The sequence below is a fragment of the Benincasa hispida genome, chromosome 1 (assembly GCF_027475165.1).
Source record: "Benincasa hispida cultivar pf3 chromosome 1, pf3_genome.v1.1, whole genome shotgun sequence".
In the NCBI taxonomy this organism is placed as follows: domain Eukaryota; kingdom Viridiplantae; phylum Streptophyta; class Magnoliopsida; order Cucurbitales; family Cucurbitaceae; genus Benincasa; species Benincasa hispida.
In genome coordinates, this window is record NC_143478.1 from 60119406 (window position 1) to 60191494 (window position 72089).

At 36.1% G+C, this 72089-nt stretch overlaps 2 protein-coding genes across 3 annotated transcripts; one reads left to right on the forward strand and one right to left on the reverse strand.

Moving 5' to 3' along the window:
• Window positions 1–4683: 4683 nt before the first annotated feature.
• LOC120070207 (Transducin/WD40 repeat-like superfamily protein) lies at window positions 4684–44142 on the forward strand. Of its 2 annotated transcripts, XM_039022075.2 has the most exons (10): window positions 4698–5086; window positions 5439–5523; window positions 5627–8105; window positions 8202–8305; window positions 8982–9051; window positions 19130–19930; window positions 20423–20625; window positions 33921–34044; window positions 42323–42529; window positions 43473–44142. In XM_039022075.2, exons 3-10 carry the CDS (start codon window positions 5685–5687, stop codon window positions 43614–43616), a joined length of 4074 nt encoding a protein of 1357 aa, XP_038878003.1. In that variant the 5' UTR covers window positions 4698–5086; window positions 5439–5523; window positions 5627–5684; the 3' UTR covers window positions 43617–44142. The 2 variants fall into 2 exon arrangements, with proteins under 2 accessions (XP_038878002.1, XP_038878003.1); XM_039022074.2 differs by having other exon boundaries at window positions 4684–5086; window positions 5439–8105.
• A 343-nt stretch (window positions 44143–44485) lies between these two features.
• WRKY56 (WRKY DNA-binding protein 56) lies at window positions 44486–46963 on the reverse strand. The gene is made up of 2 exons (XM_039032352.2): window positions 46448–46963; window positions 44486–44919 (listed from the first exon to the last, which is right to left on the reverse strand). The coding sequence occupies exons 1-2, from the start codon at window positions 46843–46845 to the stop codon at window positions 44742–44744; spliced, it is 576 nt and encodes a 191-aa protein (XP_038888280.1). The 5' UTR covers window positions 46846–46963; the 3' UTR covers window positions 44486–44741.
• Between the last annotated feature and the right edge of the window lie 25126 nt (window positions 46964–72089).

Sequence of the window (72089 nt, forward strand, 5' to 3'; positions counted from 1 at the left end):
GTATAGAACACCATCGCTCTCATATCTTCATATGAGTGATCAGGATCATATCATTTGTAACACTTTACAACAATTGTAACAACTAAAAAACGGGCCATATTCGTAGTGTCACAAGGATAAGGTACCTAGCCTTATCCACCTACTACAAACCGTTTAGGTTATTGTTTGAACATGATCCACATGTATGTCTCCACATACATGCTCAAGTTAAAGAAGACAACCTTGGATCTCAGTTTATTGATATTGTGGGTTAATGCTATTAGATGTCAAATAAAATACCTCATATTTTATTAAATAAATAAATAAATTATTTGTATAATACAATGACAAATTACAGGACCTACGAGTTTTAGGGCATCAACCCTAACAATAATAATTCACAATGAACAAATAGAAGTTCTGTCATTAGTTGCAGGGATCGAATCCTGCAACGGAAGCGAGTGATCCCTTTGCTTTCAATTTTTTTTTTGAAAGATTACAACACAAAAAAAAGAAAAATATACATACATTATGCATTCAATAAGTTAAACATGTAAAAATCAGGGGAGTAGAAACTTACCTATGAAGACCATCTTCAAGAATTCCAACACTTTTTTATTCCTCAACGAACCGATCTTCCACGAACAGTATTGTGACGTCACCATAGGGTTATCTCTACCATTCTCTTGACAAGGACCGATTTGTGGAAACCACCTTATGAAAGATATCAAATGAACTGGATTTTGGAGAGATCTTTTCATAGAGAACCAACTTCTCTATAAAATTACTAAAGAGAAGGGGAAGAAGGAGAGCATTAAAAAAAGAAAAAAAAAACTCCTTTTTCTTTAGGAACTAGCTTCCTCGCAGAGAAACACTCTCCTCCCCTCTTCCTTTTTCTCCATATGTAAAGTGGAGAGTTATTAAAACTGTAGGGATTAAAGACCCACGCAGCGGAAAAAATCAGATCTAACTCTAATTTAATATCAACAAAATAACATCGAAAAATAAACATAGGCTAAACATACATTTTCAACCAGATAAAGAAAGAGGAAGTCATACATTTGTTGAAAAAAAAAAACTCTGTTGGATATCAACGACACTCCCAAAAAAGTCTTCACCGGTATCCTCTATTATGTTTTCTGAGGCGAGATAGTGGGATCCCTTATTCTTCGTTTAGGAGAAAAAAAAACCAGTTTCAGAGAGAACTTTGTACTAATGAGAAGTTTTTTTTTCCTCTTTTTTTTTTTCCGTTAAAACCATACTTTTCGAGTGTGTAAAACCATACTTTTCGAGTGTGAGAGTTAGAGGGATAGGGAGAAAATCAGGGAGAAGACTCTCTCTCCCCATAAAAACCGTAACTCCCCAACGTGGGGAGTTACCTAATTTTTTTATTTAATTTAATTTATTATTAAAATTATTAATTAAAATAAATAAATCTAATTTTAATTAATTAAATAATAATAAATATATTTAATTTAACTAAATAAATTAAATCGAATTAAATTTATTAAAAATTTAAATTAAATAATTATTAATCAATCAAATTAATTAATAACAATTAAATATCTCCTATATTTAATTAAATGTGTATTAAAATAATACTCTAATACATTCCTTTCACATAACCTATAGTTTCAATTCAATTAATTTAATCAAATCATATTTAATTAAATATAATTAAATTAAAACAATTAATTCTCCAATTAATCGATCATTAAATTAAATATCACGTATTTAATTTGACCTTATAATTGAATCACATTCAATTATCTTTCTCTCATATAATATATAGTTTTAATGTGCATCTTATGCACATTATTTTTAACTTATGGTTTTAATATGAAATTAATTTATATTACATTTAATATTTGAAATCCTTCAAATATATAATTCTCCCATAAATTAATTTTTAAATCAAGTTAAAAAATAAATTTATATCATAAAGTTGAATTAAATTATAAACTTTATATTATAATGTATCAACATACATTATATTATTTTCTCTTGGTTAATTTGAACAATTCGAATTACTTTAATTTCCTCAATACCCTTTTTTGAGCTACCAGTTGGATCTAATGGACCTACAGATCAGAAGCTCCAATGATATGAGATTAATTGGCTAAACTCATTAACCGAGTTAATCAATATTCGTTAATTGTGGGTACACTCTACTATAGACTCACAGTTGCACTCTTCTCACTGTAGATAGATTACTGTGTCCATGGATATAGACCAATAACAACAAGTTAGTGTTGCACGAGTGTTCGTAACACCAGTTGGGTCAAATTATCGTTTTACCCCTAGGTTACTTCTACATCCTTAAGTACTAGTGCTCATCTAATAAACAATTGTGGTCCAACCAACAAACATACATCCCTCTCGAGCCATGAGAGGGCAAAGCCCTTTGTTCAAGACTTGGAAACACCACTTAAGGGAACACTCATCTACTTTCCTAAAGTAGGAAAGAAGTGAATTCCATCTTATGAAATTACGTTCCCAACTATTCACTCGGTTTTGTCCCCAAAATGGTAGGCCTGTTGAGTCGGCAAGCCAGCTACTCTCACCCATACTAATCAATGGACAATCCCTCGTGAACAGAAATTCATAATTCACTCAGGATTGAGACTAAGTTTCCTAAGTCATCCTAGTGAAATACAAACCTAACCAATCAACGGTGTTACAGCTAGGGGTTACTATTTCGCGGTCTGGTCTCATGCAAACTCATTGCATAGGATACCCCCACTCATATGTCTTCTACATGAACACGTTGAATCATTGTGTCTGTATCAAATATAAAGTAGGCCGTATCCATAGTGTTACAGGATAATGTACTCAACCTTATCCTTATACTATAGACCCTTTAGGTTGTATCTTGAACAGTGATCCCCGTATGTCTCCACATACAACTCAAGACTCATACAACAACCCAGTATGTTAATTTATTGGATTAGAGTTATTTAGGCATGATTAACATAATATAAACAATAACGCTTTATTGAAAAACATCAATAATAATTTATTAATGAATAGTCAAAAGTTATATTGATTATGTACGAGTTTTAGGGCATAAAACCTAATAAAAACAACCCACACCCTTAATTTAATTTAAATTAAATTAAACTAGTTTAAATAAAATAATAGTTAATTAATATAATTAATTAATTCACTGGTCTTTAATTAAACATCTCATATTTTTTTAATGTACATTTGAATCATATTCAAATACACATTACTCTCATAACCTATAGTTTTAATATGAATCTCATTCAAATTAAATTTTAATCCATAGTTTTAATATGCATTTGATTCATATTATTAATATGAATCCAATTCATATTATTAATATGAATCCAATTCATATTAATAATTAGTTGAATTTTATCCAATCACAATAAATCTCCTCGTATTATAAAGTTTAATTTTGAATCTCATTCAAAATTAACTTTATATTATAATATATCTATATACATTATATTAATTGCATCATATACAATTAATATATTCCCTCGTTTAATCTATTATAAGTTCAAATGATCTGAGATTAATTAATTAAACTTTATAATTAAACTAACAAATATTCATTAACTATGAATCACTTTATTAAAGATCCATAACTGCTATATTCGCATTGTAGAACATGTTGTGTCCATGGATTTAACCATTACAAGTACGTCCATCCTTCATGAGTTGTTTATAACTACACCTGAGTCGATTACCGTTTTACCTCTGTGATTACCTTTTACTCTAACAATCTATTTATGGTCCCAACATAAACCAAATCCCCCTAGGGCCAATGAAAGGGTGAGTACCTTTGTTCAAGACTCGGAATCAACACTTAATGGGAACTACTCATCTACTTACCTAAAGGTAGGAAGGAGTAATTTACATCGTATGTAGTTATGTTCCCAGCTCTCTACTTGGACAGGTTCCCAAAATGGTATGCTTATTAGTCAATGACTTGGGCCACTCTCTCACTCGTACAATTCAAAAGACAACCTTCACATATAGAAGTTCATAACTCACTCAGGATTGAGATCGAGTTACATATGTTTATCTTACGAAATATTAATATCTTCAGTCAACAATATTATAAAAAGTGATTAAAGGCTTGTTTGGTTCCCGATCCATATTATATTTTATATTTTTCGATTCATTGAATTCAATAAATATACGTTTGGCAGACAACCTGAATTTTGTTTCTAAAAACTGTTTTTGGATTCTGTAATCCAAACAGTGTAAATTTTGGAAACAACATTTTTATGTTTTATTTGTATCATTAATTTGAATTTTAAAATTTAAAATGCATAATTATATTAAATAAAGATAAAATCATTTTGAAATATAGTATGTCATGTTATAAACTCAATTAATTATTTTTTAGAAATTAAAATATGCATTAGGTATAAAAATAAAATTAGGTTAAATTCCAAATTTGTCCCTATGACTTGGATAAAGTAAGTCATTTTAAAATTTAGAATTTAGTTTTGATTGTTTAATATAACTTTATACATAGTCTCTATGATTTGTTAAATCCTCATAAATAGTCTATTATGAAACTTTTATCAAAACGTTGGGGGTAAATTCTAATTATAAATCAAAGTAAGCCTCTTATGTAAAAATCTATATTTGTAAATAATTTTGGCCCATTTTCAATATTTGATAATCCCTTTAAAAATATTAATTTTTAAATATACGAGAGTCTTTAGGTTATTGGGTTTGGGCCGGACTGGCCCCATGACGAGGGGGATTCAATTACGTCGCTCCATGTCATCAACTACTTCGGCGATAACGTATTTCCGATTCAGTCATCTTCAACCGGTCACGGCCACGGCCACGGCCACCTAGCTCTGCCACTGTGTCGTCCTACATGAAGAGCTCGTTCTGTGGCTCACTCGCTCTGTGTTTTCTTGCGAGTGCAACTACAGGGTGATTTTCTTCGACTCACTGAGTCATGAAGTGCCAGAGCGTAGCGTGCATATGGTCCGGCACGCCTCTGTCGCACAGAGTCACCGCCACAGCCGTGCTGAGCCGACCTCCGACTCTCTACACCGGCGGATCCGATGGCTCAATCATCTGGTGGAAATTATCAATCTCTGATTCCAGCACGGTAACTCGAGTAGCTATTAGCTATATTCAGCGTTCGATTATAATCTTTAGCTGATCATCTTTAGAAGGACGATTGACACTCATTAGGAAGTCTACATAGATCGCTCAACAGTTTTTTTGTTCTTAATATTTATTGCATTTAATTTTTTCTGGTTTGACATTATAATTCAGCTTATACTGGTCAGCTTGTGGTACTATCTTCTGTTTATGATAATTTATCTCGTTAATATGATCATGTAATTCGTCGCCGACTATTCTATGTCTGTTTTTCTAATCTGTTTCCAGAATGATATATTTGCTCCGTGGTTTGATTGTAAATCATGTAGCTCGATAATTACTTATCCTCTCGATAGGAAATTGAACCGGTTGCTGTATTGTGTGGCCATGCTGCGACCATAGCGGATATTGGCATTTGTTACCCTGTTATCTCGGGAACGGGTAAGACAGATATTTCAAGTAATGCCGAGGTGAACTCCACTTCAGAAAATTGTGGTGCACTAGTAAGTGCGTGTTCTGATGGTGTGCTGTGCATTTGGAGCAGGAGAAGTGGACATTGCAGGCGCAGAAGAAAACTACCTGCTTGGGTTGGGAGTCCATCTATGGTGCGTACGATTCCGTCAAAACCAAGATATGTATGCATTGGATGCCACTTTATTGATACTGCTCATTCGTCCGATAATCACTCAGTTGATTCTGCTGAAAGGATCGAGGTTTCAACTGACAGAGAATATCAACATAAAAAGCATTCCAAATGCTCTGTCGTTATTGTTGATACATATACTCTTACCATTGTTGAAACTGTTGTGCATGGAAATTTGTCTATTGGTTCCTTGAAGTATATGGCCATAGTCTCACCTTTAACGGGTGAGGGAAATTATTCAGCAGCTTTAGTTGATTCATTTGGTCGGCTGCAGATGATTTCATTATCTAAGGGATCTGACCAAGTGGATGAGGCGAGCTTTCACAATAATTCGCAAGTGGATATTCCTGTTTGGACTGAGGTTTTAAATGAGAGAGGCCAGGTTGTGTCAGTTGTGACTCAACACAATATCATTGCCTTTTTGTTGCCTGATCGTTGTGTGTTTAAGCTTTTACTCAGTGGTCTCGTGGTTGGAGAGGTTTCTTTTACGGATAGTATTTTTGGCATTAATCAAGCTCATGTTTCTGGAGCAATGTTTCTTGATGGTAGAGATGAATTGAATATCATGAATAACCAGGAATGCCATGAAACATTTGTCGAGAAATTTGCTGTGTGGAATTCTGTAGGTCATGCAGTTGTCTACATGATATCAATTACAAATAAGATATTTGAATACAAACCTCTTTATGAAATTCCTGCATCTTGTAATTCCTCAAAGGTGGGATTGTCAATATCTTTCAATCAACTAAATCAGCATTTCATCCGCATTGAATCACTTAGCTCTCAGATTGAAGAGCCTTTTCATTGGACTTCTAATATTGCAATCTGGTCACTACAAGAGAAACATCTTATACATGGAAAATTGTTGAAATGCAGAATGGTTGGTGAATCTAGTTCATTGACAGAATGGATTCCAGACGCTATTTGCCACAGTGAATTTGTAGGGAAATATGGTGTTGGATCTGGGTTGAAATCTGATTCTAGTTCTGAAAGTGTAAATGATTTATATTTTGGTGACTGTAACAATTTTGTACAGAAGGAACAAATAATATCTTCTTCTATGGTTATTTCTGATAGTTTATCTACTCCTTATGCAGTTGTTTATGGTTACTCTAGTGGTGATGTACAAATTTTAAAACTCGATTTGTTTCAAGGGTTGCCTTCTCATAAAGGAAGTCCACACTATGAAGTGAATCATCGTGTACCACAACTATATCTTTCAGGTCACACGGGACCTGTAATATGTTTGGCGGTTCATCGGTTGGTGAGCGAAAGTAACGGACAATTTCTATTATCTGGAAGCATGGATTGCACCATTCGAATCTGGGATCTTGAATCTGGGAATCTTGTCATGGTAATGCACCACCATGTGGCTCCTGTGAGGCAGATAATTCTTCCGCCTGCTCATACCGACCATCCTTGGAGTGATTGTTTTCTTTCAGTTGGTGAGGATTCTTGTGTTGCTCTTGCTTCCTTAAAGACTTTAAAGGTGGAGAGAATGTTTCCTGGACATCGCAACTATCCTGAAAAAGTTGTGTGGGATAGTCTAAGGGGTTATATTGCATGCATGTGCAGTAACCATTCCAGTACTTCTGATACTGTTGATATATTGTATATTTGGGATATTAAGACGGGTGCTCGCGAGCGGATTATTCCTGGGACAGCATCTCAGTCAATATTCGAGAATTTTTGTAAAGGAATTGGCAAGAGATTTTCTGGCTCTATTCTGAATGGAAATACCTCTGCTTCATCTCTACTCTATACAACAGTTGAAGATGGGAATCTTTCTGATTCTCTTTCAAGCTATGGTAAGTCCACTGATACATTGAAGGCAATGGCAGATTTGAGTAATAAGGTAGAATCACATACATCCAATGGACATGCTAGAAGACGGAAGTCTGCTAACTCATTTCTAAACTCTCTCTATAATTTTGAGAGTGGAAAGCATCCTATCAAGTGCTCTTGTCCATTCCCTGGGATTGTTACAATGAGCTTTGATCTTACAGCATTAATGTCTTTCAATCAGAAGTCTAGGCCATTAGCAAATAAAAGTAATCTTCAAGACACTGCAATTCCAAGGGATCAGCAAGCTAGGATGTCAAGTCCTAGTGCCAGGGATAAGAAAATGGACGATTCTTTGGTCCATGAAATTTCAACTGATTATAGTGAAGAGCTTAACTGGATTAGTTTGTATGAAGAATGTTTAATTCGGTTTAGCTTGTCCTTTTTGCACATATGGGGTGTAGACAGTGATCTCGACAATTTGCTAGTAACTGACATGAAATTGCAAAAACCAGAGGGCTTTATTGTGGCTTCTGGTTTGCAGGGGGATAAAGGTTCACTAACAGTGTCATTTCCTGGAATGAAAGCTGTTCTTGAGGTAGTCTGGATGATCTGTGTTGAATAATGGGACATTTTCACATTTTTTCCCTGCTATATATCTTCTGACCGACTGACCCTCAAAATTCAATTTCAGCTTTGGAAGTCATCCGCAGAATTTTGTGCTATGAGGTCACTCATGATTCTGTCTCTTGCTCAACACATGATTAGCTTGTTTCACTCAGGTTCATCTGCCAGCAGGTTAATGAAATTACAGCATAAGCAGTCTAGTAATTTAATATCTTATGAGCAAAAAAGTGTGCCCCAAATTTAAAATAGTAATTGCAACCCTGAATTCGGAAGTTATTTACCTGTCTATCGTTGTTCCTTTGGTTTAGTTACTACTTTACCTAATATATATATAGTACTACGAACGTGCCTGCAATCTTTAATATCTTGATAAGAAGCATTAGTAAGAACAAGACTCAAAGTACCATGAAATGGAGCTCTCTGAGAGGCCAACTCTCTGTTCCTTGAGCTTACTGTAGGAATAGAATACTCTGACGCTAAGTATTCCCTTCCTCAATGCTAGCGTATTAATACAGTAATTAAAACATGGACCCACTAATTAGCAGAAAGCACTTCCCTACTTAGTAGGCTTGCCCACTTCTCTCTTTGTGCATGTGAAATGGATCAGTGAGTTAAATGATTGCAAATATTGAGAAAAGTTAAAAGCCAGAAGCATCCATTTTGCAACTCCATATATAACTTTTCTAGGCTGTACAAGTTGTTTCCTCCTGTCATTTAAGTCAGATTGAGTTTATGAAAATGTTGCACTTAAAGCGAATATTCCATGCAAGTCTCTCCGCAGGTTTTATTAACTTACGTGGACCATCAAGATTTGTTCATATTTCACTCTGTTTCTCTTTCTTTGCAGTGCCCTGGCAGCTTTCTATATGAGGAATTTTGTGGACAAAGTTCCAGATATAAAGCCGCCTTTACTTCAGGTACATCTTTGCTTATTTTTCTCAATTTGTATGTTGACCTGAGGCACTTCATGACCTAATCCAGTCTTATAATTAGAAAAAGGTATTTAATTACTTTTGCGTGAAATTGCTGGAAGATCTGGAGACACATGTAGTTGAATTGGTGTACTTGTTGCTATGGTTAATTATTTACTTCTTCTCCAAGTTAATATATTTGGAGACCGATATTATATAAATAGAATATTTAGCAACTGAAAATTATATTATTGGGGTGACTGATGCATTTCTTTTTCCCGAAACAGCACTTTCATTCAAGTAGTAATTTATTTACCGATTTCCTGCCCACTACATAAAATGGTCCCAGTACATGTTAATTACAAAACAATTATCTAGGCTAGACCAAGGACACCCAATAGCTTAATTTAGAGAGGCAACAACTAAAGGCCTGTAATGGAAATTTTTACCCCTGTTATTCAAAGAACGACAAGAATCCACTTGGATTAACAAAAGAACTTTCCTTCCTCAAACAGAAGAAAAGGGTGTCACCGAAAACATGAAGGTATGTCAAGTGAATGGACTCCTTCCCCACGTTAAAACCCTCCACCACACCACCTCTCAACCAACAAAAACAAGTCTACTTGAACGTCCATCACAAAATGGTCGTCTTTTTAGGGATTTTTGATCCTTTTTTGGAATGGATTTGGTACTATCTACAGTTTGTATGGTATAAAGTATTTAACTCTGTTAGCCTTATCTTTCTTAGGAATAGGCACGTGTAGGTCTCACTCATCATAAGGTCAATGATGCCTCTCTTACAAAACTTAGTGAAGAATTTCCAAAGCTTGTCTTTAGTGTACTCCCAATTAAATTAAAAAAGGCGATAGTAAATCCATCAAGTCTAGGGGGACTTGTTCCTATCAAAGCCAAAAACCTCTTTACGAATTTCTGTTTGGGTAAAAGGGGCCTCCAAGCCTTTCCCCTCTCTTTCCTAAATGGGACTCAATTCTAAACCATTATTGATCTAGAGGTCAAAGGAGGGGTATAAAGGTTGGATAAATAAACCAACATAGTTAGATTTTGATCCTTAAGGGAGGTAACGTTTTCAACCTAATCGATCGCCCCTTTCTTTATTCATTGCCTCCTTTTCCATCTTCATTTGCCACGAGATCTGTCTTCTTATAGTGAAGGTTGTGGTTGTTTGGTTTTATAAATTATGGAATGTATTATCATCTCTCTCAGTCTTTCAGCTATAACATTAGCTAACATTTTATAGACTGTGGTTATTAAACTGATCGACCTAAAATCTTTCATCTGAATTGCTTTTTTCCTTTTTCTGAGACCAAATCATCGTTGAGATGCTAATCCATAAGTAAATCTTGCAGCATTTTTATTGTGTCATTGATGATGTTCCAACCTTTTTTTAAAGGACCAAGAAGAAATGGTCTTCTTTTCGTTTTGTATTCATTTTGTAGAAAAGTCTCTCTATTTAATTATTATTACCTTATCTTTTCTTTTTAAAAAGATACCAAAAATTTCAAAATTTTTAATTTAGCAAATAAAAAGAGACTAATGCTCCAAAATACAAAGAAACAAACCAAAGAAACCGCTTCAAATAGAGTCACAAAAACTATAAAAGAAAATATTAGGGTAACAAGAAACGTAACTAGAAAAGAACAATAAAGCTCATCCAATTCCTATTTATGTTGTCATGGATGGAAAAACCCTTGAAACTTTCTAAAAGAGAGCACCAGGTCATTGAATGAGTTGAATCATAACACTATGTGAATGAGAAGGACCTGAAATATAGCTGATTTCGTTCCATCTATAACTCAGATGGGAGGCCTTTGATTGCATTAGGATGTAGTCCACGATAAATATGTAGTTGCTATTTAAACTCAATAAAGGACCGTACAGAGCTACAATATGCTGTCTCTAAGGTGATCTGTAAAGACCCAAGTGAAGCCAAACATATGAAATAAATTAAATCAGCATCGCCAAGAGTAAGAGCACATGAAGAAAATATGGTATAGACATTGGCCATCATCCCAACATAAAGAACAAATCCATTTTTTTTGAATAAACGACTTTCATTGAGAAAAAATGAAAAAGTACAAAGGCATGCAAAAAACCAAACCTGCATAAATCCCTATAGAAAGGGTTTACAACTAAGTAAGATATTACCTAGGGAATAATTACAAAAAGTTCGAAACCGAAGTTTAAAGAGAGATGTGGAACCTCACCAAGGACTAAATCTTCCAAGGATCCCTTTCCGCACTTCTAAACACTATGTTGTTCCTCTCCCCACCAAAGGTTCCACAATAGGGCACACCCCCCTACAAATCACAAAAAACGCCCTTTCTCTCTGAAAAGCGGATGGAGGAGGAGCTCCTCAATCATTGAACAAACATCTCTCTGGTGAGCTAGCACGACATCAAACTCCTGAAGAAGCCATTCCACATAGACCTTGCAAACTGACACCCCAGGGAAGGTGATCCAGGTTTTTTCCCATCTTCCGAAAAATGATACAACAAAAAGAGCCCAACAAAGGCATCTTTCTCACAAGCCTATCCAACGTACACTTGCCAAGAAAAGAACTTAACTTTATTTGGAATCTTAATCTTCCATAAAACATTAAAGACCAACTCAGAAGGAGGAGAGGGGTCCAATAAAATCAGACTAAGAGAATCTCTCTAAAGGATTAGGCCTCCAAACACCAATATCCGTCTCCATCTCGAAAAGTTGAAACCCTCGATAGAGTAAGAAGAGAGGGTCAGCTTCGTCGTTTCCTTATTGAACAAGACAGAGTTCCCCTACCAAACTAGAAAATCAGACCCATGAAGGTTTTTAAAGGAGGACAGGTGATAGAATCGAGGAAATGTAGAGGGGAGGGGTTTATCTCTCACCCAATGATCTTCCTAGAAATACTTCTCCTTCCTTTCCCCCATAACACAAAAAATAAGATGGGAGCTTAAAAGAACTATCTTTCTCAGATTTCGATGCATGTCTTTATTTAACCCCTTTCGCCACCGATGGATAATGATATCTCTAATAACTCCAATTCCTCAATCAACTGATTAAGAATACGCATTCCTTTGGTCTGGTTCCTTCTTGGTTGTCGTCTATCAAGTAATATTGAAGTCTCCTCCAATGTACTAAGGGTCTTTAACATATAAAAATAATGAGCTTAGTTCTTCGCATAAAAAATTCCTTTCCTGATAGTCACTTGGACTACAGACATTGGTAATTTAACATTGCTATGCTTGCTTTGTTAAAATGAGTTATTTATTTATTTATTATTATTATTATTATTATTTTTTGCAAAGGATAAAGAAAAGAAAGAATAGCCACCCTTAATAAGTTCCTGAACTTGAATCTAGTTTTCATCCCACCAGATCTTCCCCATGCTTCCACATTAACCCAATTAATGGCATTAGAACTCCAAATGGACTTAATGAATCGAAGATCAAAATCAGGCCACTTTGTCTCCTGTAATAGTGCCAAATCTGGACAATGTGTCAAAAAAACATTTTCCGTGCTACCTTTTTTGAAATGTCCCCAAGGCCACGAAGTTCTAAGAAATGATCTTCATGAGTAAATTGGAGCTTTGAAACAAAAATTCCTTTATGTCCGAGGAAACTATTTTCAATTTTTTTTTCCTTTTTGGGTAAAAGAAACATTTAATTGATAAATGAAATTAGGGGAAATCCCAAACACCTAAAGGAGATTACAAAAGAGATTGACAATTATTGACTAAGAAAAATAAGGTATAATGAGTGAAAGGATGCTTAGTTATGCACCAAGAAAAAGCAGTAGACAAAACCAACTCCATAAAAAAAACAATTGAAAGTAGTTTCAAATCAAGAGTTTCAGAACCAATACTTTCTAAACCCTTAAAATAGGCACCAATTGCTTCAAATGTAATTCAACGCCAATAAATCTAAGGGAAGATTCTTAACTGGAATACAGCCCCCAGATACTTGTGTAAGGTGAGGATGACTGTCAATTTTCCTATTCCACTTTTCAAAGAAAAGATGAAAATCATCAAAGGCCATCCATTTATAAGGAGAAGCTTTAAACTGTTCTAATTTGCAATTAGCAATTTTGATCAGTGCTTTATCAGCAAAAATGGATTAATAACAACCTTGGTCTTGAACCAAGATTCCTAGAATTAGCAATCTTCTTCCGATCATTTTACACAAATAATCTTGATAACACCCATAATTCCTTAAAATCCAATAAGAACCTCGGAATGTTGTAACTGGTTGATTGACAACTGCTATAACTGTGAGAAAATGGCTTGTGATTGATGTAAATAATAAGCAAAAGATGATGTGTGAGCACAAGTTTGATCACCTATTGCATCAACCCAAGTGTAGATTGGCGCAATAGCAAGTAGTACTCAGGATATTCTGAGCTCAAATCCTCAGGGACACTGTGCTTATAAACGATGCTCTTTCTAAAATCACCAATTGACCCAAAAACATAACCTGGTCATGATAGAACAAACTTTAAGATGAGAGAATAATATAAGAAGAATTAGAGGAATCTAAAGCTGCAGGAATTTCTTTGTGATGCTGCAACTTCTGATCTTCAGGAGGAATTTCTTCTTCCTGAGGAGTCTCCATTTTTCAATGAGGGAATTTTCTCTCTTTTAGATAGTCCTTTTGTTTGCCAACCCCTTCCTTAGTAATGGCTCCTCTCCTTTTATAGGCCAGCGAAAATATCTTATTTGGGGCCACTCACTCGCTTGGGGACAAGCTATCAAAAACTTGTGCCAAACAATTAGATCACGTCGCAATTGTTTGTGGTGTTATTGTGCTCAAATGATCTCGGAAAAATTCACAAGTTTTCTTCTAAAAAGTTCAAGTATAAACTTATTAGAAGGTAGTCTCGGCGAGGATCGAGGTCGAACACGGGGATTATTTAAGAGAAATTCCACTAATTACGCAATGATTCTATATTCAGATTAACAAAAGGTTTTGTCATTAATTGGAAAGGTGTATGTGTTATCATGCATCAAACTTAAAAGAAACTAATAGAATAATAACCTTTCTGAGATGCGATGGAATGAGTATGTGCATTGTGAGCTATGGTTTGAATCGTGAATAAAAAGAAATGTGGAGAAAAGAAGGGGGTTGAAGATGAGTATCATCAATTTGTCGAACCTAATAGCAAGTTTCCGTTCATGTTCATAACCTCAAATGGACTCTACCTCTCGGTGACTTAGCCACATATGTCATGTCTTCATGATGCATGCCGTAGGTTATTTGAACGTAAGGTTGTATTTATCTCTAGATACACTACTTACTCGGCTTAGTGAGATCCACAGTTACTTGCTCTCTCGAGTAGTTAATTTTACCACTTGGTTCGATTAGCTAGATGGAATCCAGAGTTGGAGTTAAACTTGCACTAAGCAAATGAACATTCATTTACCGTTAAACTTGCCAGAATGATGCTAGACTCACCCCAACCCTCTAAAGATTTAGCTACTCATGGTGTGGGAAAAAGTAAAAATGAAGGAGATGAAGATGGAAGTCATGATGTATATTACATGTAAAGATGAGTTTGTTACAATATAAGAAAAATACAGATATAAAAACTGAATAAAAAGAGGAAGAAGATGGATGGAGTGAGGTTCAGTCGCCGACAACAATCTCTTGCTTCCCATTGAGCTGTATTGATAATGTTGTTGCACAATGAGGCGGATGCGGTGAACGAGCGAAGATAAGGGCTCTCTCGAGCTCTTCTCTCCGGCGACAATGGCGAGAATGGTGGTTCTCGAGGAAGATCTCCTCAAGAATGGGATGAATGTTCTTCATCGAATTAGGGTCTTGGAAATTTCTCAACGTGTGTCCAAATGTTTTTCTCTCTTTCAGGGCCACCATATATAGAAGGATGTGGGACCATTCTGCCACTTAGGGTTGTAGTAGGCGTGCTAGATAGCTTTTTTGCATTGATGCTGAAATTGTCGGCGGTCCCCTCTTATGCGTTTGATGTTCCTTTGCCGCAAGTGTTTGTTATATTGCATGATGATTCCCACACATGGCTTTCTCGTTTGATTTCATCTGTATTCCTGCATAATTAGTTGATTAGTGGTGTAATTTTCATGAACTCTATATTTTAACTCAATGATGAATTTTTACAACCCAATAATTTTCATAAACTCTATATTTTCAAGAATGAATTTTTACAACCCAAGAACGTTTAAGGCTCGAAATTACTCTTTTAGTTTTGAAACACGACCAAAAAGGTTGATTCCTATTCAAGAAAATCAAAGAAACAGTCCTATACTTATCATGAGATGGAAATATACAAGAACCTAATAGATTGACTACTTTGATCCTATAGCATTGGAGAATATAAAAAAAATAGCAAAAAAACTCCAATATTAATTGGGAAAAATATCTAAGTGTAGATCATTTTTTTGGGGAAAGGAAACAAGTCTCTTTAATCATTTAGATAATGAAATGAGACAAATGCTCAATGTACAAGAGATATGATAAAGGAAGGACTTAGGATCAGAAGGTGCACTCGGGCATCTCAACTAGGTCGACACCCTCTTAGCACCACTATCATCTCCAAGAAGAATGATAAAAATTGTGGACTTAATCAATACAATACAGTCCAGACATATAAGATCATAAAGCAAGAAACTTAAGACTTGAGATAACTTTAATTCAAATGAAAAGGGTATTTCAAAATAAAATGCTAAAAGAAGAAGCTACTGCCATCTGAGAAAATTGCAACCAGCCCTGATTCCTAGAGACAGCCATATGAGGCAGCAACATTAGTGCTCCGGGGAGAGGAAAGCGCGCCAATTCAAGCTAATATCTTGGCTGGAGTAGTCCGCAAAAGCCTTGGAGAGTGAGCTCCACATGGATGCATGCAAACGAGCTGTCTCAAATCTGGAAAACCAAGGAGTTTCCTTGTCATGGAAAACTTTTTGGTTTCTTCCAAACCATAAATCTTCCAGCATTGCCTTTACTGCATTATTCCACAGGATTTTCTGGTTTTTCTTGAGTTTTGGTCCCACCAAAATCTGCAAAATGTTGTCTCTGAATATTCTTCCAAAAGCCCACCTGATATTGAACAATTTGAATAGCGAATGCCAACAATTTTGAGCATAGCAGTAGTAAAAAAGAAGGTGCTGAAGGTCTTCCCAATCTCCTTTACACAGTGCACATATATTTGGAGATAAATAATGGAGGGCGGCTTCTTTTGCAAGACATTGGAGTAGTTGAGAGTTCCAAATAACATTATCCATATGACAATATTGATTTGCTGGTGGGGCTTTTGGACTTCCATAACACACCTTCCTTAAAGGTTTATCAATTGGTGAAGCCGTGGAAAGATGGGTGACTAGTGATTTGACCGTGAAGGTGCCGTTTGCTTCTAGGGACCATGAACGCTTATCATTACAATTATTAATTCATTCGCAAGATTTCTTGATTCCATATACCGAAGAAAAATCAAAGGAATCACAGTTGGAAACTTTTCAAATAGAAAATCTCGAAGATAAAATTGGAAAAAAATCTTGTTGAGACCCGTGTAGCCAACAGAGGTGATTGGGCAAAAAATCATGCGAACAAAGTAGAAGAAAAAGAAGAATTTGAAGATGTTGATTTGAAAGTAGTCTTGAGTGAAGAAGAGAAATCTAACGAAGAAGATGGAAAAGAGGTATTGAACATCGAAACTCTAAACGTTGAGGTGGAAATAAAAAATCGAGCAAGAACGACACACTGATTGTGTTGGAAATCGATTACCACAACGTTAAAGTACTTGAAGCAAATGATTAAGAAGATATGATTCTTGAAGGGGTTTTATTTATTTATTTATTACTATTATTATTATTTTTCTAGAAGTCAATTCTTTTGTGATTGATCCTATGATTACAGTTTTGAATGAGCTTGATAGAAACACCTTTTTTGGGTTTATGGCTGATGGAAAAGTTCATCTTTTTGTGGCAATATTGGATTTTCTATCTCAGATTTACTTCCTTAATCGGAATAATTTTGTTCAAAACTTAGAAGGTTGGTTTGGCCATATGGCATGAACAAGTTTATTTTATTCCTTGATTGTTTTATTTTTTCTGTTTAAAACTCGAGGATGAGTTTTCTTTTTGGAGGGGTAGAATGATGTAAAAGAAGAATAGGGTTACTTGGGTTTATTAGGTAATATTCTAGGTCAATTTCGTTTCTATCTCCACCAGTAATAAAACTCTATAAATGTAAGTTTTTCCCTCTCGTTTGAAACAATTATTATCACTTTAATAAAATATTCACAAGCTTAATTTTTGGAAGATTATTTCTTGAGGTTACTTAGGCCACATAAAAAATAGAGGACTGAAAACCGTTTTTGTCTTTCACAATGTCTGCATAGCTCTTAACATTCCCTTTTTGCTTTGAAAAGGCCGGTAAAAATGAATGTTGAAGCGTAGCCTTCTATTTTTGGAACGAAAATATCGACGAAGAGTCTTGTTGTTTCAAAGATTTTTCAGACACCATTTTCTTTGAAAAACAACTTATCATTTTCTTCGGAAGATTTCTCATTGTCTCATGTGTTTTGCTCGTCTGAAGTTGACTAGTCTCAAAGCCTCATCTTGTTGCACTCTTTTCCATCAATTTGTTGGGTCCTTTATTCACATTTTATGTATTAGTTAGGATGCTTATTTTTTTTCTCTATCGATATTCTCTTGGTTTGCTTTCTCTTATCTTCCTCTGGGAATGATGTACGTTGAGTATTAGTCTCTTTCATTTCATCAATGCACAATCTTGTTTCCTTCTTTAAAGAAAAAACTATTGATCATTCCCAAAAAAGAATACCATCCCTTCTCAAATCCCCCAATGGTACATGAATAAACTTTCTTCACCCCCCCGAAGAAGGCCAAATGACCCGATGCATTATCCAACCAGAGATAGAACGAAATTTTGGTAAGGGGTGTTGCTCCAGAATCATCACACCATTCTTTAGAAAAAAAAATGGTTACTAGGAGCTTAAGTTCAAAAATAGATTACTCAAACCACTGCAAGTGAGATATAGAAAGGGGTAGAACATAAAGTGGCAACATTTTCCATGGAAGAAGTCCCAGCTTCGAATGAGCAGTGAACTTTACAGCTTTCGAACTCCATTTCAACAAAACACAACAAACGGAAAGGACAAGGAACTTTAAGCTAGAAAAAAGATAGTAGGAGAAAAAGAAGAATCTCTGAAGAAAACTTGCTGACCGGAGAAAACTGAAAAACTGAAGGGGGAGCTATGACGGCAAAGGATGTCGATGAAGAGAGATGAGAGAGGAGAGAGCATACTTACCTTCTCTCTCTCTCTCTCTGTCAGACAATAAAAGCATCAATCTCATTGACTGTGATGGTTGAACGGTAACCAAAGGAAAGCTGTTCTTATGTAAAACCAATAATTACCTTATCTTCTGACTAGAAACTATTGTGGCTGCGGCAATGTTTAGTTTATATATTCATTGGTAAGAATTTCAAGTGCTAATAAGTGATGCACTGATGCAGTATCATACTCAACTTTCTAAAGAAATTTTAGCTTGGAAGAGGACATAGATAAATACGTTCTGGTTTAAGGTGCTAAATCAAAACATATTTTATTGCATTAGATGATGGTGAATAGGATATTGCATACACAATAAAATTAAAATTTCGTAATGTTACACTGGCATATTATCATGAAACTCTTTAATATATCATGCTTGCTGGCTTGACAATAATAAACCATGGAGACATGCGTCTTGGGTTAAATGTTCTTAATGTAACATCTGTTGTTGTTGGCCTGTTCATAAGACATGGTGGAGACAATAAAATTGGAACTTTGATCTGGTTTTCTGACGTTACAATTTGTAGTGTCCTTGTTTTACTTAATTCTGATCTCTCTTTATAGCAAAAAATTGATCAACGAATGTAAGATGCAAATATCAAGTCTGAAGTCAACTGAATCTGAAATAATTAAAACTTTTTGAAATGTAAATTTGTTTTGATAATTTAAACATTCATCAACTGGAACAGAAATAATTAAATTATTTGAACTGTAAATTTGTTTTGATAATTTAAACATTCATCATGATTGCTTATATATTTTTCAGCTTTTAGTGAGCTTCTGGCAAGATGAAAGTGAACACGTACGTATGGCTGCTCGTTCTTTGTTCCATTGTGCAGCTTCACGTGCAATTCCACTATCACTAAGAGGTGGAAGATCAACCGAGCATGGAATTTCAAGTGAAATTGGAGATAGTGACACTGAACTTGATTGTTTGAGTGAGAATTCTGATTACATAATATCATCAGGCTGCATTCCAAGAAGTGAAGATGTTTCTCAGGTTGAGGAACTCAACATCCGCACCTGGTTGGAATCTTATGAAATGCACGATTGGATTTCTTGTGTAGGGGGAACGAGCCAAGATGCAATGACTTCTCATATTATAGTTGCAGCAGCACTAGCCATTTGGTATCGCAGTCTTGTGAAGAAAAGCCTTCCAATGCTGGTTGTCCATCCATTAGTGAAGTTGGTGAAGTCCATGAACGAGAAATACAGTTCCACTGCTGCAGAGCTCCTGGCAGAAGGTATGGAGAGCTCATGGAAGACTTGTCTGGGTAATGAAATTCCTCATCTCATTGAAGATGTATTGCTCCAGCTGGAATATGTGAGTGGTCCGTCTGCAAATCAGTTAGTTCAAAATTCATCCCTTTCAATGGGCATTCGGGAAACTTTGGTTGAAGTTCTTCTCCCAAATCTAGCAATGGCTGATATACCAGGATTCTTGACAGTAATAGAGAGCCAAATTTGGTCTACTGCATCTGATTCACCTGTTCATCTGGTGTCACTTAAGACACTGATCAGGGTTGTGCGTGGTTGTCCTAGAAACCTGGCGCCATATCTTGACAAGGTTGGTTCTAAGTTTATATTTTAATTGCATTGAGATTATTTTCTGTGCATTTTCTTGAAGGTTTGTACATACTGGTTTAGCATGATGGACACTTCAGCTCTAAGTTATTGTTTTGGTGTCTTAAGGTGACCTGAACGACTTTGGTCACTTCAAAGCATCACTCTCTATAGAAAAATAAAATCCATGTTTGCCAATAAGAAATAGATGATGCTTTCAGAGATGAGTGGTTGAAGAGAGGAAAAAAAAATAAAAAATCCTACTTTCAGAAGATAAATTTACTGAATGAGAGAATGTGCATTCTTTTTTGGAGGGGGACAGGGTGGCCTTCCAAATTTCAATGTTAAATTCAATAATCATCTGTCAGGAATGTAGGAATTTGTTTACCACGGATGGTAATTTAAAGACAATGTACTTTGTTTGACCTTGTTGTACCTAACTACTTTTGGTTCCACAATCCTTGCCATTGAGATCTCATCTCATTTAGTACTGCAGGCTGTTAACTTTATTTTGCAAATCATGGACCCCAGCAACTCGGTCATGCGCAAAACTTGTTATCAGAGCTCGATGGCTGCTCTAAAGGAAGTGGTGCATGTATTTCCAATGGTATCATTAAATGATTCATGGACCAGATTGGCAGTTGGTGATGTTATTGGAGAGATTAACAGTGCTAGCATTCGTGTATATGATCTACAAAGGTCAGAGCTAACATGTATATTCTTTTCTTGGGTCTAATTTTGCAGTTGATCCTGCACATTCATATAGGCCTATGACATAAATGCTATTTAGTATCAATCTGTTGATTTTATTATTATTCCTACCATTCTTTACAGGAATAAAAATTAAAAAAGAATATTTATTTAATAATAAAAACAAGGTGCCACATAACTTTCTATTAGTAATTAACGAAAAACTTCTTAGAACTCAAGGACACAGTTGTACAACCTATAGAACAGATCCAAATACGGGTGTTCATCGGTAGGCGGGTCGATTTTGGGTGAAACTCGACGCTAGCCACCAATATGTCGGTTTCAGTTGGTTGGTAGTAGATGGTTTCAGGATGATTCATCATTGATTGACCAAATACATGGTCGGTTGGTCAATCTTGTCGGTTTTGGTGGTTTAGGGATGCTAAAGAGGGAGATGAGGGAAAACACTGAGCATAAAGAAGAGATATAGAGAAGAAGGAGAGAAAGGGAGAAGGAAGAAGGGGAAACTTATTGCCAGCGAAGAAAGAGTGACCAAAGGAAGAGAGTGCCGCTAGCAAGCTGAGGAGGAGAAAGAGAGGAAAAGATATGTCGACGACTCTCGTTGAGGAGGAGAAAGAGGAAAAAAATGAGAAAAAAAAGTGTGAAAGGAGATGAAATTGATGTACAGAGAATTTTCCGTCGCTTGCAAACCTCAACTAATCAAATAATATTTATAATCTCACGAACTAACAATTTATACTACTGAGTAGCACAAGTCGCAAGTTCGGGTCGAACCACAGTGAAGTACAGAAGATTAGTCCTTCAAAGCCCATTTTCAGTTAAAGCAGTAATTGGGGGAAGGGTCGTATGGAGTGGATAATCGAAACTGCAAGAAAATAAAGGATAGAAATGCAATTAATCAAGACGTCTTAGTTCAGAGAAATAGAGTCACCCAATGCAATTTAAATCATTGAATTATCGATATATGCCTTAGCCTTCTTGCCTATGCCCAGTCCAATTGATTGGACATCCAACCAATGGTCCTAAATACCTAATTAGCTAAGCATGCTTAGATGAATCCATACTAAACATAATTAACTAACCGCATTATGCTCTAGGGACTATGCTGGGATGAACATTTAATTTTCATTGTCTAATTAAATATTCAATACGGTTTCCCCTAGGTCAATAGGACAATACTTTTTTTTTTTTGTTTTTTTTTTTGAAAGGGAAACGGCCTTTATTATTCATTAAAGTAGAGTACAGGAGATGTGTACTTGAAAATAAAGGCAAAAGACAACCAAAACCAAAACCAAAGGATCAGCAGGCGTCCCCGTGCATCTCAACTAGGTTGACACCCCCTTAGCGCCCTCATCATATCCAACATTACAGCGGGAACCTTATAAAGCTCTACCAATAAGGTTAAGAACTATGAAACGAGAACTTACAGAAGCTTATCAAACTGTAGCTACAAAACTCCGAGAACAAAACAAATACAACAAATACAACAAAAGTGAAAAATACTGAAAACTCGAACACAAGAATTTAAAGAGCCGTCCACTGACTTCTGAAACTAGTTTTCCAGTTGAATGAATGCCTTCCAGTTTAAACTTATATCTTGTAGGGAGTAAGCTTCAAAACATTTAGAAAGGGAGCACCAAAGAGAAGCATTAAGCTTTGCCGCCTCAAATCGAGCAAACCAAGGAGTTTCCTTATCATTGAACACTCTTTGGTTCCTTTCAAACCAAATATCAGCCAACAGTGTTTTTGTTCCATTAATCCATAGTAAATTTGAACTTTTCTTGAGGGATGGTCCAGAAAGTAGCTGCTGTACCTTGCTTTTGAAGGTGCTGTCGAAGACCCAAGAAGTGGTGAAGCATTTGAAAAGTGCTCTCCAGCAATTTGTGGCGAAAATACAATCAAAGAAAAGGTGTTGAAGGTCTTCCTCGGCTGATTTGCAGAGGACACACCAATTGAGGGAAATATAAAGGGAAGGCAGCTTCTATTGTAACACAGAGGAGCAATTAAGAGCTTCGAAAAGCATTATCCACACTGTTATATTAACTCGCCTAGGGCTGCTGGATTTCCATAGAGCTTTTTGAAGGCAAGGTAAGAGTGGTGAGGCCAAGGAGAGGTGGTTTACCAGTGATTTAACTGAGAAGGAGCCATTAACTTATAGGGACCAAGTGCGAGAATCTTGTCTAATATTAACTTCTTTCTTGACCACCAAGGTTAACAAATTTTGGAACTCTAAAATCTCTTCTTTCTTTAATAATCTTCTGAAGTTGATGGACCATGAAGAAGTATGAAAATCCCAATGGTTTGAGACTGAACTGTTTGGGTTGGTGGATAAACCAAACAAGGTAGGGAATCTGTCTTTAAGAGGAGTATACTCCAGCCAAGGATCTTGCCAAAACGAAATTCTGTTTCCATTTCCCAACTTAAAGGCTGCCAATACTTCCACTTTCATCCATGCTCTTGAGATGCTGATCCAAGGGCTGCGAAGGCTACAATGTACCTTACCGGAAGTGTGCCATCCAAAGAGGCTGCTGCCATGAATACTCGTGATAACTTGTCTCCACAAGGAGTTTTGTTCTTGCATAAACGGGCAGCCCCATTTGGCTAAAAGGGCAAGTTCCTAGCCTTCAGACCTCCCAGCCCAAGTCGATAAGTGGTTTATCTTACCACCTTCGTGACCTTCCCAGAAGAAATTTCTTATGATTCTTTCTAAGGCTGAAACCGCTTTTTCAGGCAATAGAAAGGAGGACATGTAATAAATTGGTAGATTAGAGAGGACTGATTTGCAAAGAGTAGCTCTTCCTCCCCTTGATAAATTATATCTTCTCCACTTATCAAGTTTCTTCTGCACCTTGTCAATAACCGGCTGCCAAAACTCCACTTTTTTTGGATGCCCACCTAAGGGGAGGCCCAAATATAAGAAAGGAAGGTGTGCTAGTTGACAATTCAGCCTTGATGCTACTGCCCTCAACTTGTTTTCTTCTATATTTTTCCCACATATGGCAGATTTTTTTCCAATTAACCTTCTGCCCGGAACACCACTCAAAAAGTGCAATGGATTTTCTAAGAATATCTAGCATGTCATCTTCATATTTGCAAAATAGCAAAGTATTATCAGTAAATTAAAGAATGGAGATCTGAACTTTGTCTTTTCCAACCACAAAGCCTTCATACAAGCCTCTTTCCCGGGTTCTATCAACCAACACACTTAGTAGATCATTAACCAAAAGGAAAAGAAAGGGAGAGAGGGGGTCCCCTTGTCTAATTCCCCTTGTGGCTTTAATTCTACCTCTTGGTCTTCCATTTATGAAGATGGAGAACATTGGATTAGAAATACAACCCATAATCCAAGAAATCCATTTGGGGTGGAAGTTTCTTCCATGAAGGATTTTTTCAAGAAACTCCCAATCTACTCTATCAAAGGCTTTTTCAAGATCGAGTTTTAGAATCCAACCTTTTCTCTTCTTGCTTCTATAGTCTTTTACTGCCTTGTTTGCTATTAGAATCGGGTCAAGGATTTTCCTACCTTCAATTAATGCACTTTGAGTTGGGCCTATTAAGCTAGGCATGATTTTTTTAAGTCTTTTCGCAAGAATTTTGGCTATAATCTTATAGACTATAGTTGATAAACTGATGGGTTTGAAGTCTTTCACTGAGACTGCCTCTGCCTTCTTTTAGATTAGGCAAATGAAGTTTTCTTTAACACATGAATTGAGCTTTCCATTGTGTTAAAACTCATAAAAAATGCCCTTAAGATTGTCTTTTAGTAAATTCCAGAATTTTAGTATAAATTCTATGGTAAAGCCATCCGGACCTGGTGCTTTGTTTCTTCCCAACGTCTTTATTGCTTCCTTAATTTCTGCTAGGTTAAATCTGGTTACCAGCTGACCATTTTGTTCGGTAGAGACCCTTGTCCATTCCAAATTCTGAGGGAATGATCGAGAACCCGGGCATTTTGAGTAAAGACTGGTATAGAACCCCAAGATTAAAGCTTCTACTTCTCTGAATGACTTTGTTGGAACTCCGTGATCATTAATCAACTCGGTAATTAAAATTTTTCTTTTTTTGGCTGCAAGGAATTGATGGAAAAAGGCTGTATTCTCATCCCCCAATTGTAGCCATTTCAGCTTACTTTTTTGTATAAGATCTCTTTCCTCTGAAGGACAATACTGTTTATTACAGACAACAAATAGGTAAGCCTATCTAACCTATTGCTTCTCAAGGATTAACCCACAATTATATGTCACATATTGCAAGTTAATTCAAAAGCATTCAAATCGCACAATAAAGCATTGGTTGTCAATCAATAACAAAATCATGGCATTCATAAACAATAAAATCATAATGAAACCCAGAAACAAGAAATATTCTGCATAATCTCAAAATCTCCCAAAGTTACAAGGGTTTCTCCAAATCCTCTAAACTAAGAAATAGCTGGAACTTACCTTTCCATGGAGATAGAGAAGACAAGTTCCGACTTCATCTCTACCAATTACATGAAGCGAAAAGAAGGAAAATACAAGTGGAAAAGAGAAAAGGGGAAGAAATTCGGCTGGAGGCCGAATGGGAGATGATAATTTGCCTTAAAATGAAGAAACAATATATATATAGTCGTGGTAGCATCGTAGTGCAGTCCCCTAGGTCTTCTTATCGAATGCTGTGCCTCGCGCGTGCGCATCTTGATGCTTTGGAGTGCTGCGGTGCCACAGGGCAACGCCGCGACACTGCACCAAAATGGTGCCTTCTGGAATTTGCGCTGTGCACGGCGTTGGTCTGCTTGAAGCATTTTCATAAATTTTCATCTGTTTGAAGTCTAGTTGCTCTTTTTAGTTCCTAATTGCCCAACGCTCCCGAATGCATGAATTGCTCGAGATCCTACAAATATAATCATATAAGCACATTAAACATTATAAACGAGCGAGATTAGAGGCACTAAGATAGCACATTTTGGGTGCTATCACTATGACTGCAAGGTGAGGAAAAGAAAGAGAGAAAATGAAAAGAGAAAAGAGAGAAGGAAAGGAAGTGAAAAAAAAAAAAAATATATATATATATATTTTAAAAATTCATCATGACAATTTATTTGAAATAGTTTGCATTGTGCAGTGTGCCACCTTGCCAGCTGCTGTTGCTTCAACAACATTTTGTTTTTCTTTTTCAAACCTTGATATATATAAGAAGGTTGGTTGGTCATAAGTCTAATTATTGGCTACCTCGACTAACCGACTAGACAGTTTTGCATTAAGCAATACAAGAAGGGCCTTCTAGTCGGTAATAATCATCAAAAAGCTATATTTACAAAAGAATTTCTTGCATAAAGATATCCACCAAGAAGCTGTATTTTGTATGCTTTCACAAAATTTTGAGGGGTATTTGGGGCAAGGACTATCCTAAGACTATACCACCTCTTACTATAGTAAATACTATTTTGTATTCTCCAATTAGCTGTCCTATTTGCTACAGTATTTACTAGTTGCTACAATGTTTACTATTTTACATTCATTATTTTTTATTCTTTGCTACTGTGTTAGTATTTCCTTCTCAAACTAAAATAGTTTGCACCTTAAACACATACTATTCTAACCTAAACTAAAATAATCTACACCTAAAACACAAACTATTATAACCTAATTATAATAACCTAGAACTATAATAACCAACTCATTGCCCCAAACGCCCCCTAAAAAGCTATAAGGCATAAAAGACTTACTTCAAAAGATCTCGAATTTCTTTCCTTCCACAGAAGCCTTAAAACCGCTCTAAAAGCGCAACTACCCTCCACTTTGGCCTTCTTCTTCGGATTCCAAGTAGCAATGCTTTTTTTCGTCCAATCATCCATGTTTTTAGGGAGACAGAACTTTAACCCCAACTTTTCAACAAGGTAACTCCAAACTTGATAAGCAAAATCACAGTGTAATAAAAGGTGATCAAGGTCTTCAAACTCTTTCGAACACATTCTGCAACCTGGATGAAAACCACCTACTAAACTTCCGTTGTAGCCTGTTATCAATATTCATACTTCTGTAGCCTAAAGACCAGAGGAAAAACTTAACTTTCTTAGGGCTGTTATGCTTCCATATAAGCCTAATCAAAGCTCAGTTTATGTTAATATACTTGTGAGCAAGGCTCATAAAGGCAGACTTACAAGAATAAGAACCAGGTTTTTTCAAGAGACCAAGTAATGCTATCTGGAGAGTCTTCCTTCTGTACTGAGCCCAACAAGTCAACCAGAGCCATCCGCAGTTTAATTCTCTATCAAAAAGGCCCTTTCTCAACCCCAAGTTCCACGTCTGATTTCCATCATCCCAGAAATCAGCAACAGAAGCTTCTTTTCTGCAAGACATAGGATCTATACTTGGGGACCAAGTTCTTTAAGGGGTTTTCATCCAGATATCATCTCGAAAGTGGATTGTTTGACAACAGCCAGCCTTCAAATGAGCAAAACGCTCAACACACTAAAATATTTTTTCTATGTCAATCCATGATCAACCTTTCTTCTTTTTGAAGTCAGTAGTTTTTTCTTTTGATAGGAAACAAACAAATATATTCCAACAAAAAAGAGAGCACAACCCAAGGGCAAGGTGTTGAGAGGACCCCTCCTTGGAAGACTAATACAAAAGGGTCTTCCAATTGTTAAAAATCATCAAAAGGCTGTAATTACAAAAGAATTTGGTGTAATTTGTGCACCACCAAGAGGCTGTATGTTAACAAAAGCCCAAAAAGAATCAAAAGAGAAAGACTTATCTTAAAAAATTCTACTATTTCTTTCTTTCCAAAGACACCAAAGAAGAGACCGAATGGCACATCTCCAAAGGATCTTTTCTTTACTGCTAAAAGCATAGTTGTCAAGCCACCTTTTTCGGGAGACAGCACTGCACCCCAAAAATGCTAAATATGTTTAACTACCCCTTGAAAACATAATCACAATGTAAGAAAAGATGGTGCAAAGACTCCTCGTCTTTCATACAAAGGCAACAAATAGAGGGGGAAAGAAAGCTATTTTTCAGCGGTAAGGATTCTTCCTCACGAAATGATATTCAAAAGGATAATAATTCCAGAACAACGAAGATAGGTTTTGATTACAAGAGAAAGATAACAAACACAACTACAACAACACTTGAACTACTGTTCATACACAAAACACAAGATAACTAACCCTAGGCCAAAATAACGTTTAAATACCAATACTCCCCTATTGGACGTACAAACTGGACCACCAAACGATCTTACTTGAACAGGATCTGTTCTATAGGCTATATATTTGTGTCCTTGATTCAAACTGGACTACCAAACACTACCCCACTGTCAAGAGTGCAGGTTCTTTTTTACCCCTTCTCTTGTAAACATGCTTAATAGGTGGCCTAGCATTACCCCCATGGAGAAAAGACACCTTATCCTCAAGATGGAAATCAAGGAATTCCGCGGTGAGAACAACATAATACTCCCAGGTGGCCTCGTGCTCCGACTGGTCTTTCCAAGTCACTAAACATTCCCAATCCCTCTTTGCTTCATTCCAGCGCATTAGGGTGACTTTGTTGGGTTCCACGATCCACTGCATCTGGTCATTCAACAGGATTAGGTTGCACCACGTGTTGACTTCCCACAGCTTTCTTCAATTGGGATACAAGAAACACCGGATGAATTTTGGCCGTAGAAGGTAAATCCAACAGATACATAACCTCCCCAATTCGGCCCCTAACCCAGAATGAACCCAAAAATCTCGGAGCCAGCTTTTCGCAACGTTTCTTGGCCAACGTCTTTTGCTTGTAGGGACATATTTTTAGATAAACCTAGTCTCCTTCCTCAAATACCACCTTCCTTCGATGAACATCAACAAATTTCTTCATTTGTTCTTGTGCATGTGCGAGGTGGTACTTTAGAGCCGCCAAGGTCTCATCTCTATCCTGTAATTGTTTTTACACCGAATCATTTGTTGTTGTATAAGATTGACCATAAGAGATAATCGGCGGTGGAGGTTGCCCATAAACAACTGCATATAGAGTGGTTTTGATGGAAGCGTGATACGTGGTGTTATACCATAGCTCTGCCCATGGCAGCCGATTGCTCCATGTTTTGAGCTTTTCACTACAAAAGCAACGTAAGTACAATTCCAAGCATTTGTTTACCACCTCCGTCTGTCCGTCGGTCTGCGGTACTTCTTTTTAACTGAGTTCCTTGTAGGCGGAATAATTCTTTCCAAAAATGGCTGAGAAAAATGCGGTCCCGATCAAACACAATTGAATCGGGATACCCATGGTGGCACACTGCTTCTTTACCAAACATAGCCATGACCGTTTTAGCCGAACAGGGATGGCTCAGAGCCATGAAGTGAGCATATTTGCTCAGTCAGTCCATCACCACAAAGAACGAGTCGATTCCTTTCGAGCGTGGCAAGCCTTCCACAAAGTCCATGGAGATGTCCTCCCATACTCGATTGGGGATCGACAATGGTTGTAACAGCCCGACGGGAGACAAGGCCTGGGTTTTCTGCTGACAGACATCACACATTTCCATGTACTTCTTAACATCGGTGTGCATTCCCTCCCAAAACAATTATGCTGTTATCCGTTTATAGGTCTGCAAGTACCCTGAGCGTCCACCGATCACCGTATCGTGAAAGGTACGTAGAATGGTCAAAAAGTAAACTTGAAGTACAGGAAAGAATCAATCTGCTATTATGAGACAACCTTCCTCGTCAAATTGTATAATGAGGCACACTTTCGGCTTCTTGCAAAGATGGTTTTTAATTTTGAATCCTCCTGTACCTCGTTGTCAACTACACTCAAATCAATTAGAGAGGGTCCCACAATTACATTCAATTGAGCATCACTTGGCATTCTTGACAGCGCATCGGCGGCCTTGTTCTTTGGTCTTGCTCTATAGTAGAGGATTTCAAAATCTTATCCCATCAATTTTGTCACCAATTTCTGAACCCTTGGTGGAATATCACGCTGTTCCAGGATATGCCTTAATGCTTTTTGATCCATGTAAACCGTGAACTGGTGGCCCAACAGATAGTGACTACCATTTTTCCACAGGTAACACAATGGCCATCAATTCCCTTTCGTATATTGACTTGTCTCTTGGCTGCTGACGATAGGACCTGACTGAAATAAGCTATTGGTCGCATGTTTTGGATTGACACTACTCCCAACTCTGTTCTAGATGCATTTGTCTCTATGTCAAATGGAAGACTGATGTTGGGAAGGTCTAGGACCGGTAACGTAACCATGGCTTTCTTCAACACCTCAAAAGCAGTCGTGGCTTCCTTCGACCAAACAAATCCATTCTTCTTAGACAACCGCTTCAACGGAGCTGCAATTGCTCCATAATTAGCCACAAATTGGGGGTAAATACCCCGTAAGGCCTAGAAATCCTCTCAAGTCTATCACATTCCTCGGAATGGGCCACTCCACCATAACACGAATCTTTTCCTCATTTGCCTCCACTCCTTTGGCGGATACCCAATGCCCTAGGTATTCAATTCTATCCTTCGTTAACTGACATTTCTTCTGATTGGCATATAAACTGTGCTCGCGGAGGAGCTGGAGAACCACGGTTAAATGTTCCTAATGGGAAGCCATGTCCCTACTGTAAACAAGTATATCATCGGAAAATACAAGTAAAATTTTTTAAAGATAAGGTTGATAAACCTGTTTCATTAACGCTTGCAATGTTGTTGGTGGGTTGGTCAACCCAAAGGGCATGACTAGGAACTCATAATGTCCCTCATGAGTCCGAAATGCGGTCTTTGGTATGTCCTCCTCTCGAACCCCTATCTGGTGGTAGCTGGACTTCAAATCAATTTTGGAGAATACGCAAGCAGCATTTAGCTCGTCTAACAACTCGTCAATCATCGGGATGGGAAATTTGTCCAGTATTGTAGCTCGATTTAATGCTCGATAATCAACATAAAACTGCCAATTGCCATCTTTCTTCTTAACTAAGATCAATGGGCTGGAAAAAGGGCTTATACTCGACCGAATGATTTCGGTTACCAACATCTCATTAACTAATTTTATAATCTCATTCTTTTGAGCATGCAGATAGCGGTAGGGCCTTACATTGATCTGTTCTGTTCCCGACTTTAGTTGGATCTGATGGTCAATTTGTCGTGCCGATGGTAGGCCTACAAACATATGGAAGACATCATCAAACTCTTGTTGGAGCTGTTCCAACTCAAGCCGTAGTTCCTCGATGGAATCGCCCATCACCAACTCTCCGTCTCCTCTAGATACACCCGTAGTGCGAAAATCAACTAAGAACCCTTGGTCCTTCGGCTGCCAAGTCTTTCCAACATCTTCAAAGAGACTTCCATTCTAGCCAGAGCTGGATCTCCTTTCAGCACCACATTCGACTCCTCTACTGAGAAGGTCATCATCAATTCGTTCCAATCGACCGTCATTGCTCCTTGCTTCTGAAGCCACTGCATGCCCAACACCATATCTAGGTTTCCAAGTTCTAACGGTAAGAAATCGTCCACAAAAGTCATCATCGGGAGTTCGACTATGACGCCCTTACACATGCCCTTTCCTTGGATGGCTTCCCCATAGCCCATGGTAGGTTAAGGGTCTCAACCAGCCGTTGCGCTATAAAATTGTGGGTAGCCTCACAGTCCACCATTACAATAAGAGGGCTGCTCTCTCCACACTTGAACTACTGTTCATACACAAAACAAGATAACTAACCCTAGCCCAAAATAACATTTAAATGCCAACATTCCCCTGCTGGACGTACAAACAGGACCACCAAACACTACCCCACTGTCAAGGGTGCAAGTTCCTTTTTACCCCTTCTCTTGTACACATGCTTAATTGGTGGCCTAGAATCAGCTTCTTTTGTATCAGCTTCCTTTGTAGCTTGTTGTGAATATTTAGACTTCTATATGTAAGAGACCAAAGGAAGAGCCTGACTTTTTTTGGGAATTTTCAGCTTCCAAACAAGGTTAACCAGAGGGATGGTAATATGTGGGGGCTGTTTCGTAATGTTTAAAAAAGTAGCCTTTGTGGTAAATTTCCCCGAAGCATCAATCTTCCACCTAAATCTGTCACAGTCCCCCTGCGGAGTCCAAGAGTGAAGGACCTGTAAAAGCACAACCACATCATCTATTTCTCTATAAAAAATATTCCTTTTGAGGCCCAAATCCCACAAGTGATTCGAGGCACACCAGCAATCTGCCACCTCAGCCTCCTTATAGGACGGAGTAAATATGAGGGAATTTGAGAGCAAGGGGTTGAGAGTTACACCATTTATCTTCCCAAAAGCGAATAGCTTTTTGAGGTCAGTAGTCATCCAACCATTAGGTGAAACACCATATATACTGGTGGTAACTTTCTTCCACGAAGAATCATCATCTTGAGTAAATCTCCAAAGCCATTTCATTAATAAAGATGTACTTCGATGCAAGAGAGATCCCACCCCCAAACCACCCAAGAAGTTGGTAAAGCCGTGCACTCCCATTTAACTAGGTTACAACCTGGCTTGTATACTCTACCATTCCACACAAAATTTCTAATGATCTTTTCCATGCTTTTAACAACATTCTTTGGGGCTTTTAGAAGAGGGAATTGATATATGGGAAGATTGTTAAGGACTGACTGAGCAAGGGCAACTCTTCCACCTTTTGACAACAAGAGGCATCTCCATTTATCCAACTTGGCTCTCAGCCTATCAATCAAGGGGTTCCAAGAGGACCTTTTGTGATGTTCCCCCCAAAGAGAATCCGAGATAGTCTATAGGAAGCCCATCTGAGGAGCAATGGAACACACTGGCCCAACTATGAACCTCCTCCTTGTTAATATTAGTACCAATCAGCGATCTGCACCCTCCAGAACGAGGTTCAAAATATCCCACCAGTTCTTAATCATCAACGGCTCATCAGGGCAAAAAATGATAGTATCATCTGCATATAATATCCAAGCAATCAGTTTTTATGGTCGTATCGGTTTTTCTTTTTGTCCTCTTGAACACTTATAATCCAAATGCAACCAACCCAAGCTTTAGGGACCAAAAGTGCAATATCTCCTTGTTTTATATAATTTTATCATTTACTTTTTATTATATTAACTTCAAAAGAATACTTTGTGAGAAAAGATGAAAACGCTCTAGTTTAAAGTTTTCTGCAGGATTATGAAACTGATGAAATCATCTAGAGAAGACAAGAAAAATAACAGGGTCAGGAAGAAAAGTAAATCTGTAACTTTGACGCAACATTTGTCCCTTCGGGGACATCCGATAACTTTGACACAACATTTAAATCATGGAAAATTAAGACGTTACTAAGCATTTTTTTTAGTAAAAATTTATTTATTTATTATTATTATTATTTCTTTTTTTTTTTTTCCTTAAAAACGTTACTAAGCATCTTGTCAGTCATTATAACTTTTTTCCAGCTTCTGGAGGATTTATAACTTTTTCTAAAAACCTTAAAGAACAAAATTGTTCAAAGGATGCTACACTAGGACATTTTGGATCCTTTTAAACCAACCAAATCTGGAAAGCCCAAAGGCCATCCGCCTGCCTCTAACTAGCCGGTTGATCTATCCTCACCTTTTCAATGTTGTGCAATGCTCATAAATGGAGGCTGGGTTTGATATTGGGGATACACCTAGTATTGGGCTCGTGGCCTAGTTTGGTTTTCTCAATTGTGGATACAAAACTACCTTCCTTTTCTCAAGCTCATTGGAAGGTTTCCCACATTTTCCGCCACCCATGGTAATCCATCACTTGCGCTCTGTGGATAATATCTAGTCATTCAAAGATTATGGATGACATTTGTTGGGAAGTTATAAATCTAATTTTTTTAAAAATAAAAAATTAAAATCCGTTGAAAATTAGAAGTTTTTAATGCTAAACATAAAATCAAATTTTATGTATAAACCAAATGTCTAAATTACAAAAATGTCGTGAGAACAGCCTGTGCAAAAAAAAGTCAAGATTAAAAGAAATGTTCTGGAAATAACCTTTTCATGGGCAACTTTGAAAATTGGATTTTTTAATAAAAAATTGGAAAGTACTTTGTTTATGTACTTTCCTCTAACCTAGAGAAAGTTAACGTGTCTGGGGATTCAAGCTCACATCTGACTGCTTTGTCTTATATTTTATTTCTGATTGCACCATTATGGCATAACTTGTTTCAGATAAATAATAATTGATAATATAATTCTGTTTCTTATCACATAAAGATAATATCAATTATTGCCTTTTGCATGATGCGATAACTGACAAAACCACATGAATGCATTAACTTTTTTTTTTTTTTTTTTTTTTTTTTTTTTTTTTTTTTTTGTTACAAAGATTAAGGTTCTGGATGCAACTGGACCTCCTGGACTTCCAAGTTTGCTTCCAGCAGGTTCAGAAATGGCATTAAGGATTTCAATATCAGCTTTGAGCTTTTCCCCTGATGGCGAGGTATTTGTTGTTCCATTGGAAAATTTATGATCCTCTAGAGATTTCATATAATTGTGGAAAATAAAATTTATTCCGATTACTGATAGACTATATTTTCCTTGAATTGATCCTTGTTATCATTTTGAACAAGAGAATTTTCTTTACTGATAGTTACCTACATGAAGTGTATAGAATTTGCTACCTGAATTATAATGTCTTTTAACTGGTTCCTTTTTGTTGAAGGGTCTAATAGCAGTTTGCTAGGCTAAAGTAAACCCTTCTCAATATAGAGACTACAACTAGCTTCTCTTCTATCTTTCCTTTGAAGACTTTTGGTGTTGAATGACCCCACAAATTCAAGTTCGATTGAAAGTCTTCAGTCTTGGTTTTTTATTTGGAATCATAGGTAATTCACGGTTAACGGATACATCCTAAAGATTTTGGATTACTTTCAACATCAGAAGTTCTCGGTCTAGTTTCATGTCACAAACATCATTTCTTAGGACATAGAAGCTTTGTTATGATAGAAACAAAAGCAACAAGCAAAGAATAAAAACAAGAGATGGACACATAGATTTACGTGGTTTACTAATGATGAAAAAGGAAGAAGAAAGCAACACACAGTTTTATTTGGAAAACCCTAGAATAGGGAGAAAAAACCACGATCGAAGACTGATATTTTATTATTTTTGATACACTAAATACAAAAAGACTGCTAAAATAAAGAGACACGTAGGAAACCCTAGGGGCATGGTACATTACAAAAACACCTCTAGGTCAAACCATTACTTTCGACACTCCCCCTCAAGTTGGGGCATAGATATCAATAAGATCCAACTTGCTGACACAATAATCAAAACTTTGTCTGAGCAACCCTTTTGTGAGGACATCCACGACTTGCTGATTTGAAGGGATATAGGGGATATATATGCTTCCATTGTCCAGTCTTTCCTTGATGAAATGTCTATCGTTCTCCACATGTTTCTTTCTATCATGCTGAACCGGATTATTCACAATACTTATTTCTGCTTTATTGTCACAAAACAGTTTCATTGGAAGTTCACCGTCTTGATGGAGATCTAGCTGACAACACTTTCTTCAACCAGATCTCTTCACATATCCCTAAGCTCATGGCCTTGTACTCAGCTTCAGTATTACTTCTGGCTACAACCCCTTGTTTTTTTCCTCTCCAAGTAACCAGATTTCTCTAGACAAAGGTGCAATACCCAGACGTTGACTTTCTATCAACAACAGAACCTGCCCAGTCAGAATCGGTGTAAGCTTCAATGCAGCGTTTATCGGATTTTCTGAACATTAAACCTTTACCGGGAGTTGCCTTTAAATATCTTAAAATGCGCTCAACGGCCATCATATGTTCCTCATAGGGGGCTTGCATGAACTGACTGACCACACTCACAGCATAGGAGATATCGAGTCTAGTGTGGGACAAGTAGATTAATTTCCCAACTAGTCGCTGATATCTTTCTTTGTTGACAGGAACTCTGCTATTTGTATTACAAAGCTTTGCATTATACTCCATTGCGGTGTCAATAGGTTTACACCCAGTCATACCTGTCTCTTTGAGCAAGTCAAGAGTGTACTTCCGTTGAGAAACTGAAATACTCTCTTTTGATCGAGCCACTTCCATCCCGAGGAAATATCTCAACTTTCCCAGATCTTTAATTTCGAACTCCTCGGCCATTTTCGTTTTAAGTCTCATAATCTCAATAGTATATTCACCAGATAAAACAATGTCATCGACATAAGCTATGGGGACTGCAATCTTTCCTGAAACTGACTTCTTTGTAAACAACGTGTGATCTGAGTGCCCTTGGTTATACCCTTAGGCCTTAACAAAGGTGGTGAATCTGTCAAACCATGCCCTTGGGAGATTGTTTCAACCCAGGTAGTGACTTCCTTAGTCTGCAAACCCGGTGCTTAAACTGACTCTCGAAACCAGGGGAGGACTCATGTAGACTTCCTCTTCTCTCCCCATTAAGAAACACATTTTTTACATCTAGTTGATGAAGAGGTCAATCTTTGTTCACTGCAACTAACAATAGCACCTGGACAATATTAAACTTGGCCACAGGAGAGAAGGTTTCAGAGTAGTCTATTCCAAAGGTCTGAGTAAAGCCTTTGGCAACCAGTCTAGCCTTGTATCTGTCAATCATTCCATCAGACTTGTATTTTATGGTGAAGACCCATTTGCATCCAACCGTCTTGTGTCCTTCGGGGAGAACCTGATCCCATGCCCCGTTTTTCTTAAGAGCTCTCATTTCCTCCAAAACTGCAGCCTTCCATTCAAGAGTCTCCATGCTACTTGGTATCATCACTGTAACTAGGCTGGTAGTTAGAGCCTTGAACTCGGGTGATAGCTTATTGTACGTCATGTAACTGTGCATAGGATACTTTATACAGGATCTAATGCCTTTCCTCAGGGCAATGGGAAGATCGAGAGAAATGTCGTGGCTCTCCATCTTGTCTAGTTTTTCACCATATTCGGTTTTCTGCTCTAGGGGTTCATCTTTTGAAGGACCTTTCACACATTCATCTTCACTAGTATCACTTCCATTCTCTGGAGTCATTTCCTTAGCATTATTATTTTCAGCTGTCTCTACACCTCCCATGGTGTCCTTGGCAGCATCGTCAACACCTTCCTCAACGTTATCCACTCTGCAAGTATCAATCTCATTACAAGTACCAATATCATTAGTGGCAGGATACAGATACCTGGAGCTGATGTTGGGTCAGACTCATGGACCGGAGCCGGAGAAACGACAGGTGGCACTGAGCTGTTTCCTTCTTAAGATTCTTCCTATAGTATGTTATCCACGGGACTTGATCGGTGGGAAGGATAGACCTGACAGGTTCAGGCTCGGGAGACAACTCTAAGTGTACTGAATAAGTAGACCAATTAGTCTCTTCACTAGAATTCTCCCTTTGAAGATGACTAATAGGGAAGAACGGTTGATCCTCGAGAAAGGTAACATCCATGGAAACGAAATATTTTCGAGAAAGTGGATGGTAACATTTGTATCCACGTTGGTGGAGCGGATACCCAACAAACACACATTTCTGAGCACGAGGGGCAAACTTCATGTGATTTGGACCGTGGGTATGAACAAAGACAACACAACCAAACACTCGAAGTGGCACATCAGGGATAAGGCGGGTGGTAGGATACGACTCTTTAAAACAATCAAGAGGATTTTGGAAGTTTAGAACACGAGAAGGCATGCGATTAATAAGGTGGGCGGTAGTAAGAATAACATCCTCCCATAAATAAGACGGAAGGGTGGTGGACAACATGAGAGAAGGAGATGGCCTTTTCCTGCAACAGGAGCAAATGACCCATCTGCGATTCTAATCCTTTCATTACCAGCACTCGGACAGTATGAAATAAAATGGTCAGATGAGCCAGTTAAATGATCTGTCGCTCCCGAGTCAATAATCCAGGGTTTTAGACCATTAACACTAAGGAAGCAAAAAGACTGAACCGTATCTGACTGTGCAATAGCATCGACTTCAACAATACTTGAATTACTTTGACCATTTGCTGGAGATTGAGTTTGAGAGTTTCCACTTGTCGAGTCACTCACAAGGGCACGTCTAGGGTTAGAAACAGGTTGAAACAGCGTCAACCCAAAAAGATTTTGGAACATGCATTTGAAACATTAAGGCTCTTGCTGTTTCGAGGAGATGAAGATTCTTACGTTTCGGAACCCCATTTTGAGATGGAGTTTCGACATAGGAGGATTGGTGAAGAATGCCATGCACATCTAAATGTGCACGAGAGAAATATTCTTTATCATTATCGCTTTGTAAGATTTAAGAGAATCGCCGAACTGAGTTCGAATTTCAACATGAAAGATAGAAAAATGAGAAAGTAAGTCAGAGCGATTCATCATTAAATATAACCAAGTAACACGAGAATAGTCATCGACAGAGGCAACAAAATACCGAAGCGATATTTTAGACTTAATAGGGTATGACCCCAAACATTAGAACGGACTAATTCAAATGGAATATTAGCTTGTTTATTGGCTCAAGGATACAAAACTTAAATGGCGAAATTTATCAAAACTTGATCTTTGGCTATCTCATATTTAGGTGCAAGACCAACTAAGAAACTCATGATAAATAAATTTTCACGTTGAGCCATTGAAACTTTCGGATAAGTGATGATTGGTATCAAGGCATTGAAGGTGTTTTTCACCTCCATAAAGTAACTTGTAAGGGATTTCTCTCCTTGATTTAAGTCTTACATATGTCAAACACTCTACTGATATTCTATTTTCCAAAATAGAGAAACTCCAAATATTCTAGAAGTATTTGGCAGATTTGCAGTGATTAACTAACCCAACAATTTCACGCTTAATAGAGTTCTTGATTTGTCTCACAACCAAATCTTTTTAGTAGCATCAGTTGGTGGCTCTTCAATTATATGATCGTCCATCTCAATGCTTCTAATAAAATGACGAACGTTTGATCTCCATAAATAATAATTAGATCCATAACTTATGTTCAGTAACTTTTGATACCATCAGAATCATCTCGACATGACTGCTGTTTTCTTTTCAATCATAATCTAGACAGAAATACAGATTGAAATCTAAAAGAAATCTATATTAAATCCTAATATTCCAAGGAGGCTTTGCTTTAACCAACCACAAATCAGAGAATATATAGCCAAGAAAATCAAACACAATGGATGGAGGATACAATTCCGTTCACACCCATGGAAGACAAATTGAAACCGACAACGCAAGCGCCCCCACAAACTAACGTGTGGTACGGGCTGTAGAAAGCAGCGGGCACGTGTGGGCTTTACGTGCTGATCTAATAGAGACCGGATCACCTGGATTCTGTAGATTGGCAATTAGGCTTCCATTGGGAACGAGCGGTGTCCAAAAAAAAAAAAAAAACAGTGACAAAAACTGACCTAACTTACAATGCCACAGCGGACCACGATGAACACACTGAGGATATCAGCGGCGGATAGAAGTGTAAACCCAAACACTTCAAACCCTAGATGAAACACAAACGAGTTTTAAACTCTCAAACCCTAAGGTTCACAACCCTAATTGTCTAGAGCTCTGATACCTCGTTAAACTCTTAGGTTCGAGAGAATTTGAATATTTTATTCCATTCACTACAGTTATATATATACAAGTGTACAAAAGTAACCTGAGTAGGAGAAAGTAAAATGACCACAGAAAACAATATAACAAAGTTATTTATAATAGTAAAATAACCCTAATATTAGCACTAGAGAACATTATACTAAAGTGACTAACTAACTTCACATATTAAGTGACATACCCATGGCCTCATCATTGGGCTTAATGGGGCATCGGTCATCTAAAGCAGAATTTTCACAAACTTTCTGGGAGCTGGATTTTGGTTCCTCACTCCATGTTTACAGGATTTTCATGGAGCTGGATTTTAGTTCCAATTTGGAATTGAAAATTTTTGCACCGAGATTTTTTGGTTGAAGTTTATCAATCACAGAGTTGATAGGAGGATGCTTTCATTTAATCATCTCAAACTTGAGGATGAGGTTTTTTTTCCCTATCTTTTTTTTCTTTTAAGACTGGGTGAATTGATGGAGGAGAATTGTTAGATCATTTGTATAATTTAGTTAATATTAGTTTAGCTGTTAGCTTTAGATTAATTAGTGTTCAATTAATATTTTATACTTAATTAGATAATTTTCTTATTTTTTTGAAGTCTATAAATAGCATTTTAGGGTTGTAACTGGAAGTTTTTTGATATTTTGAAATAAAACATTATTCTAGAGAATTCTCGCTCAACTTTAGGGATGAATTTTTCTCGTTTAGCCATGGACCTAGCTTAAAATCTCAAACTCGCTGCATCACAAACCACCGGCATATGTCTAAGGCTTATGTGTTTTTGACTGAGAGGTCAACTGAAGAGTAGCGAAGTGAGGGAGACCCAGTCTGCTGTGTGTGTATTATATATTTATTTATTTTGAGTAATATAAAGAAAAACAAGGAACTAAAGAAATTTCAAATCACTAGACTCAGCAGCATCAATCCATGGTGGTGATCTTCAAGCCAGACACCAAAGACGTTAGTTTGTCGTGCATTACACACCAGAGTGTGAGCAATGAAATAACAGATTCATGGACAAAAGGAGAAGCCTAAAACAATGCCTCATCGATGAGAAGCATGAATGTCATCAATAAAGGCTTGGACTTCGTTGTTGAAGCAGTCCTGACCTTCAGCCATAAATCCCTGCTTTCTTAGTTGTGATAGTTTTGCCCAGGAGAGCAGCAACCTCAGTGAACTCATTAGTACTAATGAACTTAAAGAGTTTTTTACATCAAAATCATAGGTTCACCACTAGAATTATGAATAATGGCTCCAAAACCTACCATTCCCATGGTGAAGGAAGTATCAAAGTTAGCTTATATGAGTTACCCTCTAGGAGCTTCCAACGGTTCATGCAAATGTCATCAATAATCAAACAAGAGGACATTTGAGGTTGTGACAAACTCGATCTTCTATGAATAGCATACATATCCATCTCCTCAACATACTCTCAAGCCTACTGGATAGGGTCAAATTGCATCTTCTTGGCCGTATCAAACACCATCGAGTTATACTGGTTTCAGATGACAGCAGCAAATGCGAAAATCCGCATTTCCATTGAACCTAGAGCACTTGAGACCCTATGGAATAGAGAAGTTAGCATATTTTGTGTTTATGTACATAGCATAGGGAACCAACATGAAGCTCTGTTTCAAGAGCATTTTTTTGCAGAAAGGGTAATAACCTAAATCACAATTTTTCTTGTGATAAAGATTTGCCCTTGTGGGAAGGGGTCCAATACAAGCACGCCACAAAAAGATTTTTGTTTTTGAATGGATGTTTATATTCCATAGTAGGCGCCACCTTTCTCTACGTTGATGCTTCATTGACGTAGAAGCCTCGCAAGCAAGATCTTGACCTTATTTGTATCCACTTTTAACTGAATATAGCCCTTTCCAATCATATTGCTAGAAAAAGTGATCCACGGGAGGGAGTGTGAGCTAAAGGAATACTTAGGATTAACTTTGCATCCTCCTGCTTGAAAAGATCCAGAGTCTTTTGATAATTCCAATTATTGTCTTTAACGCAAGGGGTTATTGGTTTCCAAAAGCTATCTCTACCCTTCCGTCTGGGTGCTCGATAATATAAGATAGCCCTTGGCCTTTCTTTGAAGGTGTGTAAGCATCGTCAAGAATCCATGTTGGATTTCTCGTGTTCTCATCCCAGGAGATCATCTTTGGAACGTTGATTGATGACCGTTCAACATTTAATTCCAACAATATCGCCTTTCCCTTTGGAATTTCCCAAGGGAAATTGAGGTCCCAACATCTCCCAAGGGAGAGTTCAAAAGCACCAATTTTTAGAATAACCTCTTTTCCAGCTTTAGAGCTTCATAGATCTTCTCTTTAATATAGTTTAGAGATTCCTGCTTATTTTTAGAAAGGACAAAGGTGACTCCAAGATATTTTCTATGATCTCGAACCACATTGACTTGGATCAAGTTAACCAGAGACGATTTAAGTTAATCAGAACGTTTTTTGCCAAAAGCTTGAACTGTTTTCCGATAGTTAATAGTCTGTCCTAACATCTTTTGATACACCTACAGAAGTCGACAAATTTCACAAAATTTCTTGGTAATACTGTCATTTGCAAAGAAGAGATGGGTGATAGAAGGTGCTGAACGTGCAATTTTCAGATCAGAAATCTTACTACAAACTTCTGCTTGACATAGATGGCTCGGGAAACCCTCAGCACAAATGAGGAAGAGATATGGAGAAATAGGGTCCTCTTGTCTTTAGACCTCTAGATGGTTCAAAGATTTTTTTTGCACTTTCCATTAAGCATAATTTGAAAAGAGAGAGATTCCAAGCACATGCAAATTCGGTCAATCCAATCATTACTAAAATCCAAGAGATGCATCATCCAGGTGTTATGATAGAAAGTTTAGATCCCTACATTTGGACGGTTTACCATCTCTAATATAATATTTGTATTAATTGGCAGAGTACATCACGTTCTGTATTCATGCCTTTATGGGTGGTACATAATATTGTCTTCGATATATAATTTTGAAGAATGTAAAATTAGTGCATGGCGTCGTTGCCTATTTTACCAGTATATCGGTACACCTTTTTTTTTTTTTAATAATTATTTTTTATTTTATTTTATTTTTTTAAATAAAAGGACATTTGGTGTTCTATTGTTGGAGTGTGCTTAAAGTTGCACGGCTGGATAAATTACAGGGGGTGGTTGCCTTTTCTGAACATGGCTTAATGATCCGGTGGTGGTCATTGGGATCTGTATGGTGGGAGAAACTAAGCCGCAACTTTGTTCCTGTTCAATGCACCAAAGTGATATTTGTTCCTCCATGGGAAGGATTCTCGCCCAATTCTTTGAGGTTAAGTATTATGGCGAGTGCAACAGAACGTGATAGGCAAGCGGACGTGCAGGTAATTTCCTCCCTTTGGCAATATGCAAATAAAATCTAAATACATAGGCTCCATTTAGGTCCCGTTTGGTGACTATTTTGTTTTTGAAAATTAAGCCTATAGACACTACTTTTACCACTAAATTTCTTCATTTGTTATCTACTTTTCACTAATGGTTTAAAGAACCAAATCAAATTTTGAGAATTAAAAAAAGTAGCTTTCAAAAAGTTGTTTATGTTTTTGGAATTTGGCTAATAATTCAACCATTGTACTTAAGAAATACGCAAATCATTGTAAGAAATGTGGATGATATGGGGCTTAATTTTAAAAGACAAAAACAAAAAACCAAATGGTTGGGATCTTAGTTTTTTGTTTTCGGTTTTTTTGAAAATTTAGCTTATTTCCTCTCAATTTCTTACAATGATTTGCATCATTCTGAAGTAAAAGAATTGAATTCCAAAAACAAGTTTTTAAAAACTACCTTTTTTAGTTTTCAAAATTTAGCTTGATTTTTGAAAATAATGATAAAATGTAGAAAACAAATGTAGAAATTTAGAGGTGGAAGGGACAATTATAGGCTTAATTTTCAAAAACTAAAAACTAAAAACTAAATGGTCACAACGGGGTCATAAATTCCTAGATTCAGTTTTTCTTCAGGCTTAATGGAACTGTGCTTGAGTTTTGTTCTATTATGACATTATTTTATAGCTGTCTGGTCTATGATCTGGGAAATGCACTCATTCTTGCAAATTCTTAGAGCATGTAGAATCTTCTATCTACGTTGTAGTTACACTTCTTTTTGTTGGTAACGTTCCGGGTTTCTTTGCGCAGACTTTCTAGGAGTGGTTAATCCCTTTACTATAATAAGTAATAGATCTGTTCAATTGTTAAATTTTTCCCTTTTTCAGCCATTTATACTTGAAATAACGAGCACCGTATAAGATGAATTGATTTCCTTTTGCAGGACTATGTAAGAGGCTTGAGTCATGCAGACTTCTTGAAAATTTTGATTCACAGTCTCGATCTTTCTTATCGGCTAGAATGGACTGACGAACGGAAAGTAAAACTCACACGACACGGCAATGAGTTGGGAACTTTTCAAATATAAGCATACTTTTGTGCAATACCAATTGGCAAGGCTTTCAAAGAAACATCCTTGAATATTCAGATTAGGAAGTTTCTTGAAGCCATCATGAACTTCCCAGTTCCCATCCTCATGCATACTTATTGATATCTCAAAGCTTTCGGACCGCGGTTCTGAATTGCTAGTTGGCCAATGCACAACATGATGAATTTAAAGGGCATCTTCTTGTGGCTTTCCCAGGATATATCTTCATTTGATGTTGTTGCTTCGAGGGAGGAAGGAAAGAAGAATATGATGTGTATATTTCTGGTCTGGTCAAGTTATCAATTCATTCATTCTTCTTCATGAAAGTTTTCGATATTGTCTTCTTGTGAGTTACCGATCTCAAGATCCCCTTTTATCGAGTCCCCATGGGTAGTTATTGCTATATTTGCATAGCTTTTGTTATCTATGTATTTCATTTGATTTATATGTTTTAGCAGTTTGTTTATAGAAGTTGAATGTAGTGTTCTCTTATTTTCTGTTGTGAAACCCAAGCTTTATCATTTTACAGAGGAGTTCACTATTGTTGTGTTGGGTAGAGGTAGATGATATGCTTTTATTTATTACACCAGCTGAGTCACAATTATGTTGGCCTTTTTTGGACTTACAATATCAACGAATATGTTAAATTTCTTAGGACCAACGTAGATTAAAATTGAGTTGAATTAAGTATCAAAATGTCTCCTAATGTCTTATCATATAATTATCAATGAATACTAAGATGACCGCTAATCTTAGAAAATTATGCAAATCTTAGTATATAGTTTAATTGGTTAAAGCATGTATTTAACCGAGAGGTTCAAATTTTTTTACTACACCTGTTTGTTTGAACTTGAAAAGAGAGACGAAAAAAAAAAAGCTTCTTATTCTAGTTGGTTTTCATATATATTATGATTTTGATAACAGAAAAAGAAAAGAAAAAGTTATTGTTTTTCTAATTTCATGTGTACATTCCAACAGACTTTACAAGCCATTAATTAGAAAAGAAAGTGATCATGTGATTTCTTTCCCAACCTTTAACACTATTAGGCATTTCGAGTGGCATGATTCATAGAAATACATACACACAAAAAAGTTGATGAAATTGAAAAGGAAAATTATTAGATTCTAAATGCCAGAAAGGAACTGCAATTGCTTGAGTAGAGGGCTTAGAGTTTCCATTAATTTCTCAGATGGATGGTTATGAATCCCTTCATATGTTGTCACCACTATGGTTGGATCCTTGGAATGCCTTTGAATTTGTTTCTTAACGTTACATGTATGATGTGTACACCGGTAATAACTCCTAAACAAAGGAAAAAAAGGGTTCAACTTATACAAAAAAAAAAAAAAAAAAAATCCTAAGATACGTTTTCATCATCTCTCTAAAACTTTGAAATTTGATCCAAAAATATCTTTTCGCTTGAAATAAAGAATCATGACAGCTTATGTGTAATAGTTAGAATGCGTAAGTGTTAATATTTAAATTATATATAAGATGAACAAAATATTGTTAAAATTATTTCTATACTCAATTTCTATGAATTAGCCACCACATCAATATATGTGAATGATGTTATGCATATATTCCTCTTATTTTAATGCAATAGCTTACAAGGGTATTTTTTTAGAACAAATCTCAAATTTCAAGAAAAAAAAAAAAAAAAGAAAAATTTCAAAGTTGTATTATCAACCTTGAATATCAATTTACGTGAATATATTGTAAATGATGTTATGTATATCTTTCTCATTATGAGAGCGTTTTTCGAGAACAAATCTCAAGTTTGGAGAAAATGAAACATTTTAAATTCTAGCATATGAAAAAAAATGTTATTTCTCAGAACATTAACTTGTTTCACTAGATTCAGTTCATGGACAAATTAATTAATGAACTTTTTTTTTCATTTCATGTACTATCCATCTCTAGGTCTAACATTCAATATTGTAAAAAATAAAAAAAAACAAGAGAGAAGAAAAAGAATCTATCGTGGGACTAAATCTTGTTAAGCAAAACTCTCTCAATGGTTATATATATATGTGCCTTCCTGTATATACATTTGAAGGTTGAGTATTTCTCCTCTCCATATTTGTGTAACATTGTCTGTATATGTACACACAATATACATACACGTGATTTTTTATATACATACACATGATTTTTTTTTTTTTAATATTTTCGATACTCTCCCATCTCCCATTAAATCTCAAATAATTAAGATCCGTTTGGTAATCATTTCAATTTTTGTTTTTGGTTTTTGAAAATTAAGCCTATTTTCTTACATTTTGTTACAATAGCTTGTATATTTCAAATACAGAAATTGAATTTTTAGTTAAATTCCATAAAAACAAGTTTTTTAAGAACTATTTTTTTTTTTAAATTTCAAAATTTTGCTCGATTTTTTTGAAAATATGAGTAAAAAGTATATAACAAAACAAGAAATCTAGAGATGATAGAGGTGCTTATAGACTTAATTTAAAAAAAAAAAAAAGAAAAACCAAATAATTATCAAACGAGACCTAAGTAAATTGAAGAATACTTTTACTACGATGGATCAAAAACCAATTAAATATGTCAATCTTATCAAACATAAAATCAGTGGACATATAAAAACACAAATTATAGTAATAGTCATATCAAAAGTTCGATGTGGTTTGATACTCACATCAGAATAATTGAACTTAAAAAAAAAGAGGAAAATCCTCAAACTCTCCACTTTTTCCCTTCATGATCAACTAGTAAATTAATGAATGTTTAAACTACATAATATCCATTTAATTTCTTCATATTATATAAACATGCAAATTAAAACAAATAAATAAGAAGAACGACATACCTAGGATGGGTACTATGTTTGACTGCCTTCTGACCATATTTCCTCCATCTATAGCCATCATCAAGAACATCCTCAGCACTCCTTGTCTGAAAAGCAATCCTTGGAGCCATTACATTTCTTCTTTTACTCATCACCATTTTCCCACCTTTGTACTTATTATTACTATTATTATTCTTCCCTCCAATAATATTACCCTCTAAATTTATTCCTCCAACAGCAACATTATCATAATCTCCCATTGGATAATCCTCACTTCCACAAATTCCCTTCTCCAACTCCAAATTATTCAAACAAGAACTAGAAAAAAGCCCATCCCAATCAATTTCACAATTATTCATCAATGAAGAAGTTCCCATATGATGATTATCTTGTGGATTATTAATTATGTCACCATCCATTCTCTTTAGAGTTTCACCAAAAAACTCAAACTCAAATTCAAACCTTATATATTCTTAGAAAATTATAGGAGGTGGTGTTGTTTTAGGGCAGGACAGTTGAACAAAATTGGTTGGTAAGTGTTTGTTGGGGTTTTAAACTTAGTTTCTAACTTTCAAGCTATTTGTTTTGGCCATGCAAAATTTTTCCTTCTCTCTCTTTTCTCTTCTTTTTTTTCCCTTTATATATATGATGACTTGTGATTTAAGGATGTTGATGATGTTGTTAAACTGCCTGAGGAGGAAAAGGGGTTGTGGGTAGTTTGGAAAAATTAAACCTTTTTCTCAAAATTTGGTTTCAATTCTTACAAGTAATTTCAAGAGCTTTTGTGGGATTATTGTTATTATTATTATTATTCTTTATTATTAGTCAAAGCCCATCTTATCCAATCATTTTTTTAATGGATATGATGTGTAAGTGTAATTAACCCACCTAAAGTACTTCACTTCAATTTCATTAAAGCTTCTTTAATTCATATGTTTTTAATGCACAACTTAATTGTTTGCTTTGATTTTGATGTCATATGTGTTCTTTTTTCTTCTTCAAAATCCCAACTGAAAGTTAACTAAGAAACATAGTTTTCAAAAATTTAGTTATATTTTTGTTCTGAAATTTTCATTAAAATTTTGAAGACATTCTGAAGTTTAATCTTATTTTTGTTTCCCAATTTGAAAATTATGTCATTTTTCTTTGAACTTTCTAATCTTTTTATTTTTTTTCAAAACTTTTAAGTTTATATAATGAACTCTTAAAAATGTCCTTTTCTATTATCGTAAGAAAAATTATTTGGTAAAACCATCACAATGTGACTGACAAATTTTCACTATTAAATATATTTTATAAAAAAAAAAACCTTGAATTCATATCTAATAGTTATTAGGAGCATGGTTTTTTTTCCTAATCCAAATCTAATAATTATTATGCATGATAGCTTCATACTAAAATACAACAATCATTTTGGTTCTTATATTTATTTTGCTTTTGAAATATACATTAATTAAATGTGCTATATAAAAGCATATATAAATGGGTTGTTGAGACAAGTATCAGGTAGGTGGAATGTACTTGTTGAAAAATAATAGCAATTACCAAAATTTTTTTTCAAAGTTGAGACGCTAAATTTGGTATTTGGAAAAGTTTAGTGATCAAAAATGTTTTGTTTTGTTTTTTTTTTTTTTTTTACGGATCAAATTTTTTTTGAACAAATGTATAAGAAGTAAATGAGATCAATAAGTGTACTCGAGCATATACCTCAACTAAATTGAGTCTTTATGAAAATTTATGGTTGATTTATATCTCCATAAATCAACCATCAAGCAAGGGGTTGAGTCTGATGCATTAAAAATGACATCTTTAAGGATCTGATAAAGAGCCGTTTGTAGTAGGAATCGGCCAGCCACGAGTGAGATTAGTACAAGCCCCAAGTTCTCTGTTCAAGAGGCCTCCTAAAATTGGGTTCCAACTATGGAGTAATTCATTCCAAGCATCTTTCACAGAAATATTGACATTATTGGAGATCGTAAAAAATATGGGATGAAATTGTCGGTTTTGACTCACAAAGTTTTTTCCATTCAAAAGTAACTTCATTTTTAAAATCAACTTTTTTTTTTAACCTCTTTTCCAACTTTTCAGACTTTAAATGGAGGGATCCACCACGTAAAAATACAATTTTTTCCCTCAATAAATGGTCATTTAATTCTTTGAATATGAAATCACCGAACTTACCTAACTCACATATCTTAAATTAAAAACTTCAATCTTCAGTTTCACATTTTGTTTTCAATATAGAAATGCTTTATGTGAGAGTCCTAACTTCATAGGAATAATCATTTTTAGAGGGTTCAAAGTTCAGAGGAACAATTTATTTCCCTTTTGAGAGTTCCAACATCTCGTGAAGTTTATAAAATAGCTTGAGTTGTGCTCTCTGTTATTTGTCTCGTAATGTTCTAAATATCTTGTGAAGTTATTTCACGAGACAAAAGACATCAATCAACTCAACTTTACAAGACTACAAACTGTCTTTTGTCTCATAAAGTTGAGTTCGTAAGTAAGTCTTTTGTTTTGTGAAATAACTTCACAAGACAAACTACAACATTACGAGACAAATGAGATAGTGTTCGGAGCTAAGTAGGTGTCGTTAGTTCTACCTAACCCGAAACAAACAAAATTTGTAAAGCTCGAACAACCTAACTAACTCATAGTAAAACAGAAGTAAGAGGTCGATCCATAGGGAAAGGTTATTTAATCTTTTCTTTAACCAAGCTTATCAATGAAAGCTATAAAATGGGAATTTTTGATTAAGACAAGAAACATGCTAAAAATCAAAAGATAAAGGACAATTGTAAACAAGTTTAAAACAATCTTACTTCTAATCCAAGTTAGACGTTCAATGCAATTCCTATCATTAAATTCTACAAATTTAATTCACAGTCGGATTAAGCTCGCAACTAACCACTTAACTAGATTAATTAGTCTCTACAAAGGCAGACAACTAGCATTAACCTAGTCAAAAGAGCGTTCTAATCATTAATTAAAGTAGGATAGCCCTAACCCTAATCAATCTACATGCTTCTACCTCTATTGGATTCGATAGTGGCCATATAGAAGAGAAAACACGTGCATTAAGTTCTAGGATTTAATTGCGCCGATTAATTGTTAAGATAGCTTACTCAATTAACCGAATTTTCTTTCTCAAGTACAAGGGACCTGCAAAAGACTTGGTATATCCTGAATGGTTTGAGTCACAGTACGCTGACCCATCTTGTACAGAAAAGGTACAGGTTACATCAAACTTCAAGGTTGATTGGCACACTCTTGACATCAGAAAGAAAGACTCATAGACTGAATGTCGACAGGTTCCACTGCGGAAAACCCCTCGCTACACAAGTCGCGTCACCGCATTTGTTCAGTCGGGTCGCCAAAGCTGCGGTGATGAAGGCTGACAAGCACGATTGACCAGAACTGGAGTCTCACGAGGGATTTTGCAGTTCCATGGCTGCATATTCAGTCGAGCACATGTGACTGAGTCGCCCTTTCGAGTTGGATATCACCATATACTAGTGCTAGTGCGGGTGAACTCGATGGGAGAGGAAGAGATCAAATAGGGCATTCCTGGTCTTACTGTGCATTCATGCAGCAAGATTCAGATTGAATGGCCAGCCGAACAAGTAAGGGATTCCTCGCCCGGTGTGCTGGCTTGGCTCATGCTTTGGCTTCTTGTTTGGAATTTGACATAATAGGAATGCATATTTCGTTACCGAGATTTGATTATGAGTTATTAACTGAGAAAATGAACAAAAATTCGCAATTTGAGGAGAACAGCCCCTAGTTTCTTTTCATCCGGCTCAAGTAGTTTGATGCTGCTTTAGCTGAGTAGCTCTACTTCTGCTATCTAGCTTTGAACCCGGAAGTAGTATCTCAAGCAGAGTTTTTTTTATATCCTAATGGATCTTTTTGAATGAAAGTCAAGCAGGAACTCTTGCCGATGCTGTAGCTCTTGTCGCAGCTCTTATTCTTACTGAGAAAGGAGAAGCTGTAGGCGATGCGGGAATAACTTCTAACGTTCCCGTTGGAGATGCAAGTATTGTCGTAGCTGCTGTCGAGGGGAGATGCGAGCACTTTTGCCGAGTCCCTCCTAAAAAGATTATTCCAGAATAAATGGGCAATAGTTAGGAGAGGTGCGCCAGCGGCGAGCAGAAGCAAGGTTATTAGATACCTCAGGAAAGCCAGTCAGGTCCTTCGCCTGACTCTACTGTTTGTTTTCCAGGCGGGGATGCCCATTGTTCCCTGCTCTAACTCCTCCGATTTCCTTTTGCTTTCTTTATTACTTATCGCACGTGCCCAGTCTCAACGTCACTCTTCCCAAACCAAAACAGCCTTTCCCAGATCTATGAAAGGTGAAACGTTGAAGGTCCACAACAGGTAACATAAATGAACAAGTTGATTTTGTATTCGAGCAACTATCCGAAGATCATCCGCTCAGGACCGCCTTCTTTGAATAGCTGGAATGTTTATCTGAGCTAGCCAATATTTAGGAAAATCAAGCTTTTAGCCAAGCTTTGCAAGAAAAAAGGCTAGGCCTGGTTTTGATTTTCTTCAATTACATGCTCTCCTGGAAGGAACTCCTCTCGTGCCTATCGGTGTCTCGTCCCTTCGCTTCACTCATCTATTGACTGCCTATCTTATTAAGTCAAAAGTGGGCTTGGAAGCTGTGTCTGGACTGGCCTCCTATTATCCCGGTTCTAGCTCATTTCCCGATTGGATAAATCGAAATTGTTTGTTTCTCCAAAAAGAAAATCTAATAGCAGATGTTTGAGTTCCGAACTGGGTGACCTTCGCCCGGAATGTGAGCAAATATATCATGTCGATTGCTCAACCGTACTTTGGCTATCTTACGTGGAGCTGAATTAGGTTTTTTCGGTGTTCTCGTTGAAACACGCAGGCGTACTCCTTGCTTTTGGGGACATTGATCCGAAGCTCGAGTACGGTTCCATTTCCTTCTAACCCTGTCCCTTTGAGTAGTGCTTGACGATAGAAGCAAACGAGTTGGCTATGATAGATTGGGCATGTTCTCGCTTACGACTTGGGAGAGTCTGGGACATTCCCTCATGATGGAACGGCTACCTTCTTTGTGTTGTCTACTCAAGGAAAGAGCGGGATACTTAGCTGAAAGGGTGAACAAGGTCGAGCGCGTTCAAACGTTGCTCCAGCCGAGAGAGGGCAGCCTTTAGAAGCAAGAGGTTGGGAAACCAAGAGAATGCTTCGCGTTTTCTTATCTTTTTCCCGCTCTAGGAGTAGGAGGAGCACAAAAAGAGGGATTTGGATTATTGACCCAATGAGAAACCACTAACATCTTCCTCGTTGGGGCTTCGCGCACTGGGAAAACGCTAACGCGACGGGGAAATCGGCCACTAGTAACAAAGCGAACATAAGGTATCGAGAGGGCTATCACAGTCAGGTGGGCAGGTTGCCCCTCGCTGCTGCGTTCTGTTAGGCTATGGATTATAGGAACAAATGTAGTTGAATGAGACAGCAGGCGGGTTACACGTTCCACTGTGCCGAGATGTGAGGTGCATACCATTGGTTTCGCTATGAAGAATCGACTACCTCAACTAAGTATTCGAGTAACTAATAAACTTCTACAAGATGTAGAGTCTTATAAGGTAGTATTTGGAGGAAATATCTACTTTGATAGTAGTCAAAATGGTTACTATCAATGGTCTGTACAAAGTCGAAAAGATGTTATCATGATGCTAAATTACTTTAAATCAAGTACTTTCCGAAGTCATAAATCACGACGATTCTTCCTTATTGAGGAATATTACAGTCTTTACGATCTCAAAGCATTTAAACCTGACAGTCTTCACCATAAAGCATGGCTAGCTTTCCTAGACAAATGGAATAAGTTGATGATATAGTCTCACCCTCTTTGGTACATCCTAGGACATTAGAGTGAGATGTCGGCCGTTCCACTCGCGAGTAAAGAATCTTTACCACTACTACCTACTAACTTCTCGCCTAATCCCTCAGGAAAGTTGACCGACTAAGGCCTCTTCAAAGCCGGACGGAGGATCACTTTTTCTTTGAACGAATCTTGCTCTCTTATCTGCTTCTTCTTTTGTTGACAATTCTTCTGTTGTCGTAGAGGGAACCTAAGATTCCATAACGAGTAGATACTTCCGCAGGAGCATAATCGATTTTCTGGTTAAATACATTACGAGATGTTTTTCCATACTTTCCGCATTCAGTTCTAGCTCCTTAAACCAATAGAATTGAATAAATTGGGTTTCAGCAGTGATTAGGTACGAGCAAGAGTCTGATTAGGATTATGCTGGAACTGCTGATATTCCACTAGCCCACAAATCTAGTAATTAGTGCATCCTAGGATAGCCATTAAACACACAATTACTATTGCCTTGATCTTGGCTAGACATTCTATCGAACACATTAAAAGCAATGCATCCATAATGAGTGTGACAAAACCAAGCATCTAGGCTAAACGTGTTCAAGATATAGATCATTCAACATGTTTCAAGAATTAAAATCAGATTCAAGAATGTTCAAATCAGATTGCAATGATAAAGACAAGTAGAAAACTCAAAAGAATTGCAAGAACTCTTGAAATAGAAACAAAATTCAATTACTTCACAAATCCATAAAAAAATTCATGAAGAATTACAAGTTATTGATTAAAATTAAAAAAGAAATCAAAATCTAAACTAAGTAGGAAACAAAATTACCATAGAGACTAATTGATATAGAGAGAAATTCTAGCCTCCATCGAAATCGTGCTTCCTCTTTTTTACAAAAATGAAAGAAAAACTATTTATACTTGCAGGGCAGCATCGCGATGCTGAGGCTAGCGTTGCAATGTTAAATCGCAAAAAAGCCAAGAAGCGTTGTGCTTGAGACGTGATGCTGGCCTTGACGTTGCGTTCCATGAGGTGCGCGCGGGATCAGTCACGTCAAAATCCAGAGCGTTGCAACGCTGCCTTGTTTTACAGCAAAAGTGAGCATTCTGTCTTCAAGTGTTGTTCGACGCTTTTCCTAGGGTCATGATGCTGAAGCTTAATGGCATTTTGGTAATTTTTCTAGATTCTCTTCAACTTTGTTGACTTTCTTGGTCATTTTCGATCCTTTTGGCCCAATTTTCTCGGAATGACTCCTAATCGCCTCCGAGACCGTTTTACCTACAACATGAGTATTATAAGCAATTAATCAACACGATTTTGGGGGAATTAACATAGAAAATATATGTCTTTTAAAGACCTAACAGATAGTATGTTGTTTTTCTCATAAAGTTCTAAGTTTGTCTTGTGAAGTTATTTCACGAGACAAAAGACAAAAATCAACTCAACTTTATGAGATAAAAGACTGACTTTTGTCTCTCATAAAGTTAAGTTGATTTCTATCTTTTGTCTCATCAAGTAACTTCACAAGACAAGATTACAACATTATGAGACAAATGGCAGAGAGCTTTCAAGTTATTTTACAAACCTCCCACTGTTGCAAATACTTCAGGAGATAAATATTTGCAACAACGTCACGAAATATTTGTCTCATGAAGTTGAACACACTCAGAAAATGCGAAATAAAACCTAGGAAAACATTTACCCTCTTACCCCACATATTTTACAAGTTATTTTCAATTCGTTAAAGTTCAAAGGGTGAAATGACAAATATGTTGTTGATAATAAAGGATCTTGAGTTTTTCACTACACATTCCTACTAGAAATCACATAGACTCCCCCTATAACCAATAAAATCGATTAATCATTTAGAAAGAAAGAAAATGAAAAAGGAAGACGTCCAACGACCATGAAAGATAAGTCGTTTTTATAAAGGTAGGGGAGTTTTTGTGAGAAAAGAATCCAAATAATGGTTGAAAACTCGAAGAAGAAGAAATAGAAAACCCTAACTTCCATGGGAAGATGGAATCTTTGCATAATAAGATTTGTCTTTTTGAATTCAATTGAGAAGAAAACTGTATTTTTATGTAGTGGGTCCCTCCACTTAAAGTCTGAAAAGTTGGAAAAGAGGTTTAGAAAAAAAGTAGATTTTAAAAATGAGGTTACTTTTGAATGGAAAAAAGCTTTTTGGGTCAAAACTGATAATTTTCCAAATCTAGGCAAAAGTTGGTGCAGTTATATCGTTTAGACTCTGTTAAGTATCTATAAATCCATTTACCAAGAAGAGCATCATTTGATATTTTAATTGTATCGATGCCAAGTACACTGCCGCCTCCCTGATGTATGAGAGTTAGAGGCCATTTGAATTGACTTAAGAAAAAAGTGTTCTTTAAAAATTCATTTTTATTTAAATATTTTTGATAAAAACTGATTAAAATACACATGAAAAGCTATTTTGATTTGTTGCCAAACACTTCAATTTCTTCCAAATTGACTTATTTTTTAAATTAAACACTTGAGAATACATTCCAAACATACCCTCGATCTACCGCCTTTGGACAAACCAGAGTATTTTCAATGGTCAAATTTTCTTTCAATCCTCTTGATAATGGGGTTCCAAAACAATAGAGATTTTGGATTACCACCAATGGGCATTCCCAGATATCCAATAAGTAATTCAAAAACCATACAAACCGTAAATAGATTCAGCTATCAATAAAGAAACTTGATCAACATTAATGCAAGACTGTAGAATTTTGCAGGTTAACCTTTAAACCAGATGTAGCCTCAAATGCGTTAATAATAAACTCCAGACTCTTTAGGAAATCCATGTTGTCAATCGAGAAAAGTAATATAACATCAACAAACAAGATGTGGAAAATATGTACTTGGTTTTGGCCAATGCATAAGCCTTTTATGAGGCCTTTATGTTGGGATTATTTAATAAAACTAGACAAATAATTCATAGCAATGACAAAGAGAAAGAGAGAAAGGCGTCACCCTGATACCCCTAGAAACTTGAATGTAACCTCCGGGCCTGCCATTTATAATCACAGAATACCCCACCAAAGAAATGTAAGCATATCTCCATCCAATCCACTTCTCACTAAAACCTTCGAGTCTTAACATGGAGAGAAAAGTTCCTATAGATTTTAGCATGTTTTTTCAATGTCTAGGCTTTTGAAAAAATTTCAAGAACTATTGAACTAATAACCTAGGCTTTCTGGCTTATTAATTCAACTTAGTTAGATTACCTTTTTGTAATGCGGATATTTGATTGATATGGACGCTATCGAACCCGATTAATTGAAGCATGTAGGATTGATTAAATGATTAACCATGAAATTAGGGTATTCAATTTTTGTCTTTGAGGTTGCATAAGCTAAGACAATAATTAGCCAGCATTGCATAAATTAAAGGTTGATGATTAACCAAGAAACTGAGAGGATTTCTAATCCCTAGACTAGATTCTTTTAGAACGAGGTAATTCCGCTTTTCAATTCCGCATTTAAATTCTTGCATTTACATTCCATTGCAACAATTAATCAATAAAATTTACCTTGATTACCATTTGGATTCATAAATAGGCTAAATATCTACAGACTTCTTGAGGACGACTTGTCCTACCACTTATACTACGAAGTAGTGTAGGTTGTATTGATTGGAGTTTACAAATTTATTTGATTGTGAGGATTTGTAGGTGATGACGGAATTTTCGCACATCAAATTGGCGCTATTATCAGAGAATCTTAGCAACTGTTTAGTCAATTTTTGAACTCGATTTTGTGTGCATGCGTTTCTTATCGTGTATGACTCGTTCTTTTAGAGGTCGTGGACTTCAAATTTTTGTAGATACTAAAAGGGGAGAACGCCCACTGAGACAAGGGTGGAGAAGAAGACAAAGAGAAGGTGAGCTTAAAATCGAACAAATTTATCAAGAAGATTCAGAAAAAGAATGAAATCAAGGGGACTTGCATCTAGAAGTAGAGATGAGAGAATACGTATGAATAAAGATTTTAAGGGAGCTTGCTGAGCTTAACATAATACAGCAGATGCTGTACATAGTCTACCCTCCCACCATAGTGCCTTTCAAGTTGAAACTGGGGCTTATCCATTTGTTGCCCCAGTTCAATGGACGAGCAGGGGAAGATACTCATAAACAATCGAAGGATTTCCATGTGGTACGCACTGAAATGAGACCTTATAGAGTCATAGAAGATCAGCTAAATCTCAGGTCATTCCCATTTTCTCTATGGGAGGATGCCGAAGATTGGCTTTATTATCAACAATGCATGATTGTTCACTTTATTATTTGAGTTTGTTTCAACGAAAGTTGATGGTACACTTTGCTTGTATATTCTTGCATGATCTTGATATGAAGAAAACATTCATGATTTTTTTAGCTCATTTTAATAAAAAATTCTTGTCATTTCATGTATATTTGAGTACTTTGTTGAGTAATTTTGAATATTTGATTCTTAGAAATGAATTATCTATCTCAAATTTTTGTTGTCACTTTGAAAGGTCCACCTTTGGTTTAAGAATAACCTTTCTTGTTTTAGAGTAATGCTAGACAATGAGGATAAAAAGTGTAGAGCCTATGTGAATTAAAAAAAAAAGAAGCAAAAAGTATAAAAAGAGTAAGTTAAAAAAAAAAAAAGAGCAAGCTTGTTAGCGTAAAGTAAAAAAAAAAAAAAAAAAAAAAATTGCGTGAGTGCATGGATAAGGGCGAAAAAAGCTGCCTCTGTTGTGTTCAGTTAGGATTCCTGTGAGAAAAGAGTGGGTATGAGTCCCTACAATGGGTATGTGAAAGCTAGCACCTTTAAGTAAAATAAAGGGTAATTGCAATTGGTAGCATTTTTAGGAATAATAACCAAGTGTATAACATCATTTTAAAAAAATTGCAAATATAGACAAATCTATCAGCGATATACTTCTATCGTTGATAGACTCTTACCAGTGATATGGTCTATTACTGATAGACTCCTACCAATAATATGGTCTATCACTGATAGATTATTTAAATTTGTCCATATTTACAATTTGTTTTACATTATGTTATATATGCTAATACTTTGGGTCTAATGTCTATATTTGCAACTATCCCTTTTGTGCTTTACTTTTTAGTGCGCGTGTTGGGCACCTTTGTCTAGATATTACCTTTTATGCAAGATTAGATATGTCGAAAATCAATAACCAGTCAAAGTAGGGGAAAAATAAATTGGGAGTCTAATAGAACTTTTTCGAGTATGCTTAGATTTTAAAATAATGAAGCTTTGTACTTACTCATGCTTGATTTAACTTGAAAAGTGCTTTTATTATGCATCTCAATTGATTGTTTGAATATGGATTGTCTAAGTAATTGCAAGCATATCTTAAGAACCGTTAAACTTGAGTCCAAAACCATGTAATCAAGTGAACAAATTTTTATGCATGAATGTATGTTTTTACCTTGCTCGAGACAATCAAGAATTAAGTTCGGAGTGTTTGATAGCACCATAAAAATGCTACATTTTTTAGCTTAATTGAGCTTCATTTGTGAATTTTATATGTTTATTATCCTATTTTGAAGGTATTGAGCAATTAAGGATAGAAAGGTCATTTGAAGCAAAAACGGGACTTAAAAGAGTTAAATTGAAGCTTTAGTAGAATTGTCAAGTTGAAGAAAAAATTTACAAAAATGCCACTCTGCCGTGCGTTGCAACTCTCTCAAGAGTGTAGCCTTACGCGAGAAGGTAGAAGCAATCATCGAGCAATCATTGTAACTATGGCCTTACGCTGCATTGTTTCGCTAAAGGATAGTAGTTGATATTCATTGTAGGATAGTAGCTGATATTCATCATAGCATTGCAATGCCACCCGCTAACATTATTATACTATGAACTTTGATGAAAGAAAAGCTTCGTGCACACGTCTGGCTAATTCAAAGCAGCATTGCAATGTTGTCTCTAGTATTGTTACGCTGTGTCAAAGTATAAAAGGAAAATTTCAGTTTTTTTTTTTTTTTTTTTTTTTATGAGAGTTCACTCGATTTTCACCCAAAATTTCCAGACTTCTACCTTAGTTCTTCATCTTCATCCCTCTTTCGTTAAATTTACTTGTAATTTCTTGAAGATTCTTGCAATAATGCTTGGCTAAGGTAAGTTCTTTCTAGTCTAGTTTTGGATTGAATCCTAATTTCTTGGTTATGAGACTTTAATTTCCAGTTCTTTGATGAATGCTTGCTGTAATTTCATTGATAACTGAACTTCTATACATTGAATTTATGAGTTTCCAGCCAATTCTCTCTAATTCTTTATTTGTTAGGGATTTGTTAAAATGCTAGATGTTTTTAATCTCTAAAGAGTAAGGGCTTATGCATGTTTTTTTATGAATTAAGTTATTTAGGATAGTTTTTTCATAGCATTGCATGTTAGTCGATTTCAAGAACTATTAAATTAATAACCTAGACTTTTCGACTTATTAATTCAACTTAGCTAGATTACCTTTTTGTAATGCGGATGTTTGATTGATATGGACGCTATCTAACCCGATTAATTGAAACATGTAGGATTGATTAAATGATTATTATGATATTCGAATATGCAATTCTAGTCTTTTAGGTTGCATAAGCTAAGATAATAATTAGCAAGAATCGCATAAATTAAAGGTCAATGATTAATCAAGAAATTGGGAGGATTTCTAATCCCTAGACTAGATTCTTTTAGAACAAGTTAATTTCGTTTTTCAATTACACATTTAAATTCTTACAATTACATTCCATTGAAATAATTGATCAATAAAACCTACCTTGATTATCGTTCGGATTCATAAATAGGCTAAATATCTACAGATTTCCTGAGGACGACTCGTTTTACCACTTATACTGCTTAGTAGTATAGGTAGTATTGATTGGAGTTTACAAATTTATTTGATTGTGAGGATTTGTATGTGACGACTAGAGATGTCCATGGGATGGGGTAGAGTGAAGGATGCCATTCCCCATCCCCATCCCCGCTTCCCATTTCATTCCCCATTCTCGTGAAATTTTTCATGGAGATCGGGGCGGAGATTCCTCGCGAGGAATTCGCGGGGATCGGGTTCCCTGCGGGAAATTTTTCCCCATTGCTATTTTTTTTGTAAAAAGCTAATTAATTTAAATCACTAATGTGAGCAAATTTTAATTAAAAATTAACTTTATCACTAAATTGTTTATTATGATTAGTTTTATATGACAATTTGAATTTAAAGATAAATTACTCAAATTTTGGCTTAAAAAAGTTAATTAATTTTTTTAGTAGAAAGAAATAAATATAAATCAAATTATTCACATATATAATCTAAATTTAAACATTCAATTTAAACATATTCATTATGTTTCCCAATAAATAATCAAATTTGAAATTTAAATGTAATATTTATATAATAATAATAATAATAACATAACATTAGATAACTATATTAAATAAATATGTAAAAGCTAATCGAGGCAGGGACGGGGAATGGGACGGGGACGGGGAATGCATTCTCTGTCCCCGTCCCCATTTAACTCATGGAGAATTTTTTCCCCCACTCCCTCCCCCATTCCCCGCCTAATCGGGGAATCTCCGTCCCATCTTCGTGGGAAAATTGGACAAATTTTTCGTACATCACTACATCTCCAAATGTTCAGCCAACACCTTTGCTAGGATCTTGTATATACTTGTAGTAAGGCTAATGGGCCTATACTCTGATACCTTTTGTGGGGAAGCCTTTTTGGGAATAAGGGCAATATATGTGACATTGACAGATTTATTAACAATACTCTTCTAAGAAAAGTCGTGGGAATAGATTCATAACCTCTGGCTTGAAAGTGTTCTATAACTTTTTAATGAACTAAAATGTGAAACTGTTAGGCCTTGGTGTTTTATTATTGCTCAAAGCTTTAATACAATTATTAACTTCCATTTTTTCAAATGGCTTGATTAAATCCCTAGATTGAGTTTCATTAATTTTCCTCCATCATAGGTCTCCAATCATCCACATATTATTCAATGAGCCAGTATAAATGTCTTTGAAGAAATCAACATCAACAAATTCTTTCTCTATTTTGTTGTTTGTGAATTGGCTAGCTCCATGAGTGTTTTGAATCTCAGACATAAAGTTATATCTATAGCGGGCAAGACATTTTATGAAAGTAGGTAGTATTTTCATCACCATCTTTAAGCCAACTGGATTTGTTGAGTTGTCTCCATTTTCTAGCTTCTAAAATAATACTATTGTGTAAATCAGCTTTGAGGAAAGTACACTTGTGTATGTTGATTGTTCTCTTCTCTAATAGTAGTACTTCCAATTTTGTTTATGTTGGGTGGGAATGTGATCAAAGTCCCACATCGGTCAAATAAAAGAATGATCATAGGTTTATAAGGGAGAACAACTACCAATGCTCTGATACCATTTGTTGGGAATTTATACTTAGATATAAAAATGCAGAAACTAAATTATATCTAAAACCCCCATTCTTCAAGATTCCAAACTTTGTAGTGATTAGCTATTGATGTTAGCCTCCTCATTATGTAAGGCCATGATGGTTGATAACAGAGATATTAAGCCATAAAGCCTCTTTGCTATTGTTGATTAGATTAGGATAACCTGTTAAGGACCTCATTTTGTCCAAATCACTAGCATAGTCAGCATCCACATATCCATAAAGTTCTAAGTTTGGTTCAACTGACTTTTGGTAGACTAATCTTGAGTTTTTAAGACCAAACTAAGTACCTTAGAATCCATTTAATGGCCTCCCACTGTCTCTTACTAGAGTTATGTAGGATTGTATCAATAGTAGCGAAAGCACAAGGATCATCTAAGCATTCAAATTCACTAATTTTGCCATAATATAAAGCATGCTTCTGCAGAAAAATGGGTTTCAAGACATACCTCTTGTAGAACTTCTTCAAAGCTCCTTCTCCAGTTGCAATCTTCTTCATATCTTGTTGTAGACCACCTCAAGATCTTCCCCACTATTCTCTTGGTGCTCTAGATTGAGTTGTGGGACTCAAAACAAGCTTGAATCAAGGGATGAAGGAGAAAAGGTCACTGCAGTAACCTTGTTGAAGAACCATTCTTCAAACCGAATTTTCTCTCAAAATTTTATAGATTGCATGCCCGATTTTCACTCCAGTCTCTTCATTATATTGCAGATCAACATGCAAGGAGAAGAGTTGCATGAGTTGCAGCTCATGCTAGGAGGAGACAAAGGCAAGAAGTTGCTTCATATGTGAGCTATTCAAAGATGGATAATGGAAAAACCCATTTTTTCATTTTGTGTTTTTGTTTTCCAATTTTTCAATTTTATCTAAAAATCAAATTTTGATTTAAAAAATCTATTTTATTTTAAAAATGAAAAATTAATTAATTTTATAAATTAATTATTAAATAAAACTTAATTAATTTAATATAAAATATTAAATTAATTTTAACACATATCCATCTTTATATATTTAAATCATATTTAAATATATAAATTCTCCTATTTCGTTTAATTCTAAAACTAAACATAATTATATATCATATAATTACAAATTCCCTTAATTCTAATTTGAACGTTTCAAATTAACTTATCACGCTATTCTAGAGTTAGTCCGTTACGAGCTAGTAGGAGGATCTCGCGGACCTACAGATCATAGGCTCCAACGATCCGAGATTAATTGGCTAAACAAATTAGACCAAATTAATCCCCATTCGTTAACTAATGGGTCATTCCACTAAATCCCATAGTTGCACTCCCCTCGCTGTAAATATATTATGTCCACATGATTTAACCATAATCAGCAAGTCGACCCTTCACAGGTTGTTCGTAATAACGGCTAGGTCAAATATCTGTTTTACCCCCGATATTACGTCTTATTTCTCAAGTCCCTACTAATCCTCTAATGAGCAACTGGTTTGTGATCCAATCACCAAACCAAACTCTCTCAGCCCAGTAAGAGAGTGGGGCCCCTTGTTTAAGACCTGGATGCAGTACTTGAGAGAACAACATTTCTCCTATTCCTTAATCGGGTAGGCATGAACTCCGTCTTGCACCCTATGTCCCCAACTATCTATTCGGTCTTACGCCTAAAATGGGAGTCTTATTGAGTCGGCGCTATTGAGCCAACCCTTAACTATGCAAATTTAAGAGAAATCCTGAATAAACAGGATTTCATAGTTAGTTCAGGATTAAGATCGAGTTACCTAGGTCATCTAGGTGAAATAGTCAGTCTTAAAAAATAAACAATGTTATAAAGTAAGAGTGATTTATTTCTTGGTCTTGATCTTATGCAAACTCATTGCATAGAACGCCCCCACTCCTCATGTCATAACATGTACGAATTAGGATCATATCGTATGTAGCACTTTACAATTCTTTGTAACAACTACAGAGTAGGCCGCATCCAATGGTATTACTAGAATAAGGTACCCAACCTCATTCATGTACCATAGATCATTTTGACTTTTTACTCAAACCCGATCCACTCTTATGTCTCCACATAAAGTTCAAGTACTCATACAATAGTCATGAGTCTTAGTTTATTGAATTTAGACTTTCATACAATTTATGAGAGCAATAACAAGTATATTGATAATAGAAAATGTTTATCATTTTACAAACTACGAGTTTTTAGAACATAAAACCCAACAAGTTAGACATATATTTACTAACTAGGCTAGTTGAATATGAAAGACCAGGTCTGGTAGGAATCATTAAATACATTAGGCTTCCAACTACTTGACTATAGAGTATGACAACCATCTGTTTCTGATATTCTTGGTTAGAATCTTTAGGAGAGTTAGCTGAGGAAAGCTTGAAGTGCTGAGCAATAGGTAAGCTCACAGGTTTAACATCATTCATGTTGAACCTTTTAAGGATTTTCTCATAGTAATTGGACTGATTGATGCTTAGAATAGACTCCTCTTTGTTCCTTTGGATCTCAATTCCTAAGGACCTTACTTGCTTATCCCAAGTCTTTGATATCAAACTCCCTTTTTAAAAGGTTTTTAACATGGGTTAGATCTCCTTTGGACCTACCTGCCAGTAACATATCATCTACATATATGAGTAGGTAAACTTTATCCTTATAAGAACCTGTATTTACATAAACACAAATGTCAAATGAACTTCTTTTGAATCCTATGCTAGAAATATAGTCATTGAATCTTTTATACCAACACCTAGGTGATTGTTTTAACCCATATATTTACTCGTTGAGTAAGCAATAGAGATTTTATTTTCCTTTAACTTTAAATCCTTTAGGTTGCATCATATAGATTGTCTCCTATAGATGTCCATGAAGGAAGGCAGTTTTGACATCTAGTTGATACAATTCTAAATTATTTTGAGCAACTAAGGATAGAAGAAGTCTTATGGAAGTTTGTTTGACAACTGGAGAGAAAGTCTTTGAATAGTCTATTCCTTCCATTTGAGTGAACCTTTTTGCAACCAACCTTGATTTATACCTAGGATTTTGATCACAAGATGCTCCTTCCTTAAGTTTGAAAACCCATTCAGAGGCAACTGGTTTGTAACCCTTAGGTAGAGGGACCAGAGACCAAGTGGCATTCACTTTTAGTGAATGCATCTCCTCATTCATAGCTTCTATCCAATCCCTTGCATCACACAACTTGTTGCTTCCTCAAAGGTTATTAGTTCTTGGTTAGTAAGAGCTATAACAACATTTAAAACCAGATTCATATAGTTCATTTTAATATATGTGCTTGAAAATTAAGTTTTTGGTCAGGTTGTTAGTCTGGTTTTGTCATCCATCCTTCTGTGCTTGAAAAGCAAGAACTGACGTTCAAACAAATCTTGCAATGAGTCCATGATCTCACGTGCAATGACCATGTTCTCAACCCTTTTGGCCAAAACATCAGGTATGCTAGCCAATATGTAAAGTTGGGCCAATGAATTAGCCTTCATCCACACCTCATATGCATTACGAACACTTTGTAGTGCATCAAGGGTTAGGACTTGAGGACACTCCTCAACCATGAAAAACTCGAGGTCGTTTACCACAAAATACGTTTTACAAGACTCTTTCTATTGTATGAAATCGGTCAAACTAGAGGCATTAAATTGAAAATCAAACATGTTGCTAAAAACAAAAACACATTGACCTACATTAGGTTTTAAGCAAATACTCGTTGAAAAACATACAACATCTAATATGATTTAGCAAAACTAACATGAACCCCGTGTGACATCTAGTTTCGCAATGACGCTCCAAAGGTTTAGGACAAAAGCCGCCAAAGGGTGGTCAATTTATCCCTTCTCTGAATTGAGAAATTCTCAACCAATCATTAACTTACTTAAAAATTTCCCTTTTAGGCCCTCGAGTTTTTCCCCAAGAAACCAATCCGAAGGAAAAAAATCTGATTGAGGCAAAAACTAAAGTGACCTTATCCATTTATGGAATTCATCTTGATATTGACTAACTGCATAAAACCCATCCGAAGGGGGACGTTCGCGCCACGAGGGAGTGCAAGAGTGATCTCATGGTGCGAACCAATGAAGGAGATTGTAAGACATATTGACACATACCCTTTACCCACTTACTATAAACACTTTCTCAGTCCATCTTGATATTGACTCATGCAAACACCATCCGAAGGGAGATGCTCCTAAGGCACCATGGTGGGTGGAAAAGGGAGAGTAAATATGCGTGCATCTTATGATATGCGCTGATCTCCATGCGTCGATGGTCATGTGTTAGACTAAGAACATTTAAGAATATATGCGATGACCATGTGTTCCTGCCACAAGTTTTCTTGTTTTCTCGTCAAGTATAATGAGAACGCAAGTTTCTCGGAATGATCCGAGGTCGAACTCAGGGATTTGTAACTAAATGTTGCGAAGCAATGCATTTGAGACGATGAATAAAAAAAGAAGTTAAAAGACTATGTGCTACTCCTACTCCTAACTAAACAGATTGAGCAATGGAAGTATGACTATGAGAATTTGTAGAGACGCGACAACTGTTATTGCGTAATAAGATGCATGGAAAAATAAATAGAATGGTGGAAGGGATAAATTCACCGCATCTTTAAGTTTGATCGCAAGGGTAATCCCAGCTCGCCACACTAATGCGTCATACACCTCTCGGTGGTCAGCCACATGCTTATATCTCTATAACGCATGGTTGCATTGAGCATAAGAATATTCCTATCTCTAGGAACATTGCTTACTTTGCTTAGTGAGTTCCACTACTTACCCTCTCGGGCAATTAATCGCGGCTAATCAGCTCATAGACAAGCATTGCGATAGCCTCACACTAAGTAAAGAGAATTGTCTCGCTATACTCGCACAACGTACACCTCTCGGTGAGTTGCTACATGTGTCCTATCTCTAGGCTATGAGTATGCAACCGCCTTTGATAACTAAACCATGACAAAGAAGAAGATAATGAAGATGGTGTCGAAGGAAATAAAGAGATGCATTGATTACAAAATGTATTAATATCTTAAGCCAAAATGTAATACAATACAGAGATAAGAAGAGAGGTGGAGGGCTAGATGTAGGCAATCTCTTGCTTCCATCAGATGTATGTCAAGGCTGTCGGTGGTGCCATGGATGGGCGGTGGAGTAGTCTCTCTCAAGCTCTATCTCCGGCAAAGCTCCGGTCGTCACTCAGAATGGGTTGAAGGAATGAAAAACTCTCAAAGAATGTCTTGCTCACGCTCTTATCTGTGATCACAAGGATCTGCCTTAAGGAGAAGCTCAGATGCCTTAGATTTGGGCTCTAAGGCTTTATTTACAGAGCTCAATCGCCGACAACATTGATGGTCTTGCTCTGAATCACTGCCACTTTTGGTGCGGTAGGTGAAATGTCAATATCACCTTTCTGATACTCCAAGGTATGCATTCATGCTTGTTTTTCCTGAAATACCAATGCATTCTACCTACTTTCCGATCAACCTTCTATCATGGTTATGACCTTGTAGCCGCAACATCCATGCGATGAACGCATGCGATCAACCTTGCGATAGTTTGGCTTCAGCGCATGCGATTGATTCCTGCGATAGCTACAAAAATAGACATTTTGACACCGTATAATGCATGATATAAGGTTAGCGAGGATTTTTAGTGCTGATCGATGCAAGCTCATTTTTCACATAAATTCTTAGTATAATCAACGTATATTTTACTTGTTAGCCCTCATAATTCTAAATAAAAGGCTATAATAGATTGTATTTCTACCTGCTATCACACAACGAGGCTAAACATGAATCTCACGACGTGAACTTTTAGGGAGAAACGCGAGTGGAATCATTGACATATCAAATACATCACTTCTTCCCACTGAGTATTTTATAACCAAGAGTTTAGTTTACTTAGAAAAAACACGGCTAAGAATTTTAACCAAGTGACTTTTTAGGCTTGCCCAAGAGTAACATTTATCTTGGATAGTTGAACAACTTTTGATCATCACCCATTAAACTCTTTAACGTAGGGGTGGAAACAGTTCAGTTTGGTTAGGTTTGGTGGTCAAACCGAACCGAACCGATCTTTTTTAAAATGTGAAACCGAACCGAACCGATTTATTGGTTCGAACCGAACCACATATATGCGGTTTAGTTTGGTTTTCAATTCGGTTTTGGCATTTTTAAAAAATCTATGTTATATTTTTTTTTAATTAAAAAAACGGTTCGGTTCGGTTCGGTTTAATTCTTTAAATTAAAAGCGATTCGGTTTTAAATTTAGTTTTATTCTTTTTTAAATATATAAATAAATAAATATTTATATTAGTTAAAAATAGTTCGGTTCGGTTTCAAATTCAGTTTTCGAAAATGAAACCGAACCGAACCGAATTAATTCGGTTTCAAAATTTCTTCAAACCAGATCGAACTACATTTTTCGGTTTGGTTCGGTTCGATTTTTAGAAACATTCGGTTTTTGCGGTTTGAATGACCATAATGGAATCTTAGACCAACTGTCACATGATTGAAAATCTATCTAATTCATCTTTCTAGGTAGGTTCCCAAGTAAGGGTGTTTCGTTTCCATCCGCTTAAGTACCCCAACCTAGATAAAACCCGCCTTAGACAAAAGGTCTCTTATAGATGGATTTAATACAATTTTAATCTTTTATGCCAATCAATTTAATACTATTAAACTGATTTAAAAAAATTAAACTAGGTTGCTAATCTCTTAGAACCTTGAACTTAGGTCTATCTCAATCCAATTTTAAAACCCTTTTAAAACATGAGTTTGCCTAAGCCCGCACGCAACTCTTTCTTATCGATTTTAGTTCTAATTTCCATTATAATGCTTATAATAGAAACAACCAAAACTATCCACAACGGGAAGCAAACACATAAAAGTCATTCATAACGTTTACAAACAGCCTAAGTGTCATGTTCCATGTATTGTTTATTCATTGTTACCTTTTATATAACACTTATACAAATAAGTAACAAACCAAGCAAAACATGTTTCCATTTACCCTTATACTATAACTCTTATAATATAAAGATGATGCATGAATATGCTTACTGCATGTATAAATATAATTCTTATATTTCATGATGCATGCGCATGCTTTCTTGTAATTTCATCATGCGATATTATAACACTTATAATAGATGATGCATGAATAATTGCACAACCTAAGGTGGGTTTCAAACCTAAGGTGGGGAGTGTTGCAACATTGCCCTGTTTTGCAGCAGAAGCGAGCATTCTATCTTTAAGCATTGCTCGTTGCCTTTCCTAGGGCTGTGACGCTGAAACTCGATGGCATTTTAATAATTTTCTGATTCTCTTCAATTTAGTTGATTTTCTTGGTCATTTTTTTTTATCCTTTTGGTCCAATTTTCTCTTAATGACTAACACCTCCGAGACCGTTTTATCTACAAAATTATCATTAAAAGCAAATAATCAACACTATTTTAGGGAAATTAACATAGAAAATATATATCTTTTAAAGACCTAACAAAACACCCCCAACTTAATTCTTGGTCATCCCGAACAAGTCTAAACTAGAAACATGCATACATTCAAGTAAAAACACGAATATCAATTGTGCATTCATTTAGGGAACTCATTAAAAAATGTTAATATGTTTATGTGGTTTACTAAAAAATTAGATTCATATCTCTTTTTTCAACAATCAAGCAAATGAATGATACAAATGGGCATTTAAACCTTTAAAATTTTTCTAACAAAGAATTGAAGCCTATTTTTGAAAAAAAAACGTCTTTTTTCTTGTAAATGTTAGCATAATTACTTTATATCTATAATGAATAGAGAAACCCTAGGATCATTCATACTAAATTGTCAAGAATATATGCATACCAGATTCCATTGACGAATTGATTATGACTCCAAATTGATAATGACTCTAAATGGCTATTTTCTTCCTCAACCAAAACTCCGAATGCCTTAAGTGGGATCTTTCTCTAAATGGGATTCAAGAAAGATTGATTGCTTATTGTTTTGGTATATCGGGGACCATAGCCTTAAGGTCTTTTTATATACTAGTTCAATAAGGATTCCCATTAAACCCTAATTAACGAGGAATGAGCTTCTACCCATTAAGTCCATATTCAATCAGGAATCTAGGGCTTTAATTAATTAGATCACATAATAGGGTCCAATCTAATAAAATAACCCAATGTGGTAGATTATTAATCCACATACATAACCCATACTTTAATTAAACATATTATTATTTAAATATGTCTAACAATCTCCCATTTGGGCTATGGCATCTACCTGATATAATTAAATCACATAAACCTTAAGCACGCATAAACATGTTATTTCAATGATAGAATTCCCCTTTAGTTCAATCTGGTCCATCTCCTGTATTAGTACGGAATCAAGGCGACTTTCGTCACTACCCTTGTAACTAAACCTTCCTTGATCACAAATTCCAATACATTCAAGGACATAGATCAAGTATGGATGGATAGCATGGAAACTACATGCAAAGTGATCTAGATCATGCCTGTTTCCAACTGGACTAAATTCCTTAGTGAAATCATTCTTAAAACTTTATGCTAAACCCCATTTGCAAAACTGCATGCATGATAAACAAGTTCAGATAATAAAACTTAAACCATCAAACTTTATTGTATATAGAAACTAAACAAATTAAGGTCAAAGAACATCCTTAATAAAAAAACTCCCACTAAATCATAGAATCAGAATAGTGACTACCACCCATGTGAGCAACATGCTCATGAAAAACTTTAGATGGTAAACCTTTTTGTTAATGGATCTACCACCATTGAGTTTGTTCTTATATGTTCTATCAAAATTTGACAATTTTGAACTCTTTCTTTAACAACCAGAAACTTTACGTCTACATGCTTTGACTTTGTATTAATTGTGTTGTTGTTAGAATACATTACTGCTAACTTATTGCCACAAAATAATTTTAGTGGTCTTTCTATGCCAACCACTATTCGCAACCTAGTGACAAAATTTCACACCTATATTCCATGATTCGATGCCTCATAACATGCTATAAATTCCACAGCCATGGTATGAGAAGCCATAAGTGTTTGTTTAACACTTTTCCAGGATATAGTTGCTCTAGCCAACATGAAGATATAGCCTGAAGTGGATCGCAAAGTGTCTTGGTATCCTGCATAACCGAAATCAGAATACCCAATGATTTTCAAAACTTCTGATCTCCGATAAGTGAGCATATAATCTTGTGTTCTTTGTAAATACCTCAAAACCCATTTAGCTACTTTCCAATGATCCATCCCTAGGTTGCTCAAATATCTGTCTAACACTCCAACTATGAACGTAATATCTGGACGCGTACATACTTGAGCATACATTAGACTTCCAATGGCCGATGCATAGGGAACCTTTTGCATCTCCTTAGTCTCGAGTGTGGTCTTGGGGCATTGACCTAAATAAAATTTATCACCTTTAGCGATCGGGGTATCTCCTAGTGCACAATCTTTCATGCCAAATCTACTCAAAATATTTTCACTGTAGCTCTTTTGTGACAATCTCAAAATACCTTGAGAACGATCTCGTAGTATTTCAATTCCTAATATAAAAGAAGCATCACCAAGTTCCTTCATCTCAAAATTCCTTTTGAGAAATCTCTTAGTGTCATGCAATAAACCTACATCATTACTTACTATGAGTATGTCATCGACATATAACACCAGAAAGATTGATTTGCTCTCACTGAACTGGTGATATACACAATCTTCTACTATATGTACCTCAAAACTAAAAGAGTTATCACTTCATGGAATTTGTGATACCATTGACGAGAAGCTTGCTTGAGAGTGTAGATGGATTTCTTCAATTTGTACACCATAGACTTTGAATTACTAGACACAAAATTTTCTGGTTGAACCATATAAATCGTCTCATCGATGTTCCCATTGAGAAACACAGGTTTTACATCCATCTGGTGTAACTCTAAATCAAAATGAGCTACCAGTGTCATGATTACCCTAAAAGAATCTTTCGATGAAACTGGAGAGAAAGTCTCTTCGTAATCAATGCTTTCCTTTTGAGTAAAACCCTTAGCAACAAGACAAGCCTTATATCTTTCGACATTCCTGCCATGTGAATCCCTTTTGGTTTTAAATATTCATTTACAATTTATGGGTTTCACTCCTGATGACAGTTCGACAAGTTCCCAAACGTCATCGTCTTTCATGGATTTTATTTCCTCTTCCATAGCACTTATCCACTTTTGAGAGTTAGAACTTTGTAAATCTTGTTGGAAGTTGATTGTATCATCTTCCATTATACCCACATCATCCTGATGTTCTTGAAGAAATACAATATAATCATCTGGAATTACACTTCTTCTCTCTCTAGTAGAGGCACTTCTTGAGGTTGTTGAGTTTGAACTTTAGGTTCAACAACAATTAACTCCTCTTCAAAGACAACTTTCCTTATGTTATCTTCCTCCCTAAACTCAATATCCTCAAGGAATCTAGCATTTCCTGTCTCAAACAATGATCTAGAAGTGGGATCATAAAACTTGAAACCCTAAGAGCTCTCAGAATATCCAACAAAATAGCAGCTAATAGTTCTTGAGTCCAATTTTCTGTCATTAGATTTGTAAGGCCTAGCCTCAGTTGGACAACTCCATATGTGAAGATACTAGGCTTCTTTCGTGTCCATGGTTCATAAGGGGTTTGAACTATTGCTTTACTAGGTACTCTATTGAGGATATATGCTACAGTCTTTAGTGCTTCGCCCTAGAGAGATCCTAATAAAGAAGAATGGCTAATCATACTTCTTACCATATACTTAAGTATTCTATTTCATCTTTCTGCCATATCATTCATGCTGGGTTTGCCCCACATAGTGTATTGTGGGACGATTCCACATTTCTCTAAGTATTTGGCAAAGGGCCTTGGATGTTATTCACCTAATCCATCATATCTACCGTAATATTCACCACCACGATCAAATTTGACAACCTTAGTTTTCTTTCCAAGTTGAAGTTCAACTTTGAAAGACTTGAAAACGTCCAAATATTGAGACTTCTCATGAATTAAATATAGGTAGCCATATCTTGAATAGTCGTCTATGAATGTAATAAAATATTGTTGTCCATTCCAAGAGGTCGTAGGGAATGGACCACAAATGTTTGTATGTATTAGTTCTAAGACGTTTGAGCATCTGTTGGCACCTAATTTTCTTATGTTTGTCTGTTTTCCCTTAATACATTCCACACAAACGTTGAAGTTACTTAAATCAAGGGAATCAAGAATTTCATCAGCCACAAATCTCTGAATTCTCATTTTAGAGGTGTGACCTAAACGCTTATGGCATAACATAGCAGAATTCTCATTTAATTTACGCTTTGTACTACA

Excerpts from the sequence above, each read along its gene's own strand:
- WRKY56 (XM_039032352.2), bottom strand. The coding sequence starts at position 46,845 with ATGGATGGTGACATAATTAATAATCCACAAGATAATCATCATATGGGA. Across the intron at positions 44,920-46,447 it reads AAACATAGTACCCATCCTAG|GAGTTATTACCGGTGTACAC; the intron begins GTATGTCGTTCT and ends TCCTTTGTTTAG.
- LOC120070207 (XM_039022074.2), top strand. The coding sequence starts at position 4,931 with ATGAAGTGCCAGAGCGTAGCGTGCATATGGTCCGGCACGCCTCTGTCG. Across the intron at positions 8,106-8,201 it reads GAATGAAAGCTGTTCTTGAG|CTTTGGAAGTCATCCGCAGA; the intron begins GTAGTCTGGATG and ends ATTCAATTTCAG. Across the intron at positions 9,052-19,129 it reads TAAAGCCGCCTTTACTTCAG|CTTTTAGTGAGCTTCTGGCA; the intron begins GTACATCTTTGC and ends TATATTTTTCAG.